The following is a 51,887-nucleotide window of genomic DNA, read 5'->3' on the forward strand; positions in this document are numbered from 1 at the left end:
ATACTGGGTTTAACCACTTTCTGTTTTTACTCACAATGGTATAATGGTATAATGTATAAGCACACAAATAAGCGCATGAATAAATGTATGAGCTTCTTTAAATATGATAATGTGGTTAAAAAATTATAATTTTGCAGATACAAAACTAAAGATTACTGGAGGTTCAAAAGGAAGTAGGCTTATTTTACTAGACAAGTGGTTCCCAAACTGGGGGTCAGGACCCCCATAAGGTATCGCTGGATTAACCAAAGGGGTTGTGAGATGATAAAACAGAATAGGACAGAAAAAAACCCAACATATTTTGGACTTCAAATTTTTGCTTTATTTCTTGTGGATTGATGTGTTTTATCTCCTCAGGCCTCTAAAAGTTATTCAAATAAAACAAAATAAGTCCTGTTTCTAGAGCTACAAGGTTAGTCGATTAGTTGATTAGTCGATTGACAGAAGATTAATTAGCAACTAATTTGATAACTGAGCAATTGTTTTAGCCTTTTTTTAAGCAAAAATGAAAAAAATAAGCCAATTTCAGCTTCTCAAATGTGATTTATTACTTTTCTTTGTCGAACACTTAATCTTTGGGCTTTGGACTGTTAGACAGACAAAACTTTGGACTGTGGAGAACTTTAAGGGATATTATTTTCTGACATTTTGTTGTCAAAACAATTAACTGATGACTTAAGACAATAATCGGTAACTTAACTAGTAGACACTGCAATGTGTGACAAGGGTTCCCAAGTAGACTTCGCCTTATTTTAAGGGGTCACAGGCCAAAAAGGTTGGGAACCACTGCTCTACACCAATAAAACTACAATTGGTACTATTATTGCTAAATTCTACTTTATTCATTAGTGGCTAAGTTGTAGAAAACATTTTAACGCTCTTAAACCTGTAAATGTAATTATTTTGATCAAGAGGATGGGATGACTGACTGGTGATCCCTTTCCAAGTCTGCTAAAACTCCAACTCCCATAATTCCGTGCGAAAGAAGTAACCGCTATGACGTTCAAGGTAGGTGACCACGATACTGTACCGGGGAACCAAGAAGAAACAGCTGAACAACTTAACCAAGTAGCTTTGTAGTTGTTGAAATACTTCAGTGAGTATCTAAATATTATTATCCTCTGTAAATAGTAAATTAAACTATTAATAAGCGAACTGCTGTCATAGAGTTGGATACGTGCCATTAGCAGCATTAGCAGTTAGGTTGTAATATACTGTAAGTAACGATAGCATGTGAGTTAGCCACGTTTGTGTTTATGTTTTGACTTGGTGATAAACCGGTTAGCTGTAACAATTTACTCAACAGTTGGTATAACAGCAAAAATCAATGTAAGTTGTATATTACTGTGCTTTTTGGGTTTACTCTGTGCTCACTTTCCAAATATTTCTGGTTTGTAGAGGTAGAGGTCTGTGTGTTTAGGGCTTAATATAACTGACAACAGCACATATTAACATTTTAACTAATCAATTGAGTATGAATAATAAAACAATATATTGTAGTATAATGTTTATACATGAGAACATTTAGAGAAACTATTTTTTCTGATATGAATACACTGGCTGTGCAGATAGAGGCCTATATATTGTTAATTTTTCTCAATTTAATCTGACTGTATCATTTAACTGTAAGCATTCAGACCAAGAAGCAGCATAGATATTATATCACCTGTCATTCTGCTCTACCTGTGTCTGTCCCTGTTTACCAACTGTTTTTCATCCCTTGTGTCTAGAAATTGAGCTTACCTACCTGTAGTATAAGTGTATTTTCTGTAGCACAATTAGAAAATTGTCTGCAGTTTGTAACATACAATCACCACTTCCCTCTGCAGAGCTCATAGAACAACACCTTACTGTTTAAAAGAAGAGAGGATGTTTGGGGTGTAGATCTTGCTTCAGACTCGGTGGCACTCTGTGGAAGACAGGATGCCGTACCACTGTGTGGCCTATGGATGTGGCAAAACTGCTGAAGATGGTGTGACGTTGTTTAGATTCCCCAAAGACCCTGAGGAGTTTCACAAATGGGAGAAGCAGGTCCAGCGCACCCGCAGCCAGTGGCTCGCCACACCCAACTCCCACCTCTGCAGCGAGCACTTTGGCAAGGAGTACTTTGAGCCCAAACCACCCACAGGGACTCTGAAGCTGAGGCCGGGAGCCGCTCCCACAGTGTTTGTCCGTCCTCACTGCTCCTCCTGCAATGGGGATGGTTGTACTAACTGCCTGCCTGCTATACAACGCCGGGGTATTGCAGCTGAGCCAAGAGAGCGTAACATTTCTGTGAGTAGTTATTGTTGTAGATCAGGAACAGTCTCTATAGAGAGAAAGAGAGGCCTTTAAAAAATCAAAATCGAGTCTGTCTGAGAGTTTAACTCTTTGATTTTTACCCTTCACAGGCAGAATACAATGAAATGGCGCCCTTACAGTTTGATGATATGGATGCAGGAGGTGACGAAGAACATCTACCGGGAGAAGGGGTGAAGCTGTCGGGAAACCCCAAAGAAGAACGAGGTGCAAATCAGCAGATGAGAGAACATGTTTTGAGAGCAAAAAATGGATTCTTTGAAAAAAAAATTCTAATTTCTTTTTTTTTTTTTTTTTTTTTTACAGTGGTGTGTGAGATGTGTGGCACCACCGGCAGTAGTAGCAGCTTCTTTTCGAAGACCAAGCGTTTCTGCAGTACATCCTGCTCACGCTCCTATTCATCCAATTCCAAGAAGTCCTCCATACTGGCACGTCTGCAGGTGAGAAAGAGTGTTGCTGCTCGCATGGGTATTTTTCTAAAGTAGAAAATATTTTTCTCTCAAAAAGCTTTTATCATTTTATATATTACACTTCACAATGTTAAACTGTATTTTCATATCAGGAAAATGTGCCTGTTTTTACAACAACATACTGCTTCATTTATTTGTTCAGTTACACACAGAGAGCTGGCCAGTACAATCACAGTCTTGTACTGCTGACCACTGGGTAGCACTAATGCGGCAGTTGTTCATTGAATCACTTAATTAAGAAATTAGACTAACTTATTGGGAGTTTGATGCACTGGTAACCTTACTCAGTATGTGACAAGAGGTTTTCTGACAAAAATGTCTGTAGGGTGTCTTTTTGTCAGCTCTGCCTGCCAATCATGTTACTGTTGTATCAGACAGTAAGTTAATTATAAGTGTTAGTAATGCAGAGGTAGTATTGTTTTCTAGTTCTATAACTTGTGAAAATCTCATATAACAACATATATAACACAACTTTTACTTCCTGTTGTACCTCCACTATTGCTTGTAGACCAACAATGATGTCATCAGTTGGGGATCACTGAAGCCTTGTCGCTTGTCCATTTACGCGTGCCTTATGGTGCAGATATGCCTCTCTTAATCAACACAACTGTCTACAGTCAATGTAGTAGCTCACATTTCAGTCATGCTATACACACATGAAACTGCGACCCGAAGTGTACGCTTCAAGTCTATTTTGTACACATGTAACCACAGTGGTAGCGTATTGGGTGCTGCTGCTCAGCTAAAATGCTGCTTTCGCTATGCAGCCTGTGTAGACATTATGTTAGTGATGGGAAGTGGCAGGTTTTTGTTCCTGCTACCTCTCATTGCTGGTCTTCATCCAGCTGTTCTTTAGTTCTTAGATAACTTCTGTTGTGATTAGGCGCTATACAAATAAAATTGACTTGACTAGTCTCCATCTCCTGCTCATCCTCCTGAGCCACAGACTCTTTACTACTAGCACCACTGCCACTTCTGTTCATGTTTCTCTCATAGGGTAGATTGTCGAGTCTGCCACAAAGCCTCTGCATCCCTCTTATATCAGGCAGAACTTCTATGCAGCCAGCTTGGAGTGCTTGAGACCTTTGCTTTTGTAAGCGGCCTTAACCCACTCTTCCTTTCACAGACTCCATCAGCAAATCTATAATATGTATCTGATGAAATGACAGTGTATTTTGGACCTATATCAGTACAACAAAAGCTTTTCCACCTGCTTCATATTGATGTTTTAGCTGCACGCCGAGGCTTGAGTTTTTAAAGCAATCTAAGTCAGCACAGCATTTTCTTGCTACACAGGTGAGAGCACATACAGTAGACAAAAAGGAGAAATGTGAAACAGTGTGAAAGGATTATTATTAAGGCTTTAAGGGGATGTGGCTTTAACTTCTTGTTTCAGTGCTAAAAAGAATCAGTATTAAAATATTCTTGCGGTTTCGTTTTTTTGGGATTGTTGCTTAATCAATTGTTTTAAAAAAAAGAGGGATTATCAGACGCCATTAATCTATCCACATTGTTTCAGTGTGATAGGTTTTAAGATTTTTACAGGTCTGTGTGTAGTGATGAATTCTTCACCCTTAAATGTGGCACTCCAGCGATTTTTACACATCAAGTTCAGTTTGCTCATCATGAAGAGTAGTATGCAGCCTGTGAAAACTCGTATAATGTCTTCAGTGGGTCTGGAGGGAGGTTTCCAAAGTTGTGATGTCATCAGAGTTATCTAAATTTTATCTTAAATTTTAAATTAACAAGACAAAGCCTGAGTTACCAAGTGAGGGATGTTGAGATTGAAATGAGGATGACCAGATGGGGAGGGTCTAATGAAAAACACTGATGAGCTGCATTATGGGAATTGTAGGATCTTGTGTTTTTGGACTCATACTAGGGACTCATAAAGTCTTAGGCCTGCACCTAACAATTATTTTCATAATTGATTAATCTGTCTATTATTTTTGCAATTAATGAATTAATAGTTAGGTCTATAAAATGTCAGAAAATAGTGAAAATACCATCACAATCAACTAAAGCCCAAGGTCAATCACATTGTTTCTTTTGTCCTAATCACATGACATGAAGAAAGGCAGCAAATCCTCACAATCTTTTTACTTGAAAAATGATTTAAACTATTGATTATCGAAGTAGTTGCTGATTGGTTTTCTGTCTATCTGCAGCTCAAGTTTTAGCAAGATGATATTTACCACCAAGTGATTTTCAAACCCAAGATTCCTAATATTTTATAGCTGCACTGTTCCATCAAATGGACAATCCTTAGATGTCTTGTACATCATTATATAGACTTTTACACACACTACACTTTAGATACACACATGCACTCATGTTTTATACTTGTCTTGTTGCTTATACTCTTATCTATTACCATAGGTCTTACTATTTTAAATATTTCTTTTTTTTTTTCCTTACTGCATTGTCGAGGAGCAAGTGTTTTTACTCACTTATACTTGTGTAATGAGATTTAACAAGAAAGAAACTTGAAACTTAAATTTACAGATTTACCCAAAACACAACCTTACATGAAATGTATCTTGGGGAATTTTTTTTCCGGTGTTACACCATATTTGGTGACCCGTCAGATTTTATGACCTGCAGTGTTGGAAGAAGTAGTCAGATGCTTTATTAAGGTAAAAGTATCTATACTACTATGTAAAAATACCTCATTATAAGTAAAAATCCTGCATTAAGATCATACTTAAGTAAAAGTATGAACGTATTACCAGCTAAATTTACTTAAAGTACTAAAGTAAAAGTACTAATTTTGCAGAAAATCGGGCTGTGACCGATATATTAGCATGCTACTTGTGCACATCAGTATTAATTATGTACTTTGTAAATGTATTTAATATATCAGATACTTTTACCTAAGTGAGGGATCTGAGCACGGGTCTCATCTCCTGCACTGCAGGGCACTGATGGGTCACCAAATACGGTTGATCACCGGAATTTCTTTCTACTAAGTACACAAAAGGACGTTGCTGCTGAGTGTCTTAAATGTATTTTATACTTTGGGCGTTTAATTGTGTTTAAATAATGTATAATTATGCCCATATATTGGCAGTGTCTGACAAAAAGCTGCCACCATTGCAGAAAGAGAAGAAGAGGCTGACCGCGCCGTGCTTGAAATCTTCGGTCCGACCGCCTTACTTTTTTTCCCCACCCGCAATCCACGAAGACCCGCCCTCCTCTGCATCTGATTGGCTAGTACTCGCTGCTTTCGTTGATTGGATTGGTTAGGTTTACGTACGAGGAGTGAGATTGGCTGGGTTAGGGTAAGAATATAAGGATCAGAGCCAATCAGAGGCAGAGTAGGGGCGGGTCTTCGTGGAATGCGGGTAGAAAAGATATAAGGCGCTCCGACCTAAGAGGCTCCTCTCACGCTTTAATTTGAGGGACATTTCCACTGGTTTTGCATTAAAACAGCTGAAATGGTTCACAAGTGCTGCGTTGAAACATGCTGCAACTTAAAACGTCCGAACCTCGTCTTTCACCGGCTCCCACTCGGGGACCCGGAGAGACTGAGGCAGTGGCTGTTTGCACTGAACATGGATGTAAACACGCCGCTCCACACCCTCAACAAGCTGTTCGTCTGCCAGAAGCATTTTCAGCCCGACGACTACTACAGCAGCCCGGACCAGCCGACCCGACAGGCCCGGCATCTTAAGACCACCGCCGTCCCCACCCTGTTCAGACACACAGGTGACCCCACATCGTCGGTCATTTACCTGGATCCACTGGTAAGTCAGGGTGGTAAAGACAGCACTTCGATACCTGAAGACGTGACCTACATGGCAACTCAAAAAAAATACCCCGAATTAGGCAGAAATGTGTTGATCCTCTTGTTCCCTCAATTGGATGTTTGAGCTTCACTGTGCAGGATGATGTATGTACAGAGTGTGACATTAGATGGACGTTTTCACATTAATCTGATGAAAGTGGAAAGTTAATCTGTGTTCACTGAAAAATGTATTTTAAGGGGTGGGCCTACGAGCAGGATTTGTGACATCACAACTAGTTTGGAGCCAGTTATGGTCCAATATTCAATTTACACAAGTGTGATGTGGAAACTTGAAGCCTCCAGTGCACAAACACTGAGAACAGACAGTGAAGCAGGAGACATGCTGTGTCCAGCAGGAAAGCTGCTGTGATTAATATATTTGCATATTTATAAAGTCTGGAATTTTTAATGGATAAAAAGTAAATGTCATTTGATCTAAAGTGGTAATTATACTTTTTTTGTGGAAAAACCACCAGACACATATTACTGTTCCAAGAAGAGTATGTATATATGTCTTAATACATGTATGGAGGGAGTCTTTAACTGAACCTGCTGAAACAAGATCAATATGTGATCAGATCAGGGCAGCATATTAAGATTATGGTTCCCTCCTTTTTTTCCTTAATATTTATTTGAACTTTTATGAACTTTGTAAGTTAAGTAGATCATTTGTAGCCTAAATAGTGCAAAAACTAAGGAGTGTTCAAACTTGAGCTGAAATGATTAATCACTTTAATTGGTAGACGGAAAATTAATTGTTTTTTTTTTTAGGATTAATTAATTGTTTATCATCATCCTTGGTTCCGACTTCTGAAATATGACTATTTGCTGGTTTTTGGCTTTTGGCTTTTATGATCCTAAACTGGATGCCTTTGAGTTTTGGACTGTTGGACGTATAAAACAAGCAATTTGAAAACATAAACTTTGACTCTGAGAAGATTTGATGGGCAATTTTTGCCATATTTGGACATTTTACAGACCAATATGATATTAAAGGATAGGTTCACAAGTCTGACCTTAAACAACAATCAGATGGCCAAATAAACATTGACACATGTTTTTCTTGGCGTAATCATTCCATCTGTTTATATTGACCATTAGGAGATCCCTTCATAATGCACTCTCAATGTAAGGGATGGGGGACAAAATCCACAGTCCTCCTTCTGTGCAAAATGTACTTGGAAGTTTATTTGAAATGTATATGATGCTTCAGTCATCCAAATTAGTCAAATCAAGTCGATATCTTTCACAGTTATGTTCTTTTTAGTGCCAAATTCCCTCTTTTTATTACTATACTTCCTCTGCAGCTGAACAGGAAATCACTGACCATAGAGATACAAAGAGGGAATTTTGTACTAAAAAGACTGAAGACTAACTCAGACAAGTGAAGCCTCATATTATCTTCAGATAGTTCAAAACAAGGACAGTGGATTTTGTTGCCCATCACTTACATCGTAAGCATGTTTGAAAGAGATCTTCTAATGGTCAGTATGAACAGGAGGAATGATTACACCAAGTCAGTGTTCATATGGGCACCTGACTGTTGTTTTGAGACAGACTTGAAAAATTGTGAACACGTCCTTTTAATTGATACAATCAGCGATAAGCAGATTAATCAATAATGAAAACAATTATTAGTTGCAGCCAACGTTGTAACTGTAGCTGTAATTCCTGTGTGTATGTGTTTTGTATATTATATATATATTAAGACTGGAAGTCTTACTGGAAAAACTGAAAACTGCCATATATTCAATAAAGGAAAAAAAAACTGTATTTGTCAGATGTTTCTTTCTATAGTTTTGTATGAAGAGATGTTTCCTGGTGATGACATTAGTCCAAGAGTTTGATTTTTGTCAAATGTTCAATCTGTTTTACCAGTTTTATTGCTGCCACTGGTACTCATTTTCACTTTAACAACAATGCTGTGACCTACCTGTGACTACTGCATCAACTTTATATCAAAGCATTTGCATGTAGAGAGCTATCTACTGCAGACAGGTGATTTGGGTGCCACGTCTCTCATTACATTTCAATTTTGTCAAACTCCCAAAATGTTTTCACCTTTGACAGCACTTAATGTTATAATGACTCATTCCTGTTGCCAACATTTATGAGCAAAATAGATGTCTAGTTGTGCTTCAACTTGCTTGTTGTATTAAGTCTTTTCTTTGTGCTCCTCTCTCTTCAGGGAAGACCCTCAAAAAAAGGCACAGTAGCGAACAAGGTGCACAAAGCCCCTCCAGCTCCAGTAGGACTAGATGGTGAGGCCACTGACCACACACACACAGACACAGACACACACACACACAGACACACACACACACACACACACACACACACACACACACACACACACACATACACACACGATCAAAATCACTTTATTTCATTACAAAAGTTGATGTCATATTAAATTTGTCTCAACATTTATCACCATCAAAACTCAAAGTTACAAAGTGCTTCTCACACACATTTTTAAGATATTGCTTCCTCTCTGGTAACTATAGAAACTGTGTACAGTGTTCATACACAGACTTTAACTGTAGCTGTGTGACTCCTCTCTTCTGTAGCATCTGCTGTGGGTTTTGAGTGGGGCGAATACTTGGATAAGGAAACATCTCTGGCTGCATCTGTCTCCTGCTTCAGACATGTGAGTCCTCTCTGCGATGTGTGATAAGAAACAGTTTTTCACTCACAGATGACAAACGTTGGTAAACTAATGTTTGTGGAAGGATCATTATGTGGGCTTATGTAAACGTTCATGCTTGCACACATCACAGGCGCAACATGCTCAGTGTGATGACATTAAATAGAGTAGTGGCTCATATTGTTTCACACACAGTGTCACATGTCCAACCATACCAACCAGAATAGCAGAGTATCTTTAACTGTAAAAAGTTGTTAGTTATTTTCCCCACAGTGTTATTTCTGGCTGGATAGTGGCTTCAGCTCATGAATGTGTGGTGACCCAAGTTTGTCAGTAGTTAAAGAAAACAGTTTGATTGTCATGTTAATTAAGAAGCAAACTGAACACTTAGATGTGACAATGAAAATTAAGATTTATATGCTGTTATGTAGCTGTAGTTTGAAGAACATCCATCATACTGAAGGTGGAAATGGCAACACCTGATATTTACGCAAAGGAACATTATGTGCAAACGAAACAGTTTAACACTAGAAATCAGCTATGAGTGTTGCTGGCAATAACTTTTAGAAAATATCCGAATGTGGAGCACATGAAAGCACCTCACACTAATGATCTGTAAGAAAACATCTGACCTCCTCACTCTATAGGCTCCCCTGTGTGCCCAGTGGGATGACATCGCAGTAGGAATGAAGGTGGAGGTCCTGAATACTAACGCTGTCCTACCCAGTAAAGTTTACTGGATCGCTACTGTCATCCAGGTCGCAGGTGTGTACATCTGGTCTGTCAGTGTTTGTTTTAGCAGGCTGTTACTCCATTGAACCGTCTGCATCATGATCATGGAAGTTTTCTAGTTGTCACATTTATTTTCTTATTCTTAATACATGTTAAGACTAAAGGGCTAAAGCACTGCTAGCATCTCCTAGACGCTCAAATAATCATAACATGATATAAAAATGTTAGTTGGGTAAAACCAATACTGGATACAAGGAGTACCTGCACACTAATCTTTTTCAGATCACATTTGAATAAGCTGTGGTAAAGGCTTTCAATAGATAACCAATGTTATGTTAATTAAAAGTGCAGGTAACTCTTCATCAGACGAAACTGCTTCATAATCCAGTTCTGTAACCCAATATCTGATCTTAAACAAAAAGCACATTTTGGCAAAACAGTAGCATCAACAGTAACTTAAGTCTTTCCCTCCTCCTCTTCCTCGTCTCCAGGATACAAAGCCCTGTTGAGGTATGAAGGCTTCGAGCATGACAGCAGCCGTGATTTCTGGTGTAGCCTCGTTTCAGGAGAGCTGAACCCGATTGGATGGTGCGCCATGACGAGCAAGCTGCTGGTGCCTCCACAAGGTGAGGATTCACACACACACACCTGACCCGCACTGCCACGCAAATGCAGAACCGCATGACCACGATCGCATTCAGATAAAGGGGTAAAAAAGTTATTAAAATCAATTCAGGGTTAAACGATAATGGTTTCTCAAAGGGGTCAGCAGAATATGGCAATAAGAAAGTAAATATGATCAATTGAAATATGTTGTGATCAGATATATTAGCAAAAGGATATTTTTTAATTTGACAAATTGTGTGTTTGTAGATGTGAATCAGAACATCCCAGACTGGAAGGAGTATCTGATGAAAAAGTTGGTGGGCGCCCACACGCTACCTGTTGACTTCTACCTGAAGGTAAACCTGCTGATGAAGTTTAATAAAGATGACAGTCTCATTCTCTCCTCTTCTACATTTCTGAGCTCTTCTTTGAATCTCTTTATATCAGGTTCAAAGCTGGTTCAAAACAGAAGAAAACTATTTCTATCAGTTTCTCATTGCTATGTAATGTCAATTTTTTAAAAAAGATTTTTAGAAGTTAGAAGTTTTGGCTATCTGAGCTTCTGAAGTAGAAAAATATACAGTATAAGTTTTTGGTGAGTGTTTGTTTTTTAGAATATACTTAAGAACAGCTGATAAATGCTAAGCAGAGCTGTACATGTGAAGCATTCAATATGATGAATGGCTTAATTTTACTGACTTAATTCATCACAAATTCAACATCTGTGTCCTGGTGCCGCCCCCCTTCTGTCCTCTTCGTAGTTGGCAGAGAACATGAAGCACTCTTTCAGAATAGGCATGCGTGTGGAGGTGGTGGACCCCAAATATGTGAGCCGGACCCGCGTGGCCATCATAGACTCCATTATTGGTGGCCGTCTGCGGCTGGTGTATCTAGACCAAAGTGACTCCCCTGAGAATGTCATCTCTGATTTCTGGTGCCACATGGCGAGTCCCCTCCTGCACCCAATTGGCTGGTCCAGCAAAGTGGGTCATGACATTAAAGCACCTGGTAAGTATAGGATTTAGTTTTTTGTTTTTAGTTTTATTGAAGACCTTTTTGGAGCATTTTTGTCTTTATTTGGTAGTGGAAAGTAGAGATGACAGGAAATTAGGTAGAAAGAGATGCAACAAAGGTCCCTTGTTGAACCAGGGATGTTGCAGTTCATGTTCAGTGTCTTAGAAACTAACTGAATATTGTATAACAATTAAAATACATAAAGGGAATTCACGCTGATGTGGGGAAGAGTACAAACCAGCTGATCAGTCAGTGTTAAACACTGGGGGAGGGCGGTGACTAGACCTCTACTGGTTACAATTTAGGACCCAAAGCTGTAGTGAAGAAGAAAAGAATAGTGTCAGACCTACAGAACATTTAGTAGAAAAAAATATTGATGTGGAAATCTGTGAACGGATTGATTAAATGGGAACAACCACTCATAGTTGTGTATAAATTAGACACTGCAGGTCCTATTTGATTGTTAATGCATAATTTCTATGTGATAAAGTACAAGCCAGTGGATGTGTTTTGACGTATTAAATAAAGGAATTGTACAATGGCTAACATGCTGAAACTCGCTTGTTTTCAGTCTCTTGAGTACAGCATATGGGATATTACCATTTTTTCATTATTTTTAACACCAGTTGTAAATAATAATTCCTTGTCTTTATTTATACTGAATGGCAGATGCCTTTCCCAGAAGCCGGAGTTTCATCTGTTCGCTTGGTTTAGCAAACACGATCACACAGATTCCCATGCCAGACATCAAATGACCCCCAGGGGCCTCTGTACAGTCCAGACCAGCTGGTTGGGTTAAAGGTTTTGTTTTAAAGAAGAAATAGAAGGAGGACAAAAAAAATCACCAAACACGCTGGTTTATTTAGGTCAATTGTGTTCACGCTGTCCAATCTCCCTCCTACCTTGACAGGTATTATATGTGGTTAAAGTATTCTAAAAATCACAAGCAGTGATTAAAATAGTTGAAACTAGATCTGTGCTATTTGTTATCTGCCATTTGCTTTGGCTTGTGGATGAAAAAGTTAGTTTCTTCCCTCAGGTACAGGAATACTTGGAATTGACTGGATTCATTTTGCACATGTCTGAACTAAAGCTTTTAACTTTTAAGTATTTTTTATATGCCAATAAAAATGAAGGTTTTGCCTTTTTGTTATAGTAAGCAGTGCGGAATCTGCTGCCGGTGGTTTTAAGGGTAACTCTGACAGTCCGTTCCAGCTCTTTAAAAAGGTAAGGAAATGTTAATGCCTAAGAGACAAGTTATCAAATGAATTCAATTCACAAAAGTAGACAGCTGCTTTATATTGTAACTTTTATTTTTACTAAAGTAATAAAAGACATTGGTTGAGCTACTAGCATTTATCCACACTTGATAGCACTGCAGTTTGTCTTTTAACACACTTGTATTGAGATTCCTTAGCAGTGATGATATTAAGTTTATATGTGCTTCAATCTAAACACCAAAAGCCAATGGTTTGGTAAGTTTAAAACGATTGTGATGTGGTTAAATGAGTAACCAGTAAACATTATATTAGCATGTAACTCTTGTTAGTTTAGCCAAGAACTAAATGTGTATGTTAAAAGAAATAGAAACAACAGATAGAGAAACAATAGAAACATTCTCAACGCTATACTTTGGCTCTGTTTCAAAATCACAAATACTAGTCTCTGTGATTTTATTTAGTTTTTTATTGTCTCTTCACTATGTTATATGATCATAGCCAGTATTCTGCAAAAATAAAACCACTACACTGCTTTAGCATGACTCTTGACCACCACTGTGTGATCTACAGCCCAGGATCGTCTACATGGAGGGGGGGTTCTTTGAGGAAGGAATGAAGCTGGAGGCCATCGACCCACTAAATATGGGGACCATCTGTGTGGCCACTGTGCACAAGGTAAAGAGGACATGGCAGGTCATGTAAAAATCCCCTAGTTGGATCCAGTCTTAACACACTACTTCTTACATTGTTTTTTTTTTCTCTCTCTCTGTTTCTTCTATGTCTCTCACTCTGTCACCTTTCACACCTCACAGGTGCTGTTAGATGGCTATTTAATGGTTGGTATCGATGGCACCATATCCAACAACGGCTCTGACTGGTTTTGTTACCATGCCTCCTCTCATGCCATCCTACCCATAAACTTCTGTAAAAAGAGCAAGATCCCTCTCACGGTACCTCAAGGTAAATATAAACATGCCTGTGTGATGTATTTGTCACACACTCTGCTTTATTCAGTCTCTAATTCAGCTCACACTCACAGTATACTGTCAATGAAAATACTTACTGATGTTTACCTGGCAGGTTATGACGCCAAGACCTTCTCCTGGGACAAATACCTGAAGGAGACCAAAGCTAAACCTGCACCAGTACACCTGTTCAACACTGTAAGACAGAAACCTAAAAGGAACCAAATATAGTGCAGCATTTGAAATCAACTTGAACATATGAGTAAATGTTTATGTCCAGATATTAGGGGTGTAAATTCTTAACTTAAATTTTGTACAAACTTTATCAAACAGCACATGAACATGCAGTGTGTGATTTTCTTCAGGACTACCCAGGTCATAACTTCTCCCCCAATTTGAAGCTGGAGGCAGTGGACCTCATGGAGCCGCGCCTGGTGTGTGTGGCCACAGTGAAACGCTGCGTGGGTCGACTGCTGCTTATCCACTTTGACGGCTGGGAGGATGAGTTTGACCAGTGGGTCGACTACCAGTCCCCAGACATCTACCCTGTTGGCTGGTGCGAGCTTGCAGGCTACCAGCTCCAGTCGCCCCCTGGACTCGGTAAGCAGCTAATTTAATAGAAATACCGCCTACTGCTATGAAAAGTGAGTGTCAATGTTTTTGACTGTGTATCAAACTGATGGGTATTTTGCTGTGTTCAAGTTGATGCAACCGAAAACCAGACAGCACGGAACAAGACATGCAAGCCACATATGTACGGGAAAAAGAGTAAGTTTTGACTAGAAATCTACATGGAGTTTGTGTTTTGCCACATCAAATTTAGTGTTTTCTGATTGTTAAAAATATTCCTTCACTTGTTTTGCTTCATTAAGAGAAGAAGAATGCAAAGAAGAGACTTCTCTCTCATGACCAAAACAAAGATGATGGTCAGCACCCTAAGGTCATTGGTAGTAACAGTCCTCCAGGGCTGGTAGGCCTCAGGCCTCAACCAGAGGTGCCCCTCATCCAGCTCAAAAATGAGCCAGAGGAACAGGAGAGTAAGTGGACAAAACTTGTACAACATGCTGTTCACTTGTATGTTGACATGTTCATTTGCTGACTGAATTCTGTCTCTTCAGTCTTTGCAGTGCAGGTGAAAGTGGAGGAGGTAGAGATGGAGATGGAGATCCCGAATGGTCCTCCAGATAACCCTCGACAAGTCTCTCTGGCTAAGATCAAGCAAGAGAAGGTAGGGAAGGAGGGAAGCCGAGGAGATGACAGTGCCATGGATGAAATGTTGGATAGCAATACCGAGCAGGACACGACAGGAGAGGCTGAAGGATTGGAGACATGACACAAGTATGTCTGTTCAAAGAATGAAGAGGAGAAGTAAAGAAACTGGGATGACTCCATGATGGAGTAATGTGAAGTCTATGTGGCAATGAAGGGACCGAAAGGAAACACTGAAAAAGACCAAAATAAGACAATCAAAAGCAGGCTGGAACATATTAAGCAACATCAAGAGAGAGCCAGTGCACCTTTTAAAGTCTGGTGGTTTAATTACTTTATATACCCTAAAATCATGAACGCATATGGTTCACAAGATACACTATAGCCAGTTTTGAAGCTACCTCCTTTTCTAATTAAGTTCCTCAACAGACTAATGTCATTTGTGCAGATGTGATTGCTTTTGACTTGTTTAGTTGAGTTGAACTGTGTATAATTAAGTCGAACAAATCTGTTAAATGTGGCTTAAAATGTCTTGAGTGTTTCTTCATCGAGATTTAATGACATGGCAGACAAATGTTTGTTGTAAAGATTTATTTTTCCTGTTTTATATCCAGATGTGTCTTTTGTAAATATGCACTCATAAAAAATACTGTGACTGATTTAATGCTGTTGGGACTTGAAATTCAGTGATTTCAGTACATTGTGCAGTTGTGTAGTGGTTAAGGATTACTAGCATGAAGCCAAGGATTATCATTTTTAAGTAAGTAACAGCAGTGTTGCATTTGACTTGTTGACATTCATTTCATTTGCCTCCTTTCAACAGCTGCTCAGGAGCTCAAAGTTTGAACCAACACAATCTTAAGTGGGAATGTGTATCTAATGCTATGAATGTGAAGCAAGGCAGTGCTGACAAAAGAGCATTTATGCTCAGTCGAGGCTTCCTGGATTTAAAAAAAATAATCTTTTGATGTTTTCAACCCTGTATTTATCAGACAGCAAAGAGGAAATACTGCAAAGAACAGGCTGTTGTGATTGATGGTGTGATTGAAGACTAACCCTCAGCAGCTACAGCTTTCATAGCTGGCAGAGGTTATAGTTTTTACAAGCAGAGCATTCAATCCATGGTTAACTTTCAAAACCTTCAACAGTCGCCTGTTTACAGGAAGTTGTATCAAAAACATCAGTACAGAAACCCGACCAATCTCCAAACACAGCATGTTCAAGCCATGCTGCGTCTCTTGGTGGTTCTCCTGGTGGCTGCTGGTTTCATGTTTGGACTCTTGCGAAGTTTTGATTTGGCTTTGAGCATTTTGACCTGCCGAAGGGCGTTGAGGTGCATTGGTTTGGGTTTTGTTGCCTTGGGCGCCTTGGCCGGCTTCGAGGTGACAGTAGGGGTAGAGGGGAGGCTCTCACCTCCGGGACAGGCCTTGAAAACATGGACGTCTTTTACCTTGCGACCCCTCAGCTCAGGTGGGTTGGCACAGGTGGCTCGTACCTTCAGGTTGACTTTCTCAATCCACCTAGGTGAAGAAAAAAGACCAAATTGTAAAACTTAACACTTTTAGATGGTTTACTCAGCACCTCGGCAGTTATCAGCTAAAATATAACAAGGATGTAGCTACATGTCAGACTGGAGTGTAATCAAGTTTTCCCACTATACTTTTTTAGATTTATTACTGATTTATTACTACTTTAACCAGTATATTTTTTTCTGAGTTTGATGAGAAGATCACTCATCTCTGTACAATAAAAATGAAACTACAGCTGGCAGTCTCAGTATTAAGACTGGAAATGGGTGAAACAGCTAGCACGGCTCTGTCAGATGGTGACAAAATCTACATACTAGCACCTCTAAAGCTCACTAATTAACATTTTTTATCTTGTTTGTTTAATCAGTACAAAAACCAAAGTGTAAAAACAACAGGCTGTGGTTTTCCTGGGGGTTATGTGGGGGACTATTTGCTGGGAGCAGTGACTTGCTGAAATCTTTTTGTCGTGGTGAAGATGCCAGGCAAGTTTTATCAATGACTCAACAAGAAAGTGAATAAGCATATTTCCCAAAAAGAAAAAAAATCAGTCTCTTAAAAAATCAACTGCTTGTCAAACCCCAATCCTTTCTGCCTGCTCTTGCAATGTTGTGAGGAATTTTGACTTACATGCGGAGAGGCAGCAGAGGGCAGTCACACATCAGAGGGTTGTTGGCCAGGTTGATGACCTCCAAAGAGGTGAGTGGGTGGAGGTCAGGCACCTCCTCCAGTTGGTTGCCCTCCAGAAAGAGACTCCTCAACCCTGGACCCAGGCCTGCCAGGGAGTTCTGTGACATCTAGAGTGTGAGGGATTGCAAAGGAAAAATGATGAAAGGCCAATACTGCTATTTGATAAGTAAATGGGGAGGTTAGAGAAAGAATAATGTGAAGGTTTGCAGAGAAAGTGATAACACACAAGTGCCTCACATCCACAGCCCTCACCTTCTCCAGTCCCATGTTATCCAGATACAGCTCCTTCAGTGACCTCTCCAAAGATTGAAAGGCATTTGGCCCCACCCAGCGAATTGGATTCCCAGACAGCCTCAGGTCTCTGAGGTTCCCCGCCTTGCTCAGTGCTTCGGAGGGCAAGTCCTTCAGCTTGTTTCCTCCCAGGTGGAGTGTATCGAGGTCACTGGCCTGGTCCAGAGTCCGGGGTGACATGTGCTCGATGGCATTCCCGGTGAGGTAGAGGGCTCTGAGGCCCTCAGCTCCGCTCAAGATGTCCGGCTCAAGCTTGGTGATAGAGTTGTTCTCCAAATGAAGTGCCAGCAAGCCCGGCAGCAGCTTGAAGGCTCCTCTTGGGAAGCTGGTGAAGCGGTTCTTCTCAAGGTGGAGGTAAGTCAGCTGAGGGAGCCCTGTGAATAAAACACAATGTATTGGACTGAAATGGTGTTTAAACAGTAACCATATAAAGCCATTCAGAATAACGCAACAAAAAAAAGACCTTTAAATGCATCAGGACTGAGGGAAGTGAGGTCATTCTCCGACAGGTACAGGTAGATCAGTCCCTTCATCCCACTGAAAGCTCCGCCCTCCACCTCCACAATCTTGCAGCGCTGCAGATGCAGGGACACGACCTGGGCGACGCCAGGGAAGCTGTTGCTAGGGATGTAGTGGAAGTTGTTGCCACGCAGGTCGAGGAGGCGCGTGTTTGAAGAGAAACCCCGTGGTACTTTGGTGTGACCACGGTTCTCACATGAGGAATGGTGTGTCTCTGCCTGAAGACAGGGACGTAAAGGGAGTGTGTGGACAGACACTCTACCAGCATAAATCATATTTTCTTCTACTGTCTCTCATACACTGTATTCAGGGATGGGCTTTACCATTACGCAAGGTAGTTACTTTCTGGGGCCCCCAACTAAACACCTATAGATTTATTATGATGTTTAGATATGAAAAATATTGAATTATGTTGCCATTCTAACTCATTGTACCCCGAAATAACTCACAAAAGGCCCCCAAAGCACTTAAAAAAATATACAAGTGTATACTTCTACTTCAGAGGATAACATTGTACCACTACATTTACCTAACAGATAAATGTTACTGGTTACGCTACAGATTCAGATTTACTCACAAAATGCAACAAATAAAATATGATGCATTATTATTGATTAAACTATCCAGCATTATATAAGAAATAAAAGCTCCACCTTGAACAGATGTTAAGTAAATGTAAGTAAACTGTGCTTTGACTTTTTTGTCCCATCACCACAACTTTTCCCCATTTTATTAGCCATTTGCATGTGCAAATAAAAGTAACCTGATGCTGCGCTGCAAAACATTTTGTGAAGAATATGTTCATGCAAACTTTTAACTGAACAAATATTTGTGATGGTGGTAAAAGAATCTGGAATATTAGTCATAGCAGGAAACTGACCAAACTTAAAGCAAGACTTAAACTTTTCCACAGCAGCCACTGTAGCTACAAGGAATGATTATGTGATAATAGTAAATGCTTAAAAAGTAATATACGAGTATTACAAGTAGAGGACTGTCTTAAAGTCAGCTATCTGAATCAGTAATGCCAGTTACACAGCAATATCTATCTAAAGTTAGCTACAATTAGCCACCATGAGCTACTAGCAGACCAAGTAAGGATGTAGCAGCAAAACTGAGTGTATTGAATTGAGCAATTGAGCAGCATTGAGTGTTTTATTGAATATGAAGTCAACTTTTCATTTGTAGGAGGAATAAGTTATTCATACTTTCAAAAGTTACATAGCCTTGCTTTAAGACTTTTACATATTGTTTTATTTCCAACTGAGAAAAGTACTTGACACCGTGTGGAGGTATTTCCATCACCTACAGTGGTGATTGGTAACAGAAAATACTTCCAGGATTTAAAACTGTTAGTTAAAGTGATTGTATGTAACTTTTGCTAAACAGCGGCCACAAGTGGCACTTAAAGGATAACAGAAAATGCTAAGTGTAATGTAACAGTAGCACTAGTAGTAAAGACTCAGACTCAAAGAAAGCGCAAATACTAGCTACATAACATTTTGAGCGAGAGGTTAAAATCTTTTGGTGAAAACGTCTAAACCAATAAAATTTGTCCACCGCATATATCCCACTCACTTACCTCGCAGACACAGTTAGCGGGACACTTGACCTTTTTCTCCGGCTCTGCAGTGGGTGGTGGTGTGATCCTGGTTGCCTCCTCAAACTCTGCCTTTAGCATGGCCTCTTGGCTTTGACAACGCAGCTCCTGAGGGTAGACAGCATCCAGGTTCTCTCCAGAGAGATGGGCCGGTCCTCCACAAGTCCCGATCAGCTTCACCTTGCTACGGATCGCCCACTCCCTGTAGGCAGGTCAAAACAAAGGTCAAAGTGAGGATTAGTCCTCTGTGGTTGACAGGAAGTGGTTGGTTCATAATCCAGAAAGGTCTGCTGTACCTGAGCGGACGCAGGTAGCAGTTGCAGTAGATGGGGTTCCCTCCCAGGTTTAGGCGTGCCAGCTTCGGGGAGCCTTCGGAGAAAGGTTGGATGACACGCAGCTGGTTGTGGCTGAGGTCCAGGTGGGCGAGGCTGGGGCATTTTGATACAGCTGTGTTGGCCAAGTCCTGCAGGGACATGTGGTCCAGGAAGAGGTGGGTCAGCTTGGCCATGGACACTGCCTCCTCCCCCAGGTAAGTCATGGGGTTGTAGCTCAGATCCAGACGGGTCACCTCTGGCAGTCTGGATAGCGAGAGGGAGAAGTGTGGAAAATCAGGATGGAAATTTTAGGTTTCTTTTGTAAGTATTAATAATATAGAGAGGTGTCTTCCCTCCAAGACACCAGACAACTGTGAGTTTTACTAGCAATGTTGACGGTTGTTTGGGTGGTCGGATTGAAATTAAATTATGTACAGACATTCATGGTTCCCAGAGAATGAAGCTTAATGACTTTGGTGACTTTTGACTTTCTGACTTTTCTTCAAGTGTCACCAGCAGATCAAAGTTTTCACTGGATTGGCACAGAATTTTGTACATTCCTTTGGTTCAGTTGGTTCAGATGAATACTATTGATTTCGGAGATCCCCCACCTTTCTCTCTAGCACCACCATGAGGTCCACATTTGTGGTTTTAATTGGAATGTCTCAACAACTATTGGATTGATTACCATTAAATTTGGTACAAATATTCATGCCCCCCTGAGAACTGTAATAAACTCTGTGATCCCCTGACTTTGGATCTAGCACCATCATCGGGTCAAAATTTTAATTTGGCCAATACTTCATAAGCCACAGATGTAGACCTCACTGCTTACTAAGAAGCATACCTGGTCATGGTCTCAGTGGGGAAGAACTGCAGCTCGTTGTTGTCCAGACTTAGACGAGTGAGCGTGAACAGGCCAGCGAAGGCCTCAATGTCCAGGTAGTTTAGAGAGTTGTGACTGAGACGAAGCCACTTGATGTTCTGCAAGCCCTGGAAGGAGAAGAGACCGGCTGTAGTATTCACATTCTCAGAGACACTGATGCATTTCTTTAAATCATGTTTGCAGTTTGCAGGTATTTTGTGTGGGTGTGTACCTGGAAGGCCATGTTGGGGATGTAGACCAGCTGGTTGTGTGTAAGGGAGAGCAGATTGAGGAAGCCAAGCTGAGAGAAAGCTCCAGGCTGGATCTCCTCCACGCGGTTACGGTCGATCATGAGCTGCTTCAACGAGGACAGACCGTCAAAAGACTCCTGGACTCACAGAGCACAAAGAAGGCAAAGTTGTTATCCTGCTGCACTGAAAATGTCTGATCAGAACAGCAGATGGAGAGATTTTTTTGGATTCTAATGAGAAACATAATTTGTGTGTGACCACCTGGTAGAGGATCTCAATGTTGTTATTGGCCAGGTTGAGGAAGACCAGGCGGCCGAGGCCACGGAAAGCTCCCTCTTTCACCCTGCGGATGTTGCAGCGCTGTAGCGACAGGTGAGTCAGGTAGGGAGTGTGTTTGAAAGCCCCGGTGGGAAGTTCCTGGATGTCGTTTCCACGAAGATCCAATTTCACAGTGATCTATAAAGACAGTTAATTACATATTGGATGGAAAAGGATTATAATTTGTCTAAAAGAGTTTAATCTAGAGGTTATTATCCTTTAATATGGTTTGTTTTTTTAAAATGTTTTTCTAATGTTTCTACACACTAGGGGATACACTATATAAATATTGGTTTGTGTTTGTGTGTGAATAAGAAACCTCATCCACTGTAGGAGGGACTTGGGTCAGGTTCTTGTTGACGCAGGTCACAGTGAGCTGGATCTGGTCACAGACGCACTGCTGTGGACATTTTGCTGTGTGTGCTGCTGGGATGCAGAGGAGCAGCAGGCTGAGCAGCCCAACCCAGAGGGTGTCTGGACAGTGCTGGGAGTACATCTGAGACAGAAAATAACAGTGTTTACTTCATTCACACTACTGTGTGTGGTGGCAATTGACAGTCAGCAATGTTGCAGTAAAGAAAAAGGTTGAAATCAGATATTTCCAGAGAAGTATTCATGCTTTTTCCATGAAATCTAGAAGGGACAAGTCACCAACATCGGACCACTTTAGTGAGGTAAGATTATTTGCCCCTTAGTGGACATTCAGAGGCGTGGTAGTGTCGTCTACAGAGGAAACATTGAATCAGCAACAGTCATCATTCACTTCTCTCTGCAAACTTTCACATCTACTACAAACTGTTAAGTGTTTCACATCTACTATGACTGTTTTTTTTTTAAATTAAGAATGAATGATTTCAGCATCTAAAATGTTCCTTTAGAACTTTAGAGTTATTTTTTGTAGTTTGTGAAAAACCTGCTGGCCTGTCTCTTATTAATAGACCTTATTTCAAATAACTTACGCTTGTTTGATACCATGATGCCATGTTCCCTTCATCTAAGTTAGATATCCCAGGGCTCCAGGAGCCAGGGTTTTGGATATAGATAAATGTTTAAAGCATCTAATTTCAAACAGAATGTGTGCCTGTGCAGGTAATATCAAAAATTTAAGAAGTTTTCCAAGTTCAGACACAAGCAGGGGCCCCTATTTCATATACAGACCCTGTGATGCAACCTGTTACTGTTTGGTGAAGGTATATGACCTCCAGAGTATTAGAAGATATACAGTACCATTCAAAGGTCTGGACACACTTTCTCATTCAAGGGAATGGGAAGGTGTATCCATACTTTTGACTGGTACTGTACCTACAACATATACTGTACTTTACTATCACAGTCTGAAAATGTTTTACTGTATTCCAACAGTTGTGTGTCATTGTTTTACATTATCTTACTGCAGCTCAGTTTGACAAAAAAAATATCTCCATCATTCTGTACTTTTGGGGGATTAGTGTCATTTTGGTCAGATCGGGCAGCCCCAGTCTTCATTGGAATGCCTTAAAACCACATTCCCATGTCGGATCAACTGTCTTGATCCGCAGGAATGGACATGAAAAGCTCCACAGCTCCACACTCTGAAATTTGGAGTCTCAGAATGTTGACACGGTGAAATGGTGCCATGCCTGAAACCTTTCTGTGAAAACTGCTGCACCAAATCCTGCCAGAGATGGACCTGACTGAGTCCCATGACTGCATCAATCAGAGCGTAGAGAACACAGTTAAATTTCATTAATGAATTTGTTATGCACATTTGGAGTCAACTTTCATCATAAATTTTGGTATGCAAGAAAAAAAATGTGTCTTTTTATTGCCTCAGACTGCCAGAAACTGGCTTCTAGTTTGAATCAATCTCTTCAGCTCTATTTATGTTGTAGGGACCCCAAGCTGACTGTGCAGTAGCCAAAATGAAACGTCTTGATGTTTTAGCAGCATAATTTGTTTTGTTCCCAAGATGCCCTGAGCAGAAAGGGGCAAAGAAACTAGAGACGGAGGAATTTCCTCCGGCCGGACTGTTTGTCCGCGTCCCCCCGGGGATCAACACAGCCCAGACCGCAGAGGAGCTGCCGCGCCGGCCGCGCACAAAGACGCACAGTGTCTCTGCCGGTGTTGTGCCAAAATGTGTTTCCCCTGAAAAATGTGTGTCCCCTGGCCAGGGACGGTGAGAGAAGTGCTCCCTCATCAGCTCTGAATACTTCAACCAGAAATAATTCTTACAAATATTTTTCGACATGAATGTTAACCTGTGCGTAAACAGAAAATCAATAAACTTTTGGAAATGCTCATTTATATAATTAATTGAGCAATTTGGACATTCAACTTTGAGTCTGATTTTGTAAGTGTTCAAATGATCTTTCATTTTTACAGTCTCAAGACATTAATACATGTTTGAAATCATAACGTTTGTTCATTTCAGTCGATGGAAATCCATTTTACGCACATAGAGGACTCACCTTAGTTCCGTCTTGCTGCTTTCGTTACTGGCCGCCGACTCTCTCACGGTCTCTGCTCCCTGTGCTGCTCTTCCCCCGGCTGTCCCCCATCCAAAACAAACTTCGTTTATCCCCTCATTCACTGCCACTCCCCCCGAAGCACACCTCCTCTAAACCCGTTAAAGGAATAGATCAACCCAAAATCCAAAGTTGGTAGATCCACCTCAGTTTTCTTGTAGGTTAGCTGAGTTGCACCTCCCACCAAAAGCTGAACATTAACTATTTTTCTCTTCCAGGTCCAGTATTTACAACAATATCTCCAGATTAAAGAAAATATTCACCAAAGATGCTGTCTTTTCTGAGAACTACCAGTAACAAACCATAAGTGGCAGCATCAGTGAGGAAAATGTAAGTTTAAAGAGTTTTAAGAGGCATGTTGACAGACACATTCACAGACCAAGAGTCAGCCTTGTTAGATTAGTTAAATTTATGACAGAGCTTCAGTACAAAACATTAAACAAACATCATGACAATATATATGTGATCCTCATTGTCTATGTTATTCAGAAGATTATCTAAATGTCATTAAAGAATATCCCTTTCTCACCTTATTCCCTTAAATGCTCTATTACATTACCGACAAGCATTGACGGCTATATGAGGTAATGCACTGCGACTGAATGCGTGTAACACAAAGTCGTACAAGAGCTTTCACTAAGACTGTTGAATATGGATCACAAAAAGAAAAGAAAAAAAAAACAGCAGGTAAAAGTGATAGTGGTCCCCTGAGCTGTGCAGTGTTATGACTGTGCTCAGTGCAGGGTGATGCACACATGCGGTGTGTATTCAAGTTCATGGGTGTGTGTATATGTGTGTGTGTGTGTGTGTGTGTGAAGCTCATTCCTGCTCACAGTCTGATGCACACAGCGCTCTGACTTGACTGAACCTTACGAGCAAAAGCAGCGTGATGTCTGACTGGACAGTCTGCCCTAAAAGTTTGTTTCCTTTCCTTTTTTATTCTTTTCAGATAAGCAACGACAACAAACATTAACAGTGTGTAATGCATCATATTGATAAAATGGAACAATAAAGCCAGGTCTTTATTTCTGACTGAGATATTTTGATTTAAAGACTTTTTTTGTTCTGTATGATTTACATGAATAATTGTCTTGTGCCGACTGATTATACCTCAAAACTCCAAAGTGAAGTTTTGACAGCGACAAATATCAGAGCATGTGTGATACAAGTTTGACACTACAGCAAATCTGTAGAACATTTCAATAATACCTGCTTTACTTTGCCAATTTCCAAACTCACCAAGACCTGGAAATAACCTCATTCACCTTATTCTGAAAGAGGTGTGCTGCTTTGTTCCAAGATTTAACAGTAAACTTTGAAACTATATAAAATGACTTGCTTCGCTTAATGCAAAGCAATATGCTACACAAGATGCCAGACTGATATCGTCTAATGTTAGCTCCACTCCAAGTTACAATCAGTTTGATTTTTACACATTAACCTCGAGGTTAACTGATGTGAAGTTCTATATTTTTATCATTTATATGTTTATTTTCTATAAAAATATAAGTCACAAGCGTAAGTAGAAAAATAAAAATTAGAAGACGTTCTGGACAGTCTTTGTCATGTCTTCATAAAATATACAAGTAAGAGTGGAGATCAGTGGTCGTCTTTGTCCCTTGTTCAAGTGTAAAAGCTTCCCTGTTGGTGAAAAGATGGATGTCTGTACAGTGTGTGTGTGTGTGTGTGTGTGTGTGTGTGTGTGTGTATGTCGGTGCTGGCAGTGGTTGATCAGTGTTGGTCGAGGCACCTCTTCTCCAGAGCAGAGCTCAGCCTCTCTTTGCTACTGCTGCAGGACTTGAGAGCCTCACCGTTCCTGCAGATTCACACAGAAACATACAACAGATAAGACTTTTGTAATAGGCATCCTTCTAAAAAAAAAAAAAAACACAGGCCACAATTTCATTAACTTTAAAAAAAAAGGGACAACACATTTTGTCACTAAGTTTGAATGAAAAACAAAACCCCAAAACAATCACATTGACTGTAAGCCAGATACTTGTGTAGATAAAAGAAAGAATTGTCCTACTTGGACAGGAAGGTGTGAAGCAGCGAGGCGTGGTGCTGGGGGAAGTAATCCTGCTGGACGGCGTGTTCCAAACACAACAGCTGACCTGGGATCAGCGATGCCTTTTTCGTCTTCCCCTCTCCCTGAAACACAGAACAGAAAAGTAAAAAACTAAATCAAGTGCCACAGATTGAACTCATACTGTGAGACAGATAAATGTAAAACTGTGCAACATTGTGACAAATGTAAAAATTCTGCAGGGATTTTAAGCCACATGAAAAGAAAATGTGAATGAATGAATCAGCTGTTTTTTTCTCTTACTTCTTACAAGATAAGATGACAAACTGAACAAAAAAAAATGCAGTTCATAAGGTTTGACAGCAGGGGGACTCCAAAGGCACACACACACCAGCATGGAAAATCCACAAACACTATTTTACAGAAACTGACTTCATGATTTGTGATCAAGCTTGCACAAAATAGCAAAAAACAAACAAAAAAAAACTGGAACCACATAATTTCTGTAGAATCATATAGTGACAGTTCAGTCTATAAAACCTTTCAGATACACATCAGATTCAGCAACTAGAACTCAAGCACAGAGTTTATCTGAGGAAACAAACTCAATCTCTAAAATTAAGGAGAGTTTTCAGCTGCAGATTCAGCACCTTGGAGAGGGAACAGCATGTCAGTCTAATACAGATGAAGAGTGTGTTTCTGAGGTGTTTTTTAAAAAAAAGCTCTTTGTGCCACTAGCATGGCAGTCAGGCCACCAATTTGGTCCAGACTGAAACATCTCAAATGCTGCAGTCAATGTAGTTGTTTCAGCCACTTGGATCTGTGAAGGATGTGTGTGGGGGAAGCTGTAGCAGCACTGTACCTTAAGGAGCCCCATCCTGACCAGCAGCGTGGAGAGGAAGCAGTATGACGGGAGGGCTGAACCACAGAGGAGCTTCTTCAGCAACGCGTCTGTGTTACACAGTAATACAAGTCATTGAAATGATGCAGTATGGGTAACTCTCATACAAATGACATCACTGTAGAAAGATGAGATCCATCAACTTAAAACAAATATTTGAACCACTAAGAGAACATTTCATACAACACTCCTCTGCGGCCAAATCTGTAAAATTACAGTTGTGTTGTTATTGTACAGCTATTTAAAGAAAGGTGTCCCCTTCAGATACTGTACACCTGTATTATATTATTAAAATGACTGTAAAAATTAGAGCTTGGTCAATATAAGAAAAAGAAGGGAAAGTGAGACAGCAGTGTTTTATTCACCTGTAGTTTCCAGAACGGCTACCTTTGTCTCTGGTTCCTCGCTGTACAAAGAAGCGATATTCAGAAGCACATCAGCGGCTTTGTGCGGGTCAGATGCATCCACCTGGTGACAGAGGAGAAGAGTCTCAGCATATCTATTCACTGCAAACTCTGTTTGTACACCCGAACCAGCAGTTTAAACACCACAACAAACACAGACAACCTGCTGGGACGCTTTATTTTCACTTTTTTTTCTTTTGAATTCCCACCTGTTGCTGCAGATCTGTCCTCATCTCTCCCAGCTGAAGAAGCTTCTCAACAGACGGGCAGCTGAGGAAAGACATGACCTCTGCCTGAGGAACCACACAAAGCCAAAATGATTGAAACGCAAACATTTGAGGGTGATGTCAGTATGATGCTCAGTTCACGGTTTACCAACATGAAAGTTTAATATCTTTCTGATGTAAATGATTTTGTTAAACAGTTCATTTACAAGCTGTCAATTTATGCACGATATTGCTTGTTAATAAACAAAATAGACCCAAAATCAAATGTCTGTCGCTCTGTGTCTGGTTGTTTGGTAAATACATGTAATGCAACATGTATTTTATGTGGTCTTACTGGGCTCTGAGGTTTAACAGGACTGTCTTCTTTTCTTGTCATGCCATTTTCCTTCACATATTCACCGTCCTCTTCGTTATCTTCATTACAGTTGTCACTCGCATCATCATCATCATCGTTTTCTTCGTCATCTTCATCGTCTTCGTCATCAGGTTCTCCTTCGTCATCACTAAAGTGAGGTCAAAGGAACCAAATTTTACCACTCAGTAGATGTTATTTTTTGTGTTAAATGAGCTGCTTCAGGAAAGATGTATTTGTTTACTTGATGTTACACAAACACACAGGTGTGTTACCTGAGTGACGCCAGCATGTCTCCTTTGTCCAAGTTCTCCATAGCTGCCCTCAAAGCCTCACAGCCCTCCTCTCCCAGACTATTACCTGTCAGAGTCACAGACAAGAGTCATTCTCAACCTTTACTCATTATTAAAAACTTCAAACAATATGGTTTTACACTAATCATACACTTGGGTTACTATACAGTATTTCAAATTTAACAGCTTTTCCAATATTTTCTTCATATTTCACACTTTTCCAAGAACATTCCATAACTTCTCATGACAATGGGAACCCTGCATGTAACTGCCTCTTCTCCAGTGATATTGAGAAAGTCAGTGTGTGTACCGTTCAGATCCACTTTCTCCATGTGTGGTTTGTCCATGACAGCCCGAGCCACCACTAGCGCCGCCGCCTCAGTGATCTCACCGAATGACAGATTGAGCTCCTGAAGACGAGATACATGACAGAGTTGACGGAGCAGACACACACTGACACAGACGCCTGAACTTTGATGATTTGATGACTGACCTTCAGGATGGGCAATCCTTCTCTCAGGACTGCGGCGAGGGCGATAGCTCCCTCACAGCGGACCAGACAGTCGCCGAAGTTGATCACCTGGACGTTCCTCAGGTGCCTCAGAGCCTGCGTGGCCAGGACAGGAGTGAAAAAATGGTTTGGCTCAAGCACACTGGCTATATTTACCTTGTTTGTAGGTGTTTTCTGAGAACAAACAGGCCTCACCTGTGCCATGGCCAGCGTTCCCCTCTTTGTGAAGGTGTTGTCATTGAAGTTGAGGACACGGAGCTCTGGGTTGTGTCGCATGGCTGAGGCTAACGCCATCACACCTGCGTAGTTAATTCCATTCTGGGGCATGTGGACCTCCTCCAGGCTGCCCATCAGCTTACATGAGAAAACAGAGCAGCGTTTAAGGTTAAAGAAACTGTTGTTAATAACTTGCTTCTATCAAGGCTGTTATGATTCTTACAAATGTGATTTTAAAACATGTGAACGAATTAAAATGGCCATAATACTATGTACCTATGATGCAGGTATTAGTCACACTATATCAGTGCACATAAAAACTGAATGGAGACACAGATGACGACTATTTCCTCAATTAATCAGTTATATAAAAAGTGAAAAATGGTGAAGAAAGAAACAAAAACAAAACACAAACAGTCCAAAATGAAAAGACATTCAATTCATGAATATATAAAATAGAGAAAATCAGCAATCACATTTCAGGGTCTGGAACTAGGGATTTGTGGCATGTTTTTCTTGTTTGCTTTGCTTGAGAAATGACTAACAATTAAATCAAAATAGTTTTGTTTATTTTCAGAAAATCGTTTCAGCTGTATTTGAAATGTTGCCTTGATTATCAGATGATGTAACAGTCAGCGTTTCATATGTTTTAATTTTTATGAAATTGTTAATGACATGGAAAATGTTTGTGTTATGTGTCACTCAGCTGATAACAATTGTACTCACTGCAATGACAGTGTTAACAAATATTAATAATGTAAAGCTGTAACGTCATCAGTTTTTGGCTGTCTAGTTGTAGTCCATGCATTGTGTGTTTTTACCTGGAAGGCTTTCGCCAGGGCGCTGGCTCCTTCATTCTCCAGGCGGTTCCTCCCTGCGATAAACACTCTCAGTTTGAGTGGAGCTCCGAGGGCCGACGACTGTCTGTGGCACTCGATCAGAGCTTCAGCCAGGATCTACACAAACCATACAACACCGTCACTGTCATGCAAACATGTATGATACCTTTCCTCTGTGAAACATGTTTGCAGCGGCTTACTCTTTATTTTTTTGTTTGTTGTGAACTGTCTAGCAGATTTCAGTACTTTTATCCCCAAACAGAGTAACGGTGATGAGTCAAAACACATGAAGGCATTCAGCATGGCTGCCTGAGAGCTTACCTTTCCTCCTCCGATCCCCATGCCACAATTGTTAAGCCTCAGCTCTCTCAGGGTGTGGCAGGACGGGCTCTTCAGCAGCTGCTCGATTCCCTTCACACCATCTGGCCCGAAGGCGTTATCACTCAGGTCCAGCTCGGTCAGCCTGGCCCCTGCACTCATTAATCCATTGCCCAAGGACCTCTGATGAAAGCACAAAAAGAGGACGCGGAAATTTTTTTTTTTTTTTTAAAAAAGCAGGAGACTATACATGCATCCATAAAAAACCTTTATTAAACCAGTGGGTGAAATTCTCACCAGGGCTGTTGGGATTTCAGAACGTAGCCTCCCGGTGAAAATGTCACTCCAATAGCATCTCTGAAAGACACAAAGAGTTGTTAACAGAATGTAAACAGTAAGGCAGTATGAGGAGTGTTGTGTCTATCAATACTATGAGGCTGCATATTGAACAATAATGTCAACTTGTATGAAAGTACTGACAGTTGGCATGAATGATTAGTCAAATTCTAAGTTTTAGTAACAAAAAATTGTCTAATTATTTACATTTTTTATGCATTAATTTTTTTGTTTTTAAATATTGATGCATGTGAAAAGTTTGGACAGCATACATCAGGGTATTGAAAGTACTTAGCATGAAAGCATTTATTATCACTGGGATCAAAAGATTCTGAATGATATCCAGCTCTAGTGAGAAAGTGGTGCACTGTGCATTTTAAGAGTGATCAAATACACACTGACACTGATTTTGTTGCCATCAAGCAGTTACATGAACAGATTTTAGCTGTTCAGCTGTATAATAAATCAGCCTACTCCTGACACAAAATGTTTATTATGTTGATATTGTTCTCCTTACATTGATTCAAAGTTCTCAAAGTCCCCTTCACTTAAATTTTTTATATGCATCTTAAACCATGTCTGTAGGGGATCTTTAACAATTAAGAGCATCAGTGCTGATGACAACTTCTCTGGTTTTAGGCTACTTGATAGATTAAAGCTGAAATTTGTGGTATGGCCCATGCTTACTTTTCAGGGACCTGAAACCATTAAGTGAGGAGTACCTGGAGCAGGTCTTTGCTCTCTAGAGCCTTGGCGATGGCTCGGGCTGCCTCCACTCCCACAGTGTTCCCCTCCAGGCGCAAAGCTCTCAGACTGTGGTACTGCTCGATCTCACGGACGAGCTCTTCCACTGTAAGAGCAGAGAGAGAGAGCAGGTTATCAGATCTGAAGAGGAAACACTTACAGGGACCACTCATGTGAAATCGACAGTGCACTGAAATCCATCTCTGCTGTTGCCAAGCATCTGACCTGACTCAGCATTGTCCAGCTTCAGTCCCAGGCCTTTGTAGCTCAACTCTCCATCCCCGACATGGGTCTTGGAAAGAGCATCAGCCAGCTGAGCAATGTCATCTGAAGCCATAACGACTCTATAGAGACATCCAGAAGTCAGATATTAGGGAGCAGAATCACATTCTTCAGCATACAAACCAGTAGAAGTGGCATTTAAATTAGCAGTTAATACCCAAAACTGACAAATGATGTTCTATGACACACTTTAAGCCGATAATTTACTTTATCAATACAAAAACCAATAACAATGACGTTAGCTATTAGCTTTACAGGTGCTAGTTGGTATTAACATACAGTAACAGTTAGCTCAATTAAAACTAGTGTGACTGTATCAAAGTTAATTATCGTGTTTCCCAGCCTCCGACTCAGTCATAAAGTTGTCATTAGGACGACAGATAACTGTGAACAAGCATTGTGCCTCACCACAAAGAGTAATTTCCACGGAAATGAAGTGATAGCTTTGACACACACGCCGCTGCTTTTGCGCCGGTTGCTAAACCACGTGACGTCATACTGCCTGGTTTCTTCTTCATTGGTTCCGCTCACCTCATTTAGAATTCATCTGCAGGTGTGCTAGCGCCGCCTGCTGGTTTCTCCGTCAACGCTCTTTATTGTATGCTATATATATATATATATAATCTTTTTTTGTTTGTTCTGTTCTGTTTTTAATTCAGGCTACCTAACAAACCTTTCCATTCTTTACAATCCCCATGAACTAGCCTACTTAGCGTCATTATGTAAAGCTAGGGGCATCGATGCTTTGCTAAACGTGTCATTAAAATAAAATACATGGTTTGAAAGTTTACATTCGCCTAAATTTGCGCCGACGTTACGCCAAAGCGGGAAAAATGCAACGCGCTGGACAGGTAACACGTTTCTAGTAGAAGGGAGTTTTTAGAAAACACCAGGAAGGTATTTGGTGCAAGTTGTTGTCCTCACTCTGCATGACTGTCACTGAAGTGCCAGTAAAGTTGTTCGAGGAACTTTGACTGCTTTTGCAAGGTTAGGGTCGCTATTTAAAGAAGCATTTGCCTGTGTGTTTGGTTTCCCTACTGTAAAGATGTTGTGGCAGGTGTTTAGGAGGTTCATCTGGACGCCCACCTGTAAGGATGGAGACAGAGAGGAGCCACTCCTGCAGGTGAGCAGAGAAGATGACCTAAAGAAGACTGAAACACAGCTCAAACCTCCTGCAGCCAGAGACACACCCGCACCTGAGAAAGGCTTGATTACTAACTGGCCAAAGCAGGTGACTATCCCATACCTTTGGGGGCCCTAAAAGCTCTATATTTTCTCTGTGTTAATTGGTTTCCAATTATTGAAATGATTGTAAATTTGTTTGAGAACATTCATCACTTAAGCACAATATCAACTGGAATGATAAAGGCCATAATATAGTCTTGCATTATTACCTGTCATGTTTTATTGTCTTGTTGAGGGGCCCAGTTTCAGAATTAACATGGTGTATATTCCAAAACACATCGTGCAATCTCACATTCACAACAGCGGTAAATTGTTGTTTCTAATGTCAATAATGAATACAAATTAGGTGAAAATTTCAGTTATTGATTTCAATAGCTTTGATATAGCCTCTGAATGGATAAGTGCTGGTCCAGTGTAACAGGACACAGTGTGCCGCACATGTGTTTAATGTTGTTTTTAGTCTCTGAATAAATCCAATACAGATATATTTAATTATAAAGTAAGAACTTTTGCTGATTACCAAGATTGTGAAGGGTAAACCACATAATTACAAACAGGCTACAAATAATTTTTGCCCAGGGGCCCCCAAGCAGGTTAACCATGGAAAGAGGAACACCTGTGGGGCCTCTCAAAACCTTGGTTTTCAGGTAACTTTAACAGCTGTGATGTAATTAAGCCAAATGTTATGAAGCCCACCGCTTATACTTACTGGCCTGGTAGTCAGTATTTGTAACAACTCACCTAAATCCAAGTGGTACAGTGTGATACGGCATGTCATTTAGGACAGAACAGGGTGAAACTCAAAGGGATGAATGCCAGTCTGCTAAATGAAATTGTAGCATTACAACATTGTGACCAGTGATGGAAAGTAATTAAGTGCATTTACTCACGTACTTTACTTATGTACAATTTAGAGTACAGCTTGGACCTAGACATGAAGTCATTTTATACTGTGGTATTATAAGATAAGATAAGACTATGATCCCAGAGGGGAATTTCACATGTTACAGCAATACAGGGAACAAGCTAATAGATAAGAACTAGGAGGAATAAACACACCAAAATAAAAGTCAAGCAACTGGAATTTAACCTATATACATTATTATCATTATACACATTACAAGTGTGTGAAGTGTGCTGTAATATTTAATAGGCTGCTGTACTTTTTCCATAACTGAAAAATAAAAAGTCATGCAAATGGAATTCAATCTATGTACATTATCAACATTATACACATTACAATACTTAGGCTAAATGACCAAGAGAAGGATTTAATCCTTTTTCCACAACTACAGAATAAAGCTAAATTAGCACATGCAACATGTCAAGTGAAACACAGCTCAGCCGAATCAATGCATAGCGCAGTTTTTGCAGGTTTTGCTGTCCTCTGGTGGTCGAGCTTCTCCTGGATACTTGTTGCGATACTGCACTGTTCAAAACAGCCAGCATCGTGCTCCGTCCACACGTCAATGACAGCAACACTACATTTACAAATATGCGCCTGGATATTGATTGATACTTGGCTGGCTTGTTTTTTCCTATCAATATCGCCATCGCGCTGTGAAGCTGTGTCTGACCTGAGAAAGCGTAATAACTGAACTGTGGGTGAGTTGCTCTGCTAACTGGGGGCTTCACTAGTGAATTAAATAGTGAACCAGCTAACTTATCTAGTAGCTAGTTAATACTGTATGTGTGTGTGTGTGTGTGTGTGCAGTGTCTGTCAGCTCAACAGCCATTCTTTGTGAACTGTAAACTCTACATGTTCATAAGATAATCTAACTTTATTCATTTCTATGTAGTGAAGCTAAATTTCAGTGATTAGCCTTTAGCCTGAGTAAGAAGTAGTAGGTTAGCGTTAGCTGGCTAATCCTGACCACCGGTAAGTAAAATCAGGTAGTGTTAACTAACGTTACACTAAGGTCAGTGACCGTTAGCAGCTTATCGGATGCAAATTGTTTATTTTAGTTACATGCATTGTAGTGGATGTAACGTTTAGTTGTAACGTTAATTGTCGATCTTTTTCAGCCTGCTTAGCATATGCTACCGTTAGCTATCATTTCCCCAACATTGTTGTGGCTAACGTTTTGAACTTGTGTGAACCGTTCAGATGTCCCCTCTCTAAAAACCCCCCAAAGATTATGCGTCAAATATGTCTCTAGTGTCCAGCGTCACTTTCAGATTAACATAATGCTAACGTAGCTGAGGCTAACTAGCAGCCAGCCTCACCGTTAGCTGACCCCGCTGTTTTGTTTAAGCAAGTCCGATGATTGCTCAGCGTGTTTCAATGGCAGGCCTTGGCTTGTCACTGCAAACAGTTAGCAGTGTTTGCAAACATTTTTAATAACTACGAGCTATAATCTTATCCATAAGGATACTAACGATACAGGTGTGTATTGTTACCGTAGCTGTCAAAGTTGTTAATGCTGTTTGTGCAATAAGTTTGAGTTTTAAGCTGCTGCGAGTAGAACTGCAACATCAGTCCATTTATCGATTAGTTGCTAATTATTAAATTAATCGCCAACTACTATGATAATAAGTTAATCGTTTTGAGTGTTTTTTTAAAGAAAAAAGTCAAAGTTCTCTGATTTAAGCTTCTCAAATCTGAATATGCTCTGGTTTCTTTAGTCTTCTATGATAGTAAACTGAAACTGGAGCGAACATTTGAAGATGTCACCTTGTGCTTTGGGAAACAATGATCAACATTTTTCACAATTTTTTGACAATGCAAAAGCCAAACAACTAATCGATTAATTGAGAAAATAATCAACAGATTAATTGATAATGAAAACAATGGTCAGTTGCAGCCCTAGTTGCGAGTCTCAACCTTGTCTTCACCCTCAGGCAATGGATCCTGAACGACAGAAGCGAAGAGAAGAGATTCAGAAAGCAATGAGTTTTATCCAGTAAGTAAATTAATAATATTTCATTTTTAATGTCTCCTTTATGCCTATCACTGCGACTAAAGCGCACACTTCTACTACATGGACAACACTGACAGCCTCCCTATTTTCTCACCATAGGTCCTCATTACCTTTCCCAGAGCCAGAGAGTTATGAGGTTTGAAACGACCCTTTTCTACTTTTTTTTTTGTTTACAATTGTGGATTTAATATAGTGCACCTACTATATACACATGTGCTTCAGTGCAGCCATCCTCACACACATACACATCCTCACGTTATTTCTTAGACCTTGACATTGTCATTTATCTTGTCCTCAATCTTTTTCTAATTCCTGTCTTCTCCTCTTGGCCTTTCTCATCCTCTCATATTTCCTCCCTGTTTTTTTGGGGTTTTTTTTACATTGCCCTTTACCTCCCTCTCTCAACCCTCTCATCATTCAATCTTTTATCTCTCTTTGCCCTCTCTCTGCACGCTCCCTTCAGGCGTTTCTGACTCAGTTGGTGTGTCACTTGCTGGATGAGGGCAATTCTTGCTACCGAGATGGGGACTGGCGTCAGGCCACCCAGCAGTATGGGGAGGGTATCAGTGTCGCCCGCTACGCCCAGGCTGAGGCCCTCGTCATCCCCCAAGAGCTGCTGGAGAGCCTGTATGTCAACAGGGCGGCTGCCTACTACCAGACGGTGAGTGAGAAGGGGTTGTGTCACTTGCAGATGTTTATGTGGACACGTAGAAAACACAGTAGGGAGTGGATGTCTGTTCCACTTTTAAAAGGACAAAAACTGTTTGTTTGGTCAAAAACTGTTTTTAAAATGATGTCAGTCGACACATGTGGTGACTTAGTAATTATTACTCTACTTTTGCATGCCACCACTCGTAGGATCTTGTTCCATTTAATTTATAAATGACACTCAACCTTTGATTCCTAATTTTCACATTCTGTCTGTCTTTTTCCTAACTCTATTTTTTCCTGTCTCAGAGGGAGTATGAGCGCGGTGTTCAGGACTGTGACAGTGCACTGTGCGTGTCAGAAGGTAGTCGCAGGGCTTTGTACCGCAAAGCGCTCTGTCTGAGGGAGCTGGGACGACTCAGAGAGGCTTACGAGTGTGGAACCAAATGTCTCCTCACAGCACCACACGTATGTCATCAACACTTAAAATATTGATGCCAAAGACATTTTGTCAGATAAAAAAAGAATGTAAAACATCGCCATTAAAATTAAATTTTTAGTGCAAGCAGAAATCGGATAAATAAGATATTCAGTTCCAGTTTCAGTAGAAGTAGTGGTAAACGGCACCCCTTGTTTTCTTTTTTGTTCTTCCAGGACAGGCAGGTGAGCGACCTGGCCCAGGATCTGGCCAATAAACTGGGCCTCAAGGGCCGTAAAGCTTACGTCAGCCCTCAGACAGAGTCCACGGCGACAGAAGGGGACAGTCATGGGGAGACTTCCCCACCTACAGGAGAGGTGGGTGCTGCTGTCACATTGTAGAGAAAGTGGGTGTTCAGACTGAAAACTGCCGTACATTTAAAAAAAAAAAAAGAGAGAAAATGCAAAGGGTCGTGTAAAAGAGGAGAGAGAGGTGGGAGTGTGTTGCTTAAAGGGCTGAAGTCGGCCTGAATACAACCTTACATATTATTGATGTGCTAACTGAATTAGAATCTGCTATTTTCTTTGTCTTTTCTTTAGCTGTCCTCCAATGGGCTGGAATCTCTACGTGACATTGGACCAGGTACGGCAAACTGGCAAACCATAAACACATCCGCTCCCATCCGGTTCCCACATTCATCCCCTCATCTCCGTTTCTGTTTTCCTCCTCCTCCTCAGCGGACCTTTCCAGCGCACAGTGCATCCCTGCGCCTTTGGCCACGCCCATCCCCGTCAGCGACGACCCCGCGACCTCAGTGGTGACCCCATGCACCGACCTGTCGGAGAGCCCCAGCAGCCAGGCCCTGCCTCCTATGCCGTACTCTGTCCCTGTGTCGGAACACATGGACGAATGCAGCAGCAGCGTCATCAAGGACGAGCTGGACAGCCTGCTGGAATGCATCCCCAAGAAAGTCAGTGAGGTGACTGAGGGGCAGAATCAACCAATCATGCACCATTGTAGGGCCATGGCTGTATATTTTCTGTTTAGCATGTGTTAGATGGAAGGCAGAGTTAGGGTTCTGGTGGGATTTGATTGTCAGCCAGCACGGTTATATTTGCGTTTTTTAGTCGGGGTGAGTGAAGTAATCCTCGTCTCTCTTGTCTCCTGGTCCAGAGTCCAGTCCAGGGTGCTATCCCCACCAACCTTCCCAACACAGCAGTGGGTCTGCGGCCTCCTTACTCCCCCAGCCTTCCCGCCCCGTCACCCCAGCTTCCCCCTGCCTTCTTCAGCTCCACCATCAGTGACATGCCTCCTCTGGAGCCTTACTCGCCGCTGGTCCAGCGGGACCAGGGCTCCACCCAGGCGCAGGACGCACTGGGAGGATTCTCCACTGGGGCCACGGATGGAGAAGGGAAGGCGGGAGTCATCGCTGGCGGGCTGGACTCCTTGTCTGAGTACACTCTCCCTGGTGAGCTAAAGACAAGAAACATTGTGTTTTATCTCATTCAAGGATAACAATCTTTGATATTTTTTTTTTTTTAGTGTTGCAGTGCAGTAACTTGTCATAGCACGTTGGTTGCACCAGATGAGAGAGAGATAATTTTGCACATTTTAAACTTCAACAACCAGAAATCCTGTAAAGTGTTAGTAGATACACATGGATTCATATATGTATTTAAGGTTGTCTAGTGCAACTTTTAACAGTAATTTTCTGTAGCTCAGGAGTATGTGAAGACACTATGCCTTTCAGCTATATGAATCTTACTGTTGTTTACTCAGAAAATATGGTGTTACATGAATTTGAGCGAGTTTTTATCTTGATAAGAGTGTCAGCTAAAGCTTAAAAGAAACGACATGCAGTAATACAGCAGTAACAAGAGCAGTATTAGTTTCAGCGTCTTAGCCTTCTCTTGCGTAGCTGCCAGAGCACAGCTCTTAGGGAGTTGGCTTTAACCTGAGACGTGCATCAGCAGCAGCAGCAGGCAGTGTGAGTCAGCACCCTTCAAATACGGTGTCTGACATCAGTGTCCTTGTGTCTGTGGTCTTCAGGGGGACGAGTGTGTCACAGCTTCATCCCTGGAATGCGCAACCACAGTGCCGCACATGCAGTGAGTAACAAACACACATTACTTACATTCTTTGCGTCATCTCTTTTTTTTTTTTTTTTTTTTTCAGATTTTAAATTGTGCTGTTAATGGTACTGTTCCATTATTTAACAGCCTTTTCTGACTATGCAGCTAAGTTGCCCTTTATGTTTTATATCACATCTCCTCCTCATCTTCTTCTGCAGAATGGTCCAGCAGGAACCAACCTGTCTCTGCTCTCCAGGAATCCTCTAGCAGCCACGCATGAGTTTCGGCAGGCCTGTCACGCCTGTTACAGCCGAATAGGTTGGTTCAAGTGGCCGACATCTGAGTGTCTTTCTCTTACAAGCCTTTCCCTTTTTTTTTTTTTTTTTCTCCAAATGTTCACAGTAGGATGTTGCAGCATTGCCCTCTCTTTTAGCTCACCAACTGTTTGTTATGTGTGAAATAGTCAAGCATTGTTTTTAAGGAGTGTTAAGTCATTAAAGACATACCGCCTCAAACACTAACAGCTAGGACAGAATGCATCTCATCTCACAAAAATCCTAAAGATTTGTAGTTATTGCTCTTTTTTTTGGTGTAATTTCACCCACTTCTTTCTCCTCTTGCTCACAGGGCCGCGAGTGATGGACTACAAATATCAGCCAGAGGCAGCTCATCGATGCAAGAGGGATGTCCTGCTCTGTCGCCTCAAAAACATAGATGACCCCACCTGGAAGAGGATCCGGCCCCGGCCCGCACGGAACAACTTCCTGGGGGCATTTGTACTCTGTAAAGGTACGTTTACATTCTGAATTAAAAGCTTGACTGTATATTCTAGATGGGGAAAATCAAGTTCGAAAACAGCAGCGTGTTCATATTTTCCTTTAACATTCTCATTCTCTCCCCTCTCCATGTCCCACAGAGGTGCAGGAGCGTCAGGAGTGTCAGTACGGGGAGAACTGTACGTTTGCTTACTGCCAGGAGGAGATTGACGTGTGGACCCAGGAGAGGAAGGGCGCGCTGAGCCGAGAGCTGCTGTTCGATCCGCTGGGCAGCACAGAGAGACGGGCGCTTAGCGTCACCAGACTGCTGCAGCTCCACATGGGCATGTTCATGTTCCTCTGTGAGGTGAGATCACAGCCTGTGAAGCAATCCTGTTCTTTTTTTTTTTTTTTTTTTTGCTCTCTCCGGATTTACTTTTCTGGAGCGCTGGAACAAGACCGTGACTTATCAGTGTCTTTTTTCCTCTTTCTACAGGAATGTTTTGACAGTAAGCCTCGCATCATCAGCAAACGCAGCAAAGAAAACTTAGCAGTCTGTTCAAACCTCACAGCTCGACACCCGTTCGACGATAACAAGTGAGTGTATTTTTTTAAATCTTGCTCAAATACAACGCCCTCAAACTTTGTTACGCTAAGCTTATCAAAAGCGTGATAAAGACACTCATAATTTCATCTAGTCTTATTGTCCGTCTGCAGAATTTGACAGTTAAAAACGTATCATTATGTACCTCTGCTCACTCCAGGTGCCTGGTGCACGTGGTGAGGTCAGCCAATGTGCGCTACAGTAAGGTGCGTCCCCTGCACCCCCTCTGCCAGTTTGACGTGTGCCGCCACGAGGTTCGCTACGGCTGCCAGCGCGAGGACAGCTGCTCCTTCGCACACTCCGTCATAGAGCTGAAATGCTGGGTCCTGCAGCAGGACACCGGTGGGTAGAACACACACACGTTACATCTTTAGTTGATTTAAAAATGTCTCCATCTGTCAGTCGTACGAATAAACCTTTATCTGGGATCCAGGTTGGGAAGATTATATTCTGCTCTTAACTGAGGCTTCACATGTGATCAAATGTAATCCAGTACAGTGTTGCTTTCTGTGATGGATAATAGAATTCTGGCATACAAACATTTAGAATATATGTGGTATTTTTAAGATGTTGATGTGCAAAAGGTGCTTTTGGGATTAAGATCATAATCAATACTTGTCAAATAACTGATCATTTGAGGTATTTTCCCTAATGTTTCCTTCAGGAATCACTCATGAAGAGATGGTGCAGGAGTCCAAGAGACACTGGCAGAGGCTGGAGCAGAACGCACAAAAGCAGCAGAAGGTGAGGCAGGAGAGTTGGATATTTCACACTTTTTCCCCCCACTGATTAACCGTGGCCACTTCCCCCACCTGAACTGCAGTTGACCCCTGACTCCGTTAGCCTGTGAAGGACAGCACCATACCTCCTCAGCCAGTTTTTCTCACCTCGCATCAAAGAAGTTCACTTGTAGAGCATAAAGAGAAGCAGAGAGAGCTTCTAGCAATGATGAGGACATGATCCTTCATGGCCTTCCCACCTGCAAACACAGCCATATGTGTTTATTATGATGTATATTGAAGCCACAAGGTCCTCTGGGGATTGAACTGTGAATGTTTTAAGTAGCAAAATGTGCAAAGCAAATTAGATTTGCATAATCAATGTTAACCGTCTCTATTCTCTTTTTTTTTTTTTTCAGCCCATCCATATCTCCCATCCGAGCAGCAGCGTACCTGCAGGAGGAGTAGGGGGAATGGGTGGCGGGGGCGGAGGAGGAGGGGGAGATGGTATCGGCGGGGGAGGGGTCAGCCCGGTGGGAGGGCTCGGGGTGGGAGGGTTAGGAGCAGGGGTGGGAAGGGGACGCCCCCTCAACCTGAAAATGAAGTTTGTGTGCGGCCAGTGCTGGAGAGAAGGGCAGGTCAACGAGCCCGACAAGAACCTCAAGTACTGCACCGCCAAAGCACGACACAGGTGAGGCGGGACTCGCACACGCACGGCCGTTTGCGTTTTTTTCCCATGAGTCAAAGCGATTTATGGCTGACTGTCCACGTTGCAGTTTACATGTCACTGACTTTGATTTGTGTGTCGAGGACGTGTAAATCATTTTAACTCTGGGTTGGTGTAGTAGCGACAGAGTTGTGTGCCAAACTACAAAATAAAACTCGATTGTTGTTCAGTTATCGCTGCTGTTTGTTTCCTTCGTTTGAATTCATGTTGGCTCTCCGCTTCCTCAGCTGGACGAAGGAGCGTCGAGTCTTGTTGGTGAAATCATTTGAGAAAAAGAAGTGGGTTGTCGTTCGGCCTCTGCCTTTCTCCCGCACCTATCCACAGCAATATGACGTGAGTTCCTCCCCCCTTTTTTTTTTTTCCTGCAGTCCTCAGACACATTTTTCTCTCCCCTCTTTCTGCCCCTCGGCCAATTGTTCTGCCCCTCGACCTCTCTCTCACATGTCGAATCCAACCTCTCTCACATGCTGAATACATCTGACTGTTTTCGCCCTGAGGGACAGGTGTTGTAGTAAACGTCCTAAGTCCTGCAGTTCTGTCTTCTTCTGTGGTTATATGTGTGTCTATGACCGTGTTGTCACGTTGCTTTCAATCCCCAAGAGATTTTTTTTTTGAAGGTTGGTCATTTAAAATAAGTATTAATTAACACAGTACTCCAGTAACTGTAGGATTACCTCATTCTAGTCATAATTTTAAGGCAAATTTTCATCTAACTCTCACTGGTAACCATAGCAGTTGAGACAGTAGTTCTCCATTGACATAAACAACAACAAAATGACATTTTCACAAAAGAAAGGTGTAAGTTAGTTCATTAGAGCAGAAACATTATCAGTATCACTCTTGAACTCTTCACTCTTAACGCCTGTGTGTCTCTCAGATGTGTGTGCATGTGATGAAGCAGAAGAAGTGCCACTATATTGGAAACTGCTCATTCGCCCACAGTCTGGAGGAGAGAGACGTGTGGACGTACATGAAGAACAACAGCCGTAAGCTCCTGTCTGCAAACATACAAAGCGCTGCGTTTTTTTTTTTTTTCAGATCATTTAGAGATTCAAAGTATGAATGACGCTCAGAGTTGTGTATAAAGTGCCAGTGTGATTTATGATCTATTTGATCACTATGTCGCCGAGCTTTTGTTATTTGACAAGTACAAACTGAGAGACGGTTTCTGTTTATATGTTAAATTTATATTTAGTTATATTTATATGTTTATCAGGAGACGTTTTATTAAATTGAATAGTACCTGCTTTACCAAGTCATGCATTCCTAAACCTTTGTTAATTGTAATAAATTGCACTCCGTTAAAATTTTGTAGATTCACGTACTGGATTTGAAAATAATATATCAAAATACTAATAGTACTTAACACATAGATCTATATATTGGTTGGCTTTTTTGTAGTTTTAAAATAGTCATTTATGATTTCTAATCTATTAATTTAGAAAAGAAAATGTGAAAAATTACACATTTGCTATGGTTTGTTTTATTTATCCAGGCCTGTTTTTCCGTTTTTAATCATATCTTCTGATCTGTTTGCTCACCATTACAATCTAGACAAAAGCCCGATACTCACATTGATGTTTAGGGCGAAGTGCCAACTCCACTCCACTCACACTGATTGTCTGATTGTTGTCGTTCAAGATAACACACCCGCATTCAAGGTCACTCAGCTTTTTTTTTTTTTTTTTTTCCTTCCTTACCTCGCTCCTCTGCAGTGAGAGACATGCAACAGATGTACGAACTGTGGCTGCAGCTCACCAATCAGAGTAGACGCACAGACAGCTCCGTCGTGACCCCGCCCCCGGAGGACAAGCAGGTCACCATAACAGCAGATTACACAGAGAGCATGGTGAGTGAGATCAAACCTGCCCGCTCCTTTCAGCGGTATCAGAATATGTCGCATTTGTCTTCTCCAGAGACGCCTCAGGCAATTATGAGGAAGAAACGGATTAATACGTGTTTTTTCAATCATACTACTATGTGAAGGTGTTGTATTCAACTGAGTAAAGATTTTAACTGTGTCGATTGTTCCAGGGAGGCCGGCGGTTGTCAGACGGGGACGACCTCTGAGTGTTGCTGCGTTGACTAGAGGCAGCGGATCGGTGCTGAGCTGCAGACAGAGAGACAGGCCTGCCACACCAGCTACAACTCAACAGTCTGTCATCTTGCCAGTCTGACCTCCTCTAGCATCTAGCCAGCAGCGTGAGAGCAGATGACGAACAGTCGACCCACTCCCCCCTCACCCCCACCCTCCCTCCCCTCCATAATCACACACAGGCATACAAACACATTAACACAGCATATAATACACAGATAATAGGCACAGATTAACACGAAGAGAAAAGCTTTGTTAGTGAAAATACCGGACTTGGCTTCAGCATTTTGTTTTATATCATCACGCAGTTACACACAGCATCTTTAGGTTCCCCTCCAGCAGATCACACTGCAGGAATTCCACATACAACTAGTTTTGCTCTGACTAAAATAATCAATTAGCGTTCCCTAGTGCTATTGAGACTGAGCATCTGTGTCCACCAGGTACCTCCTTTTCTTTTTCTTTTTTCTTTTTTTTTTTTTTTTTTTGTTTTTGAAATCCTTGCAGCACTGAAATGATTCTCGGATGGGCGCGCTGGTCGCGGTTCTTAAATTTTGCTCGGCATTAATTCAAAGCTCGCTCGAAGCAACGGCGCTCTCACGCTTAAAGTTGATATTTCAACTTTCAGAGTGCCAAAAAAAATGCCAAGCTCTCAGTGCTGCTGGTGGCAATTGAGGCTGAAGGAACTATAAATTATGGTTCACAGAGGCTCTTGGTGGACGCTCCTCATTAAGCTACAAAATAACCAAATCCTAATCTCCCTCCTGTTGTGGAAATACAGCGAGAGGGTCAAAATAATTTTCTGGAGATAATTTTTTTTTTTTCTTCAATGGGAGTTGTGCTTCCTTGTTATATTGTCTGCCATATTGGTAGAACGCTATGAATGTAACGCCTGCATGGGCCTTTAAAACGAGGAAATCGGTCATTTAAGAACAATGCTGTGGTTGTGGAATGTATGTAATTATACTTACATGCCCAGAACCAAACTTGTGTAACATTACGGTTTTACCCCGCCCCCCCCCACCACCACCACCTTTATTGGTAGAAAAAAAAAAAAAAGCCCTCGATAGCTGGTGCTGTAATCATACCAACCGTTCCTGTATGGGACGAGCACAGACACGTACACACTCTCACATGTTAACCTTGTAGTCGCTGTCAGCCGGTGTCCCGGTGAATCAAAGCAGGCTTCAGCGTCGGCTCCTCTCAGGTTCACTAAAAGAGGAGTCAATCGACAATTTGGCAACAAAAAAATCGCAACTAAACGTTTGTGGCTAAAGTTCAGAAAGCTACTAGCTTGAAGCAGTTGCCAAAGTGACAAAGGGGCTATTCACCATCACATACTTTACACTGAGCTGGTAAGCAGCTGACAGAAATGTGAAGCTGGTGTAGGAGGGCTACAAAGAAGTAACTGCAGCACACATATTGAGTCCTGGCTAGAGCTGCTCTCAGCAATAGATCAGATCAGACCGCAGATGCCCATTAAGAAATGATGACCTCACTTGGACTGAAGCACAGTGAAAATACTGCAGAAGACTTAAGTTGTGTAAAAAAAAAAAAAAAAAAAGGAAGGAGCTTTGTAATAATTTAAAAAAGATGCTCACATGAATGATAATTTAAAGACTGAAAAGCTTAAGGATAAAATGATGAATGAAAAGATTGAAGATGATGAAGAATATATTTTTCTGTAGGTGATGGTTAGAATATTTAAGATTATTTGAAAGTAAGGGCAAGTTGACACGTCTTCAGTCGAACTGGGGGAGGTCATTATTTCACTTAAAACCAATCATGCTCCCACAGCCTTCAAATGGAAACCTGTGTTCCTCATATGCACCCAAATGTCATGTTCCTGATAGCTAACGGTAGGCCCTAAAGAAACATTTTCATAATGGGGAAACCTGCTAGCTTGAGACCGGGAAACAATTCGCACCACATTTTGTGCCTATAAACAACACATCAACATGTGACACGAACACACATGCAAAAACATGCAGAGAGAGAGAGAGAGAGAGAGAGAGAAAGAGAGAGAGAGAGAGAGAGAGGCAGGATATCTGTGGCCATCTTATTCTAGCCTTTAATGTGGACGGAGACACGATGGAGGTATGTCTATATTCAGATACATATACACACATATTATACATATTTACGAATAATGGTATACTACTAATAATAATTGATAACTTAGCGGTTAAGCTTAATAAATACATAACCTGAAAAACCTGTATTGATTACATAGAACTTCTTGTTATTGAGGTATTGCTATATGACATGTATCGCTGAACTAGATGACTATAGTGATTTTTATTTTTTTCTTAATGATTCTTTTGTAATTTTTCCTTCTGTGTGGGTTGTTCCAGGCAGGGTTAGCATGAAGGGGTTGCAGCAGAGCTCGATCTGAGTTTCACGCCCAACGTGTCGAAACGGAACACAGAAGGCGCCAAAAATCGAGCGAGAATAAGGGAAATTTTTACCGCTCAGCAAGGTGTAGATCAAAATTTCGAAAGAAGCTGCACTTTATATTTAAAATATCAGTCGATGTTTGCGTCCCATCGGCTTAGTGCATAAAATCTATAACGTTACACTCAACCAGCGCTAAAGGAATGTTATGGTCAGTAGGAGCAAAAACGTTTAAAAAAATGTTCAGAAGTTACATTTTTCAACCTTCAGATGAGGTCTTAAAACCACAGGATAGTCTACACGTGTCTTGTGATGTTCCAGCTTTGTCTGCAGTCCCTTCATTTCGTCCATGTTTGCGACACCAAAGGCTGCCGTGTTTTTTAATCATCCAGCTCCTGACACGCAGATCTCAGGTCAGTTTCGCTGGACGCTCAGCAGCGGTTTTGGGATTATTGGTTAACGAGCCCTCGTCTGGAACAGCCCAGGTATTAGCTTCTTCGAGGGATCGTATTACTACTACTCCTAGTATTATGATGAATATGATGACGATAATGATTGCTATCTATTGACTATTTCTATTTCTCTTCTATATGCTATGGATATATGTATGTTAATTGCAATGTATAACTCTCTCTTTATATATGTATCCATGTATGAATATAATAATTAACAGTAAATATGCGTCTGTGTATGCAGCAGTGCACAGCTCTGTCTGGGAGGCAGTGAGCAGGAAACTTGTGATATTAACTGTAAGGCTCCTGAGGTCTTAATCCTACAGGTGGTGAAGCCAGTTATCAGCCACCAGCAGCTGTAGGTTGTGGATAGTACAACATAATTTACACAGTATGGTAGACCTGCTATATATTCATGCTAATGAGCTCTGTTTGTAAGCATTAGGATAGTTGGGTGCTGGCCAAAGGGGGGGAAAAAAAAGAGAGTTGATTAAATTTATATATACTGTTAACTGTTTCCCCTTCACAGTGTCACAGTGATATTACCAACAGAGCTGGCTGCTCACTGCCTGAGCTGTGCTTTTTTTTCTTTAAATTAATCCATCAGGCAAAGACAGATCTGGAAACAAAAGCATACATAGAGGCCTATATACTCCCGTATAGCGCCTTATTCGATATACTACACCTATAAGATGATACATACCCCTATTGTATAATCCTGCTTACTATATACAGTATATGATACCTGATACCTATTATAATACTTAGACACCCTTATAAGGTAATTTAGATAAGAGATGGTGGAGCTGTTTTTTCTGTGGCTGTGGAAGAAGTTTGCTGTGTTCAGTAATGTGTTGCCATCTTGTTTTTCAGGGTGTTGGGTTGGAAAGGACAAGTTGTTAGGAGAGTGATACCACACCCAAATGCTCTTTATCCACTGAAATAATGTCGGTTCAGGATAATTTACATTAAAGGCAGCTGAGATGGGAAATGAACATCAGCCGCCACCAGCCAAACATTTGTAAATCTTAATTTTGGCAGGAAAAGCTGTAGTAGGTAAATCATCATCAATTTAATTTACAAAAAAATATACAATTTGGCTTCATGAATTTGTGAATATGGCTGGTACTAGCCACTATGACGAGTGGATTATAAAAATAGTCTATCCGTGTTTGAAATCCTGCAGAGCATTTGAGGGGAGGCTCCTCTTCCGTTGTTGGAGAACGGCCAGTGTTAATGATGTAACTGACATGCACAGAAAAAAACAACAACAACAAAAAAAAACTGGATACCTGTGCTGCATGTACTGTGTGTGTGTTGTTAAAGGCGAATCATGACACAAACCTAGAGGGGAGGCAGGTCGCTGCTGCTGTGTCTGTACACTCAACGAACCACAGAGTGTGACTTTTACTAGATTAGCCCGTCTTAAACAAACTGGTGCGCAACATGACGTTATGTGTATATCCTGTAAGCCTGCCTTACTAAACACCACTGACCATTCATTTGGTGAGGAAAACCAGGCCATGAGACCTGAAGGTTGCTGGGCAGCGGACATTGACTCTGATGCCAGAATCACTCTGTTACTACAACATATTCAAACTTGCACATTGATAACACATTGATGCGTTAAAGCGTTAAATTGTTCCCTTTTAGTTTATCTTTATGTCTTCCTGAGCGATTCATAGCATGGTCAGGGCTGTTAAGGAAGCAGGTTTCTTTCACTTTAAGGGTTGTAACATAAAAAAATATAAGTTATTTTAGTTAAAGTAAAGTGTTTTAAGCTTCTCAAGCTTGCTGCAGTATATGATACCTCTGACGTGCAGACGGCCTACTGTGCCATCTTTACATACAGTAATTAAGCTTTGAAGTATGAATAATAATAATAATTCACATTGTGCGTAAGCAGGCAGACATTTTGGCATTAATCACTTGTTTTCTTTTTAATTTCTCGAAGGCAGAGGGTTCATGCTGACTTTAATGAATAGTTTATTTCTGCTTTAGATGTCAAACTTCTGTGCTGGATAAAGCACACACAGCAAAATGTTATTGTGTTCATTCATTTATTCATTCATGAGTTTATGAAGTTATAGCAAACTGTTTCTCCTTGGGTATGATTTTCCTAAATGTCACTTGACTTAAAGGTTGTCTTAGTTCTCTTGACACAAGTGGTTTATGTGTTAAACTAACCAGAGTCTGTGCATCAGTGTTAGTTACTACAAACAAACGTTTTTTCCTGGCTGCATTAAATGAAATATGGAGGTTTTCAGCCGTGAAACAAGTTTCTGCTCAGCAAATATTCATGTGACCTAACCCCCACCTCTCCCTTCTGCCCCCTGATACAGTTTGTGTCATTTGATTCCCTGCACCAACACACACCCACACAGCCACAAAAAATCCTTAATGAATCGGTTTTCATTCAATGAGAAGTTATTGGTTATTTGAATTGTTTTCAATAACTTGGATGAAGAAACCAGGGTTGTAAGAAATGGAAAAAACAAGACTTCTTTTTGTACTGTATTTTTACATTTTGTTGTTTTACGTTTTGTTTTATCTTCTTGACTTTGTTTTTTCTTTTCTCCTCCCTGGTTGGAAGTTCATGATCACACAAGTGGACCAAATCTCTTGAAAGCATTTAATAAACAGACTGTTTAAAAAAAAAAAGAAAAAGCGTTTGTCCATTTTTAGAGGTGATGAAGGACCCTCATGTGTTACTTATTTATGTCATATACATATATAGTCATTAGTTCATTGTTTTCTATTCTAAAACACTCTGTCTTGATCTTGATAGTTTTTTATCTTAAGCTTTTAGAAGAAGTAATTGTACTGTGCATGAGCAGCAAATGCTGCCATGGCTGAGAGAAGAGCACCTCACTGTTGATTGAGGGGTGGTATGCAGAATCCAAGATGGGAGGACGGGGAGGTGGCGTGCAATGACAACATAACTGAATACATAGAGGAAGGCACAGGATACATCAGTAGGTGCATTGATTGCCTAGGATTACTGTGCAGAAGTTCCCAAATTAAAAACCTTGGATTAACAGCAAGGTTCATGATACCCTCCACGCATGCACGGCTCCTCACAAAGGTAGAGATATGGTAAACTGTAAAACAAGCAAATATCAAGTCAGGAAAGCCATCAAAGAGGCAGTACAAGGACCACTTAGGCTCCTCCACTAACCTAAGGACAATGTGGAATTGAGCCATGGACTGAGAGCCATTACAGGCTACAAAGGGGGAGCCAGCTCTGTTGGGGGTGCAACTGTCCCTCTTGCAGATGACTTTAACACCTTTTACTCCCACTTTGAGATCAACACCTCCTCTATGCCAGAAGTGCCAATATGCCTCATCCGAGTAACATCTTTGTACTCCCTCATGGCAGGGTTGTTCAGCTCTGGTGCTACATGGTAAACAAAGTTCTTCCTCCCGTGGGCGTCTTTGATCTGATAGCTTACGTAATTGGCCACTGCAGCATGATGTTGGGTTGCATTTCAGCAAAAGTTGATTCTGGTTTCTGATTCAACTTCTTGAAGGGACAGCAGCTGCTGCTGAACCCCAGACAGTCCCCACCCCCGCAAACACACTCCCCCCATTCAAAGAATGAGAGGACTGCTGTTTTTCCTGTGAATCTGGATCTGGAGTTAAGGTGGCCTAAGGCTTCTTGCCCAGACCGCATTCCCAGTTGAGTCCTCAAAGGTTGTGCAGATGAGCTGGCAGATGTTTTTACAGATATCTTCAACCTCTTCCTGGCCCAGTCTGTGGTCTCCAATGTGGCAGTTTTATCTCTGGCTCTTCCTGTCCATGTGTCAAAGTGTCCTTGAGCAAAACACTGAACCCCAAGGACCTCTACATCCAGTGGAACTTCTCCAAGTGCAGTCCATTTACCATTTACCATCATCGGCCTGATCACCAGGAGTGACGAGTCGGCTTACAGAGAGGACGTAAGAGCACTGACATCATGGTGTCAGAACAACAACCTCCATCTCAAATTCCAAGATCAAGGAGATGGTGTTGGATTTCAGGTAGGTACAGGAAGCGCACGCACCCATCTACATTCAGAGGGTGCCTGTGGAGAGAGTCAGCAGCTTCAGATTCCTCGTGGTCCACATCAGTGTGAACTTGAAGAACTCACACTGAGTCGCTGATGGTCAGTCGTGGTCAGTGGTGATGACCGTGAACCAGCACCTTGTCTTCCTCAGGAGACTGTGGAGGTTTGGCATGGACAGGAGGACACTCTGAAACTTCTACAGATGCACTATTGAGCGTGTCCTCTCTGGCTGCATCATGGCCTGGTATGGGGGCAGCTACTAACAGGACCGCAAAGTCCTGCAGAGAGTCATCAAAGCTGCTCAGCGTATCACCTGTCTCGTCATCATGTCTGAACTACCATCTACGCAGGACCTCTACATCCAGAGGAGCATGAGGAAAGCTGGAAAAATCATCAAGGACCCCAAACACCCCAACTACAGACTGTTTTCACTGCTACCATTAGGAAAACTGTATAGAAGCATCAGAGCTAGATCCAGCACACACACATACAGACTCTCTCTCTTCCTGTCCTACACACAGTCTCTTTCTCACTAGACAACATTTATATTTTTATCATAAGTATTTATCACCCATCACTTATGTGCAATACCACACCTGTGCATCAATGTGCAATATAATGTATATTTATATATATATTTTAATTCGTCTCTCTCTTATCTTCCTCTTCTCTCTCATTTTATTATATACTCTAACTGGAACTAGAGCTTGAGGAAGCCAAATTTCACTGCCTTCAGTGTCTGCTGTGTTGCTGTGCATGTGACAATAAAAACTCTTGAAATCTCTCTTTCTCTCTTGAAGATGTGGCGACTTCCCCAGCAGTTTCCTTGAACAGAGAATGATCCGATTAACTAACCAAACTGATAAGAGTTGTGAGTATAAATAAAGGGTTAAAGGGTCACTTCACAGGCCCATCAAGTTTTTCAACTGAAAATGTGTCCACACACTTTTGGCCATATAGAGTAGATTTTGATTTGCCTACTCGGGATTTGATATATTCCCAGAAAAATGGAAGTGAAAGGAACATGGTTTGGTGATCAAAGTTTGTTTTTTTTTGGTTTGTTTTTTTAAATCCACTGACCTTCCTCTGGACAACTGATACTCTGGTCTCCATTGCATTGCATAATGGGGGGTGTCTATGTCCCTAATGTATGTAAATGAAGAAGAATGAAGAGAATTTATATTAGAAACACGTCTTAATTTAACGCAGTACAACAACACTACCTCTCTAATAGTGTCGAGAAAAACTGAATGACAGAATCGATCTGAATGCGCTAGAGTTGCGTTTTAGAGGGTTTTTTTTTCTTTACACGTGTCTACAAAGCTCATAAAAGCAGTCCTGCACGTGTGAATACCCTCAGTGCCCTACACACAGCATGCTCTTCAGCCTGAGGCCCTAACGTGTAAGTACTTTGTACTCACAGTCTGAGTCAAAGCAAGGCTTTTGTGGAGCTGTCAGTTGCCACAATGCCTTGTCAAACTATTGTTAATAACATTAATTAGTATAATTCATGCAGCTGTGCCAGTTTCAGGTGACCACTGGCATATTTCTCTGGCACACCCAAAATGAAATGAGCC

The 51,887-nt window shown here is 41.3% G+C and overlaps 4 protein-coding genes and 1 long non-coding RNA gene across 10 annotated transcripts; 3 read left to right on the forward strand and 2 right to left on the reverse strand.

Moving 5' to 3' along the window:
• The first annotated feature begins 990 nt into the window (after nucleotides 1-990).
• l3mbtl2 (L3MBTL histone methyl-lysine binding protein 2) lies at nucleotides 991-15,612 on the forward strand. Of its 2 annotated transcripts, XM_044338261.1 has the most exons (18): nucleotides 991-1,096; nucleotides 1,830-2,274; nucleotides 2,391-2,505; nucleotides 2,605-2,738; nucleotides 8,744-8,816; nucleotides 9,126-9,205; nucleotides 9,850-9,967; nucleotides 10,426-10,560; nucleotides 10,808-10,896; nucleotides 11,302-11,548; nucleotides 12,711-12,781; nucleotides 13,345-13,449; nucleotides 13,587-13,734; nucleotides 13,855-13,937; nucleotides 14,105-14,339; nucleotides 14,442-14,507; nucleotides 14,612-14,776; nucleotides 14,858-15,612. In XM_044338261.1, the coding sequence occupies exons 2-18, from the start codon at nucleotides 1,924-1,926 to the stop codon at nucleotides 15,070-15,072; spliced, it is 2,430 nt and encodes an 809-aa protein (XP_044194196.1). In that variant the 5' UTR covers nucleotides 991-1,096; nucleotides 1,830-1,923; the 3' UTR covers nucleotides 15,073-15,612. The 2 variants fall into 2 exon arrangements, with proteins under 2 accessions (XP_044194196.1, XP_044194197.1); XM_044338262.1 differs by lacking the exons at nucleotides 991-1,096; nucleotides 1,830-2,274; nucleotides 2,391-2,505; nucleotides 2,605-2,738 and adding an exon at nucleotides 6,097-6,514.
• A 123-nt stretch (nucleotides 15,613-15,735) lies between these two features.
• chadlb (chondroadherin-like b) lies at nucleotides 15,736-23,880 on the reverse strand. The gene is made up of 11 exons (XM_044338263.1): nucleotides 23,770-23,880; nucleotides 21,642-21,818; nucleotides 21,266-21,460; nucleotides 20,986-21,141; nucleotides 20,736-20,881; nucleotides 19,871-20,152; nucleotides 19,557-19,776; nucleotides 17,919-18,192; nucleotides 17,417-17,829; nucleotides 17,105-17,271; nucleotides 15,736-16,468 (listed from the first exon to the last, which is right to left on the reverse strand). Exons 2-11 carry the CDS (start codon nucleotides 21,816-21,818, stop codon nucleotides 16,168-16,170), a joined length of 2,331 nt encoding a protein of 776 aa, XP_044194198.1. The 5' UTR covers nucleotides 23,770-23,880; the 3' UTR covers nucleotides 15,736-16,167.
• A 331-nt stretch (nucleotides 23,881-24,211) lies between these two features.
• On the reverse strand, nucleotides 24,212-32,450 carry rangap1b (Ran GTPase activating protein 1b). 2 transcript variants are annotated; one of them, XM_044338265.1, is made up of 16 exons: nucleotides 32,362-32,450; nucleotides 31,219-31,337; nucleotides 30,972-31,099; nucleotides 30,211-30,270; nucleotides 29,917-30,096; nucleotides 29,578-29,712; nucleotides 28,736-28,894; nucleotides 28,523-28,636; nucleotides 28,340-28,439; nucleotides 28,012-28,096; nucleotides 27,719-27,887; nucleotides 27,367-27,450; nucleotides 27,119-27,221; nucleotides 26,715-26,803; nucleotides 25,856-25,977; nucleotides 24,212-25,642 (listed from the first exon to the last, which is right to left on the reverse strand). In XM_044338265.1, exons 2-16 carry the CDS (start codon nucleotides 31,328-31,330, stop codon nucleotides 25,558-25,560), a joined length of 1,725 nt encoding a protein of 574 aa, XP_044194200.1. In that variant the 5' UTR covers nucleotides 31,331-31,337; nucleotides 32,362-32,450; the 3' UTR covers nucleotides 24,212-25,557. The 2 variants fall into 2 exon arrangements, with proteins under 2 accessions (XP_044194200.1, XP_044194199.1); XM_044338264.1 differs by lacking the exon at nucleotides 32,362-32,450 and adding an exon at nucleotides 31,684-31,793.
• On the forward strand, nucleotides 31,914-44,501 carry zc3h7bb (zinc finger CCCH-type containing 7Bb). 4 transcript variants are annotated; one of them, XM_044338257.1, is made up of 22 exons: nucleotides 31,914-32,126; nucleotides 32,321-32,506; nucleotides 35,302-35,363; nucleotides 35,481-35,517; nucleotides 35,845-36,042; nucleotides 36,339-36,497; nucleotides 36,684-36,824; nucleotides 37,047-37,089; nucleotides 37,185-37,426; nucleotides 37,621-37,915; nucleotides 38,497-38,555; nucleotides 38,738-38,837; nucleotides 39,147-39,308; nucleotides 39,436-39,641; nucleotides 39,771-39,871; nucleotides 40,039-40,220; nucleotides 40,543-40,622; nucleotides 41,017-41,288; nucleotides 41,552-41,657; nucleotides 42,202-42,310; nucleotides 43,040-43,173; nucleotides 43,359-44,501. In XM_044338257.1, exons 1-22 carry the CDS (start codon nucleotides 32,109-32,111, stop codon nucleotides 43,392-43,394), a joined length of 2,928 nt encoding a protein of 975 aa, XP_044194192.1. In that variant the 5' UTR covers nucleotides 31,914-32,108; the 3' UTR covers nucleotides 43,395-44,501. The 4 variants fall into 4 exon arrangements, with proteins under 4 accessions (XP_044194192.1, XP_044194193.1, XP_044194194.1 ...); XM_044338258.1 differs by lacking the exons at nucleotides 31,914-32,126; nucleotides 32,321-32,506 and adding an exon at nucleotides 33,834-34,065; XM_044338259.1 differs by lacking the exons at nucleotides 31,914-32,126; nucleotides 32,321-32,506 and adding an exon at nucleotides 34,093-34,339.
• Nucleotides 44,502-45,024: 523 nt separating this feature from the next.
• Nucleotides 45,025-48,642, forward strand: LOC122971558. The gene is made up of 2 exons (XR_006399512.1): nucleotides 45,025-45,516; nucleotides 47,139-48,642. It is a non-coding gene; the product is annotated as an uncharacterized LOC122971558 (long non-coding RNA).
• Nucleotides 48,643-51,887: the final 3,245 nt, after the last annotated feature.

This window comes from Thunnus albacares, chromosome 20, assembly GCF_914725855.1.
Source record: "Thunnus albacares chromosome 20, fThuAlb1.1, whole genome shotgun sequence".
NCBI lineage: Eukaryota > Metazoa > Chordata > Actinopteri > Scombriformes > Scombridae > Thunnus > Thunnus albacares.

What these genes read in the sequence shown, in the direction of transcription:
- zc3h7bb (XM_044338257.1), top strand. An exon ending in AAAGCAATGAGTTTTATCCA is followed by an intron (nt 35,364 to 35,480) that starts GTAAGTAAATTA and finishes TTCTCACCATAG; the next exon opens with GTCCTCATTACCTTTCCCAG. An exon ending in CGGCTGCCTACTACCAGACG is followed by an intron (nt 36,043 to 36,338) that starts GTGAGTGAGAAG and finishes TTCCTGTCTCAG; the next exon opens with AGGGAGTATGAGCGCGGTGT.
- chadlb (XM_044338263.1), bottom strand. Translation starts at nt 21,818, where the DNA reads ATGTACTCCCAGCACTGTCCAGACACCCTCTGGGTTGGGCTGCTCAGC. An exon ending in ACATTGAGATCCTCTACCAG is followed by an intron (nt 21,142 to 21,265) that starts GTGGTCACACAC and finishes CTGTGAGTCCAG; the next exon opens with GAGTCTTTTGACGGTCTGTC. An exon ending in CCTCTGCTGCCTCTCCGCAT is followed by an intron (nt 16,469 to 17,104) that starts GTAAGTCAAAAT and finishes TTCTTCACCTAG; the next exon opens with GTGGATTGAGAAAGTCAACC.
- l3mbtl2 (XM_044338261.1), top strand. Translation starts at nt 1,924, where the DNA reads ATGCCGTACCACTGTGTGGCCTATGGATGTGGCAAAACTGCTGAAGAT. An exon ending in CCATACTGGCACGTCTGCAG is followed by an intron (nt 2,739 to 8,743) that starts GTGAGAAAGAGT and finishes CTCTCTCTTCAG; the next exon opens with GGAAGACCCTCAAAAAAAGG. An exon ending in TACTGTCATCCAGGTCGCAG is followed by an intron (nt 9,968 to 10,425) that starts GTGTGTACATCT and finishes CCTCGTCTCCAG; the next exon opens with GATACAAAGCCCTGTTGAGG.
- rangap1b (XM_044338265.1), bottom strand. Translation starts at nt 31,330, where the DNA reads ATGGCTTCAGATGACATTGCTCAGCTGGCTGATGCTCTTTCCAAGACC. An exon ending in GGAGAAAGTGGATCTGAACG is followed by an intron (nt 28,097 to 28,339) that starts GTACACACACTG and finishes TGACTCTGACAG; the next exon opens with GTAATAGTCTGGGAGAGGAG. An exon ending in CTTCACACCTTCCTGTCCAA is followed by an intron (nt 25,643 to 25,855) that starts GTAGGACAATTC and finishes GTGAATCTGCAG; the next exon opens with GAACGGTGAGGCTCTCAAGT.